Below are 72089 nucleotides of genomic sequence, written 5' to 3'. Positions count from 1 at the left end.
CGTGGTATATGCCTGTAATCCCAGCACTTTGGGAGGCAAACACTGGAGGATCACTTGAGACCAGGAGTTTCAGACTAGCCTAGGCAACCTAGCAAGACCCTTATCTCTACAAAAAAATTAAAACTTAGCCAGGCATGGCAATATGTGCCTATAGTCTCAGCTACACAGTAGGCTGAAGCAGGAGGATGGTTTGAGCCAGAGAGCTCAAGGTTACAGTGAGCTATGATTGTACCCCTACACTCCAGCTTGGCCATAGAGCAAGACACTGTCTCTAAAAAAATGAAAAATAAAAAAGCACTTCACCTTCCTGCAACCAGGAAGCTAAATTACATTCAATATGAGCATCTTCACCTTCTTGGTTTTTGTAAGTATAAGGTTATTGAATGTCAATTCTAGTGAATAAGATGGGTGACCAAGTTCATAGAAATTCTTTTGGTCAGAAACAAGGTATGATCATAAAGTAGTAAGACTGATTTTCCTCTGTAGCTCTGGCTGTAAAAGAAATTCCAAAGGAATAGTTTTAAAAAACATTTAAACATCTTAAGATTTAGAACGGCATTACTGAGATGAATGAACAGCCTCTCCCACCTCCCCCAAGGTGACTTCTTCTAAAGAAGATAGAGTACACTTGGATACACGTTTCAATGTGTTTGCTTAAAAATCAATTGCATTAGGGGCTTTGCCAAGCATGCATACTACAGAGTACTAGCTCCATTGATAGGGGGCAAAAAACAATATTTCTGTGGGCATAGTCGTTTGGGAAATAATGAGTTAAGTAAATTCTCTTTCCTGGCATTCTTTTCCTGGTCTTTCATATGCTGGTGCACCTGTGGCTCTTCCTATAGTACTAGAATGCTTAGTTGGTGATTTCACCATTTCACGGAGCATCTCACAGGGTCAACCATTCCATATAACACTCTTTGGTGAAGAGCTTCTAAGGAACAGACATGAACCATAATCAAATTCTGAATTTTTCCTAAGTTATTTTCCAAAATATAAGTCAAAATGTATAGCAAATTTTATAAAACTTATATAACACATTATTTCCTCATTCAGAAAAATTGGGATAATAATGCCTAATTCATATACATATTGATCTTTAAATGAGCTAATGCATTTGGAGACTTATTGAAAAAGTCAAGACTCAGGAACCAGAAAGATGAAACAGAGAGTGCACATCCATGCAAGAGGAAAAAAACACTAACACAAACATGCAAGATAAGTGGAAAGGGAAAAGGAACAGCAGCCCTTGTTGTCCCATGCCTAGACCCAAACCCACTTCCCCACAGCAGGGCCAGGAAGTTAGACTGCCTGCAATATGAGCATCTATACCCTTGGAAACTCCTTATTCAGATCAAAGGTTTTGGTACTGCTTTTTTTCAGATAGTTGTGGAGATTATAATTCTAGAATTTGACAACTTTTCTAAGCAAAGCCTGCTGAATATGAAGCTGTAGTCAGTGGCTATCTATCAAACATGAGTTGAGGAGTGTATTAGGCCATTCTTGCATTGCTACAAAGAAATGCCTGAGACCAGGTAATTTATAAGAAAAGAGGTTTAGTTGGCTCATAGTTCTGCAGGCGGTACAGGAAGCATAACATCAGCAACTGCTTCTGGGGAAACCTCAGGAAGCTATAACGCTGGTGCAAGAGTAATTGCGGGTTTTGCTATTGAAAGTAAAACCACAGTTACTTTTACACCAACCTAATATACTCATGGTGGAAGGCAAAGGGGGACAAGTGAATCACGTGGTGGAAGCAGGACCAAGAGGGAGAGAGAAAGAGAGAGACAGTGGGGACAGGGGGAGGTGCCACACACTTTTAAATGACCAGATCTCTGGAGAACTCACCATCACAAAAACAGCACCAAGCCAAGCCATGGTTTTTACCCCCAAGATCCAAACACCTCCCACCAGGCCCCACTTCCAGCACTGGGGATTACAATTCAACATGAGATTTGGATGGGGACAAATATCCAAACTATATCAAGAGAGAATGAGGAAAGTCCCGCCCAACCAACCAGGAAGCCCCAGGAGCCTGCCACTCTACATTTAATGCCTTCCCAGCATTGCAACTGTTCTTTAAAAGGTAATCCAGAAGAGAGGGGGGAAGTGGGAGTTGTTCAATGGGTATAGAGTGTCAGTTTTGCAAGATGAAAAAGTTCCAAAGATATGTTGCCCAACAAGGTGCATGTAGTTAACACTACTGTAATATATACTTCAAAAAGGTTAAAATAGTAACTTTTCTGTTACATGTGTTTTACCGCCATAAAAAAAGAAATTGACTCACAAGCATCTTCTGGCATGTTCCAGAATAAGCAGAATATGTAACCTGCATTTGAAAAGAAGGGGATTAGGTGGGGAAGAATAAGAGAGTAGAAACATGGGTAATTTTTCACCCAGAAAGAAATTTCCACGGAGGGACCTAGGCAGCCAGCAAACGATAGCAGGGTACCGGGTGTGTTGGGGAAGAGAAAGTGGAGAAGATGGAAAGGAAATTGAAGAAGAGTGAATAGGAAACGGTGGGGGTAAATAAATTGGGGCATCTGTCACCCTGTTGATCCAGCTGACCTATCTGAGTATGTCTTTACCAAGGAGGTAAAGACTAATTTTCTAATGTAGGAACATCAGTCTTTGATGAAAGATAAAGGAATAGCAATCCCCTGCTTGGACTTCCAAATAAGCTCTCAAGCCCTTTTGTTGGAATCCATAGAAACCACTCACATTTTTGCTTTTATAAGTGCCTACTCTGGTTTTTTGTACACATTAGCTCGCTTAATTTAAAAAAAACTATCATTATTATTATTATTATTATTATTTACATACGTAGGTAAGGAAACAATATCAGAGATATTAGAAAAATCTCTTCAATATCACTCAGTTAAACAACGGGCTGGGGATGGTGGCTCACACCTGTAATCCTAGCACTTTGGGAGGTCAAGGTGGGAAGATCGCTTGAACCCAGGAGTTTGAGACCAGCCTGGGCCACCTAGTGAAATCTTGTCTCTACAAAAAAAAAAAAAAAAGTAATTAGCCAGGTGTGGTGGCACACGCCTGTAGTTCCAGCTACTGGGGGCAGGAGTGCAGGGCTGAGGTAGGAGGATCACTTGAGCCCAGAAGGTTGAGGCTGTAGTGTGCCAAGATCATATCACTACACTCCAGCCTGGACAACAGAGCAAGACTGTCTCAAAATAATAATAATTATAATAATAGTAACAGAGCTGAAAAATAAGTCTAAATATGTTTGGCAGAAGGCCATAGTTTATCCCATTAATGGGCAAATATATTATCATTTGCTGAGAAACATTTGCTGAGTACCTACAATCACAAAGTACGATACAAAGAAGCTTGTCTTGTAGGAAAAAACAAAGAGATATAAATCTAGCTGGGAAGATAAACCATATACCCATAAGAAGATTGCTGCCACAAATTCAAACCAAGAATTGCTCATGGCTGTATCTATTATTTATTGACACAATAGGCTGCGGAACAAACCTCCACAAAATGTAGTGGCTTAAGACAGTCAGCATGTAATAGCTTCCAATTGTGCTGAGCAGTGATTTAGACTGGTCCCAGCTGGACTAAAAACTCATGCCTACCAGTCAGCTGAAGTCCAGCTGTTCTAGGATGGCCTCTCCTGAGATGGCTGGGACAGCCTGGCCCTTCCTCATTTCATCCTCCAACCTTTCTCATGGAGGGTAGGGAAAGGAGAGAATCAACACAGAAAATGAAAACACATACACGCTTTTTCAGGCCTCTGCAATGTCCCATTTGCTGATGCCAGTCACGTGACTGGACTAGGTTGGAAGAGAGGGCAATGAGCTCTAGCTCTGTAGTAAAAGCAAAAAAGAAAAGAAGGAAAGAAAGAAAGAAACTGCAAGTCACATGGCAAAAAGCAGAGACCCGGGGAGGATGAAGAATTGAGGTCAGCAGTGCCATCCATGTGCCACAAGAGCCAGTGGTGGTTGTAATAGAAGATCTGAGTGCAGTGGGCAGGGCGCTCTTCTAAGCATCTCACATAGTCTTTAAATAATTCTCAAAGCTTTGCTACATGACAGTGATTACTATCCCCATTTTATAGATGAGGGAACCAAAGTATACAGAGGTTGACCATGTAGCCTCTGTCTGTAAATGGCAGAGCCTAATTTAAACACTGTCATGTCTGACTCCAATATATTTTTGTTTCCATTTGGACTTCAGAGAAAATTATTTTAAATAATGTTAAAGGGTGATTTAAAATTTAAAATCTAGTTTGAAAAACATGACATTTTATCAAAATTCCAATCATAAGCTCTATAGTTTCTAAAAAGATATTTTATAGAAATTCTTTAATAATATTTGACAAATGAATCAAGCCATTGAATATTTATATTAGATATAAATACATTACCTTATTTGCAAAACTCTTCAGTAGCATTCACGAAAATTATGGTAAACCTAAAATAACACCAATTCTCTTCTGGCCTGGACACCAGGGAATATTTGAGTGTTACATGCTAAACAAGTGACAAAAAACACCTGACAGAATGTGCTACCTAGCATGCTTTTACATGTACAAATTCAAGAAAGTATTATAATGTATCTTTTAAAATGAAATTAAAGCTTCTTCAGTGGTCAGAACACCATTGCGTTGAATTTAGAAAACCGTAAGCAGGACAGTCACAAGCTATGCCATTTGCCAACACAGTCCATTACATTTTGTTCATTACTGAAGCGCGTTTACTATGAAGAGTAATAAATCATTGAGAGCTATGGAAAATCTGCCCTCTGAAACAGATGCAGTGGCAAGATTCAGCACAAGACTTGATCAAGATAATCCCCACACAACTAAGAAATTGTAGCTCACTTTTGGCAACAGTACACTTCAATTTTCTTTCCACCTTTTTGTTTCTCATAGCTCCTCATTATGATACTATCACTTAGTTTGTGTTATACTCCTCTGGTCTACCTAGCAACAGGCAAAGGAGGTGGGAAGAGAGGAAAATCCTAAGAGTCATGCATTACTTGTCTTGTAGGGAGGGCAAGAGCAAGGAAGGGGGTGGAAGGATTTTCAAGAAAGAGATTCTAACACTGGTTCCCTGCTTGGTCACTGGCTTAAGCAACAGGCTTGTTACTATGCCCTACATTTTAAATAGCAAGATAGAGATAGGTCTGCAGCAGAGCAGCAAGCCCTCCCTAGATTTAGCCAAACAAGGATGGTGAGTGTGCCATGGGCAAAGTGGACCCTTAAGATGCTGATCAGTTTGAGCAATCTTGTCAGTACCCACCCTAGAGAGCTGTTCATCAGGACAAGACCTCACTGAAAGAGTCTTCCACATAGACCACCAGCCTTGAGAACTAAACACGTGACTATGCATAGCAAGGGACAGTCTGCAGGTGGATCTCTCAAAATCTCACAAAATCCTCCTAGGGACTCACACATATGCCCCAAAGGGGCCAGCATTTGGACACCTGCCACAGAGAGAGCATTGAACAGCAACACCCAACACAGGATTGCAATTCCATTCCCAGTTAAGTTAAAAATACATATATATTTTCTCCTACCATACCCAACCCCAGAAAATCTAGAGGTGCAGTAGAGGGAAGAGAGAGAAAGCATGGAACATCGGACTATGTTCTTTCCCCATTCCAAGTCCTGCACAGCCAGGCTAGGAGGAGGGGAGACGATAACCTACATTAAGACTGACATTTTAAATTGGCCTAGGCTGAACTGGAGTTGCTAATAACTGAAAGTGACTGGAAAGCCATGGGATAAACCTGAGATGTCACGGAAAAATAGAAAAAAGAGATTCAGCAGAGCATGGTAGAAGGCAATGATTGGAGAAAAATAACACAATTCCTAAATCAGACTCTACATAAGTCTGTGACTCTTTATCTAGGTCTCAATTTTCTCCTTTGAAAATTGGAATCCTTCCAGTTTTAACATTCCCTGAAAGCCAGGCTCTTTACCTACGTAACTGAATATTTTATGTGACAACTGAATTCTAATTCTAATACAGTTCTAATGCTGTACACAGCATGTAAAATTGCCACATTCCACCTTCAATTTCAGGTTCTGCTACAGTAAACAAAACCACCAAAATTAGTATTCAAAACCATCAGAATGAATAACGAACATTCACCAATGTTGACATCATCATCATGGACCTCGCCCCCTTGGAGTGGGAGACATTAGTCCAGGTGTCAAAACATGATTAGCTTTAGTCCTGCTTCAGAATAAATTTTCTTAATTTCTCTAGCTCTTCAACCCAATATATGCAGTCAGGCTACTGACAGTTATTTAACAGATGTAGTGAAAGTTCACAATGTTATGTTACACAGTAATAATGCTTCCTGAGTTTTTCTTTTGGGGGTGATTTCAGTTTTTCATAGAAGGTAGAAATGCACCATTGGTCTCCCATTAATAATTAACAAATCACTTGATCATTTCCCTTAGGACTATTTCTACTTTTATTAAACAGTGACAGCAGAAACTTTGTTCTGAGTTCTAATGGGATCCTTTAAGAGTGTACAGCTTTTTTGTAAGAGTGTACAGCTTTTTTGTAAAAGTCAAGCAAATTTACCAATGAATCAAGAACATATATTAATGTTTGTGATTAAAAGGAATTCTATATAAAATTATTTTATGAAGTAAGCCATCTCTGGTTTATTTTCTTTCCTACAAATTATATTTCCTTTTTATTAGGCTGGCAAAAAAATTAAATTCAGCTGACATTTTAAATGTTTTGTTATTATAGGTGGAGCTAAGAAATACCAGCACCTCCACTGCAGCAGGGATTGTTCTGGAAGCCGGCATCCCCCTCCCTGGGCTCTGGGGCAGATGGAACAGAGCACACTGAGAGGATGAGCCTGGATTGTATTTGTTTCCCCAAGCCTGCAACCTAAGGACTTATAAGGAGCTCATGGTAGTTTGGAAGGCAGAGGCCTTTTTTTAGCAGACCCACATGTGAACAAAGGGTAAGTAAAGAGGATGGCCTTATGGTGTAGGACCATTGAAGGGGATTGCCTTATGGCACAAGTGATCAGACTTATATACAGGGGAAGTATCAGAGCACTGGGAATCACGTCAAGGGGGAACCCCTAGAATATGGGGATAAATGGATCTCTGTTTTTACTCAGCTATTGGCAGGTTGTCTATTATATAGTGTAAAACAATCCAGCTTATAAGATGACCTAAGTTTTCCTTCTCTAAAATTCAAATCTAAATAATACTTGTTATATAAGTGGACCCTGGTTTAATTTCTACCATTTAAGTAAGTGATAACATATAGACCCTTGCTCTCATTGTGTCTGCCAGGCTGGAGTGCAGTGGCACAATCATGGCTCATGGCAGCCTCAACCTCCCAGACTCGCAATCCTCCCACCTCAGCCTCCCAAGTAGCTGGAACCACAGGTACACACCACAATATTCGGATAACCTTATTATTATTATTATTTTTTTTTTTGAGAGTCTCACCCTGTTGCCCAGGCTGGACTGCAGTGGCATGATCTCGGCTCACTGCAAGCTCCACCTCCTGGGTTCATGCCATTCTCCTGCCTCAGCCTCCCAAGTAGCTGGGACTACAGGTACCCACCACCACGCCCAGCTAATTTTTTGTATTTTTAGTGGAGACGGGGTTTCATTGTGTTAACCAGGATGGTCTGGATCTCCTGACCTCGTGATCTGCCTGCCTTAGCCTCCCAAAGTGCTGGATGGATAACCTTACTATATTTTTACTGAATGAGCAGTTTGCCCAGCCCTAAACCCTGAACCCAAATGCTTATATAATAGTAACTGTGAAATAAAATATCTGCTTCTCACCTACTGCAGCTGCTGAGAACTGAGCTCACAGGGGCTGGTGTGGCTTGAATGTGTCCTGCAAAAGTTCATGTGTTGGAAGTTTAACCTTCAACACAGCAGTGTTGGAAGGTGGGGCCTAATGAGGACAGAGTCCTTAAATATGGATTAATGTTGTTCATTATCATGGAAATGGGTTAGTAATTGAGAGAGTGGGTTGCTTTAAAGCATGTCTGTCTGTTCCAATTTTTCTAAAATATCAAAATTTTATATATTAGAAAAGCATGTCCAGTAACTGGTGTCTCTCTTCTTTGGCATGTGCTCACTTGTGGTCTCACCTTCCACCAATTGATGACACAGTCCAAAGGCCTTCATGAGACACCAGCCCCTTGATTTTTGACTTTCCTTCCTCCAGAACCATGAGCTAAATAAATTTCTGTTTCTTATAAAGTACCCAGCCTGTGATATTCTGTTATAGAAACAGAAAACAGGCTAAGAGAGAGGTTTAACCCCAGCACTCTCAGGGAAGAATTCTCTTAACCATCAAAGGTCAACATAATTAAGAAATCTATAACGGTCAGTGAGTTACAAGCAAATCCCAAACATATAACTATGATAGATAAAATACTCAAAAAAATGACATAAGCATGATTCTATGTTCCTTACTGAAGAAGAAGTCAGGTGGAGTAGGGCTTTAAAAAGCATTCCAGGAGGTTCCCAGATGGCCAAATAGGAACAGCTCCAGTCTACAGCTCCCAGTGTGAGTGACACAGAAGACGGGTGATTTCTGCATTTTCAACTGAGGTACCTGGTTCATCTCACTGGGGCAGGTCGGACAGTGGGTGCAGCCCATGATGTGTGAGCCAAAGCAGGGTGGGGCAGCACCTCACCCAGGAAGGGCAAGAGGTTGGGGAACTCCCTTTCCTAGCCAAGGGAAGCCATGACAGATGGTACCTGGAAAATCAGGACACTCCTACTCTAATACTGAGTTTTTCCAGTGGTCTTAGCAAATGGCACACCAGGAGATTATATCCCGTGCCTGGCTTGGAGGGTCCCACACCCACAGAGCCTCGCTCACTGCTAGCACAACCATCTGAGATCGAACTGGAAGGTGGCAGCGAGGCGTGGGGAGGGGCGTCCGCCATTGTGAGGCTTGAGTAGGTAAACAAAGCGGCCTGGAAGCTCGAACTGGGTGGAGCCCACCGCAGCTCAAGGAGGCCTGCTGCCTCTGTAGAATCCACCTCTGGGGGCAGGGCATAGCTGAACAAAAGACAGCAGAAACTTCTGCAGACTTAAACATCCCTGTCTGACAACTTTGAAGAGAGTAGTTGTTCTCCCAGCACAGAGTTTGAGATCTGAGAAGGGACAGACTGCCTTCCCAAGTGGATCCCTGACCCCCCGAGTAGCCTAACTGGGAGACATCTCCCAGTAGGGGCCGACTGACACCTCATATAGCTGGGTGCCCCTCTGAGACAAAGCTTCTAGAGGAAGGATGAGGCAGCAACATTTGCCATTCTGCAATATTTGCTGTTCTGCAGCCTCCGTTTGTGATACCCAGGAAAACAGGGTCTGCAGTGGACCTCCAGCAAACTCCAACAGACCTGCAGCTGAGGGTCCTGACTCTTAGAAGGAAAACTAACAACCAGAAAGGACATCCACACCAAAACCCCATCTATACGTCACCATCATCAAAGACCAAAGGTCAATGAAACCACAAAGATGGGGAGAAACCAGAGCAGAAAAGCTGGAAATTCTAAAACTCAGAGCGCCTCTTCTCCTCCAAAGGAATGCAGCTCCTCGCCAGCAATGTAACAAAGCTGGATGAAGAAGGATTTTGATGAGTTGAGAGAAGAAGGCTTCAGATGATTGGTAATAACAAACTTCTCTGAGCTAAAGGAGAATATTCAAACCCATTGCAAAGAAGCTAAAAACCTTGAAAAAGATTAGATGAATGACTAACTAGAATAAACAGCATAGAGAAGATCTTAAATGACCTGATGGAGCTGAAAACCATGACACGAGAACTACATAACACATGCAAAAGCTTCAGTAGCCGATTCAATCAACTGGAAGAAAGGGTATCAGTGATTGAAGATCAAATGAATGAAATGAAGTGAGAAGAGAATTTAGAGAAAGAAGAGTAAAAAGAAACAAACAAAGCCTCCAAGAAATATGGGACTATATGAAAAGACCAAATCTACATTTGATTGGTGTACCTGAAAGTGACAGGAGAATGGAACCAAGCTGGAAAACACTCTACAGGATATTAACCAGGAGAACTTCCCTAACCCAGCAACGCAGGCCAACATTCAAATTCAGGAAATACAGAGAACACCACAAAGTACTCCTCAAGAAGAGCAACTCCAAGACAAATAATTGTCAGATTCACCAAAGTTGAAATGAAGGAAAAAATGTTAAAGGAAGCCAGAGAGAAAGATCAGGTTACCCATAAAGGGAAGGCCATCAGACTAACAGCAGATCTCTCAGCAGAAACTCCACAGGCCAGAAGAGAGTGGGTGCCAACATTCAACAGTCTTAAAGAAAAGAATTTACAACCCAGAATTTGATATTGAGTCAAACTAAGCTCCATAAGTGAAGGAAAAATAAAATCCTTTACAGACAAACAAATGCTGAGAGATTTTGTCACCATGAGGCCTGCCTTACAAGAGCTCCTGAAGGATGCACTAAACATGGAAAGGAACAACCAGTACCAGCCACTGCAAAACCATGCCAAATTGTAAAGATCATCAATGCTAGGAAGAAACTGCATCAACTAATGAGCAAAATAACCAGCTAACATCATAATGACAGGATCAAATTCACACATAATATTAACCTTAAATGTAAATGGGTTAAAAGCTCCAATTAAAAGACACACACTGGCAAACTGGATAAAGAGTCAAGACCCATCAGTCTGCTGTATTCAGGAGACCCATCTCATATGCAGAGACACACATAGGCTCAAAATAAAGGGATGGAGGAAGATCTACCAAGCAAATGGAAAACAAAAAAAAAGGCAGGGGTTGCAATCCTAGTCTCTGATAAAACAGACTTTAAACCAACAAAGATCAAAAGAGACAAAGAAGGCCATTATATAATGGTAAAGGGATCAATTCAACAAGAAGCGCTAACTATTCTAAATGTATATGCACCCAATACAGGACCACCCAGCTTCATAAAGTGAGTCCTTAGAGACCTACAAAGAGATTTAGACCCCCACACAATAATAATGGGAGACTTTAACACCCCACTGTCAACATTAGACAGACCAATGAGACAGAAAGTTAAAAAGGATATCCAGGAATTGAACTCAGCTCTGCACCAAGCAGACATAATAGACATCTACAGAACTCTCCACCCCATATCAACAGAATACACATTCTTCTCAGCACCACATCGCACTTATTCCAAAATTGACCACATAGTTGGAAGTAAAGCACTGCTCAGCAAATGTACAAGAACAGAAATTATAACAAACTGTCTCTCAGACCACAGTGCAATCAAACTAGAACTCAGGATTAGGAAACTCACTCAAAACCGCTCAGCTAGATAGAAACTGAACAACCTGCTCCTGAATGACTACTGGGTACATAACGAAATGAAGACAGAAATAAAGATGTTCTTTGAAACCAATGAGAACAAAGATACAACATACCAGAATCTCTGGGACACATCTAAAGCAGTGTGTAGAGGGAAATGTATAGCACTAAATGCCCACAAGAGAAAGCAGGAAAGATCTAAAATTGACACTCTAACATCACAACTAAAAGAACTAGAGAAGAAAGAGCAAACACATTCAAAAGCTAGCAGAAGGCAAGAGATAACTAAGATTAGAGCAGAACTGAAGGAGATAGAGACACAAAAAACCCTTCAAAAAAAATCAATGAATCCAGGAGCTGGTTTTTTGAAAAGATCAACAAAAATGATAGTCTGCTAGCAAGACTAATAAAGAAGAAAAGAGAGAAGAATCAAATAGATGCAATAAAAAATGATACAGGGGATATCACCACCAATCCTACAGAAATACAAACTACCATCAGAGAATACTATGAACACCTCTATGCAAATAAATTAGAAAATTTAGAAGAAACGGATAAATTCCTAGACACATACAACCTCCCAAGACTAAACCAGGAAGCTGTTGAATCCCTGAATAGATCAATAACAGACTCTGAAATTGAGGCAAAAATTGATAGTCTACCAACCAAAAAAAGTCCAGGACCAGACAAATTCACAGCCAAATTCTACCAAAGGTACAAAGAGGAGCTGATACCATTCCTTCTGAAACTATTCTAGTCAATAGAAAAAGAGGGAATCCTCCCTAACTCATTTTATGAGGCCAGCATCATCCTGATACCAAGCCTGGCAGTGACACAACAGAAAAAAAAAGAGAATTTTAGACCAATATCCGTGATGCACATCGATGCAAAAATCCTCAATAAAATACTGGCAAACCAAATCCAGCAGCACATCAAAAAGCTTACCCACCACAATCAAGTTGGCTTCATTCCTAGGATGCAAGACTGGTTCAACATACACAAACCAATAAATGTAATCCATCATATAAACAGAACCAAAGACAAAAACCACATGATTATCTCAATAGATGCAGAAAAGGCCTTTGACAAGATTCAACAGCCCTTCACACTAAGAATTCTCAATAATCTAGGTATTGATGGGACATATCTCAAAATAATAAGAGCTATTTATGACAAACCCACAGCCAATATCATACTGAATGGGCAAAACCTGGAAGCATTCCCTTTGAAAACTGGCACAAGACAGGGATGCCCTCTCTCACCACTCCTATTCAACATAGTGTTGCAAGTTCTGGCCAGGGCAATCAGACAAGAGAAAGAAATAAAGGGTATTCAATTATGAAAAGGGGAAGTTAAATTGTCCCTGTTTGCAGATGACATGATTGTATATTGAGAAAACCCCTTCATCTCAGCCCAAAGTCTCCTTAAGCTGATAAGCAACTTCAGCAAAGTCTCAGGATACAAAATCAATGTGCAAAAATCACAAGCATTCCTATACACCAATAACAGACAAACAGCCAAATCAGGAGTGAACTCTCATTCACAAGTGCTTCAAAGAGAATAAAATACCTAGGAATCCAACTTACAAGCGATATGAAGGACCTCTTCAAGGAAAACTACAAACCACTGCTCAACAAAATAAAAGGCCACAAACAAATGGAAGAACATTCCATGCTCATGGATAGAAAGAATCAATATCATGAAAATAGCCATACTGCCCAAGGCAATTTATAGATTCAATGCCATCCCCATCAAGCTACCAATGACTTTCTTCACAGAATTGGAAAAAACTAAAGTTCAGATGGAACCAAAAAAGAGCCCGCATTGCCAATCCTAAGCCAAAAGAACAAAGCTGGAGGCATCATGCTACCTGACTTCAAACTATACTACAAAGCTACAATAACCAAAACAGCATGGAACTGGTACTGAAACAGAGATATAGACGAATGGAACAGAACAGAGCCCTCAGAAATAATACCACACATCTACAGCCATCTGATCTTTGACAAACCATCTTTGACAGGATGGATTAAAGACTTAAATGTTAGACCTAAAACCATAAAAACCCTAGAAGAAAACCTAGGCAATACCATTCAGGACATAGGCATGGGCAAGGACTTCATGACTAAAACAACAAAAGCAATGGCAACAAAAGTCAAAATTGACAAATGAGATCTAATTATACTAAAGAGCTTCCACACAGCAAAAGAAACTACCATCAGAGTGAACAGGCAACCTAGAGAATGGGAAAAAATTTTTTCAATCTACCCATCTGACAAAGGGCTAATATCCAGAATCTACAAAGAACTTAAAGAAATTTACAAGAAAAAAATCAAACAACCCCATCAAAAAGTGGGCAAAGGATATTAACAGACACTTTTCAAAAGAAGACTTTTATGCAGCCAACAGACACATGAAAAAATGCTCATCATCACTGGCCATCAGAGAAATGCAAATCAAAACCACAATGAGATACCATCTCACACCAGTTAGAATGGCCATCATTAAAAAGTTAGGAAACAACAGGTGCTGGAGAGGATGTGGAGAAATAGGAGCACTTTTCACTGTTGGTGGGACTGTAAACTAGTTCATCCATTGTGGAAGACAGTGTGGTGATTCCTCTAGGATCTAGAACTAGAAATACCATTTGACCTAGCCATCCCATTACTGAGTATATTCCCAAAGGATTATAAGTCATGCTCCTATAAAGACACATGCACACGTACATTTATTGCGGTACTATTCACAATAGCAAAGACTTGGAACAAACCCAAATGTCCATCAATGACAGATTGGATTAAGAAAATGTGGCACATATACACCATGGAATACTATGCAGCCATAAAAAAGGATGAGTTCATGTCCTTTGTAGGGACATGGATGCAGCTGGAAACCATCATTCTCAGCAAACTATCGCAAGAACAGAAAATCAAACAGCGCATGTTCTCACTCATAGGTGGGAACTGAACAATGAGAACACTTGGCCACAGGGTGGGGAACTTCACACACCAGGTTCTGTTGTGGGGTGGGGGTAGGGGGGAGGGATAGCATTAGGAGATATACCTAATGTAAATGACGAGTTAATGGGTGCAGCACACCAACATGGCATGTGTATACATATGTAACAGACCTGCATGTTGTGCACATGTACCCTAGAACTTAAAGTTTAAAAAAAAAAAAGAAAAAGCATTCCTATCCATATATGACTTGCTACTTAGTGCTATAAGCTCAAAGGATATATTTTCATTCAATACCAGAGGATGTCAGCTCAAGGTTCTCTTCTGAATTTCTTTTTTTGAGTGTTCCTGAGTCACACTCAAGAGACACCACACAAGTATTAGCACATCATTTAGACCATGATATTCAAGTGCTGCTTTTCAATTAGCGCATGTATATTAGACTGTCTTCACATTGCTATAAAGAAATACCTAAGACTGGATAATTTATCAATAAAAGAGTTTTAATTGGCTCACAGTTCTGCAGGCTGTACAAGAAGCATGATGCTGGCATCTGCTCAGCTTATGGGGAGGTCTCAGGAAACACGATCATGGTGGAAGGCAAAGAGGAAGCAAACTCATCTTATATGGATGGAGTAGGAAGGACAGAGAGCTAGTGGGGAGATGCTGCATACTTTGAAACAGCTTAACAACTCACTATCGTGACAGCAGCACCAAGGGGATGGTGTTGACCCATTCATGAGAACTCAACCCCTATGATCCAATCACTTCCTACCAGGTCTCACCTCCCTCACTGGGAATTACAATTCAACACGAGATTTGTTGGGGACACAGATCCAAACCATATCAGCAAGTCAGTCTAAGCAGTTGGGAATCAGGGAGAGAGACAAGCAGAGAGAATGCGACATGATTCTGTGAAGCCAGAGAGGAACAAGGGGATATTGTCCTTGTAAAGGCTATCTTTTAAAAGAGCAAAGGCACCAGCAAAGGTTCTAAAAATCACTGTAGCTACCAATGTTCATTAATGGCAAATTATTGCTTCTGGGACTGTGCTAATAGATCACTAAGGCAGTAGCCATCACAGAGATTACTGTTTTGCTCTGGCCTCAAACTCCTGACCTCAGGTGATCCACCCACCTTGGCCTCCCAAAGTGCTAGGATTACAGGCATGAGCCACAGTGCCTGGCCTACCATTTTGCTCTGAATGAAGCAATAACCTCATCAGGTGGCCCTCCACCTACCCTGTTTGAGTGATGTGATTCTTGCCTGTCTGGAGTGGTGACGGCTGGGCCTGCCCCAAAGACAGGGGACCAGCCAGCCTCCTGGGCTCTCTCACCACCTTAGACTGCTTCCATTGCTATGACCATCCATCTCTACCAAACCACGTGCTCGCTGTGTTATTTAAAACCAATTTTTCAAAGCTTTGCATTGATTTTTCAAAGTGAAACACAAAGAATAAGCAGTAAACCCATTGTTTATTATTGGCAAAGCATATTTAAACTGTCACATCTAATTTCAGTGAAAGCTGCACCTTAGTGGTGTTTGGTATGAGTGCAAACAAAATACAATGACATTTTAGAGGTGAGAGAACATCCTCATTTTACAGATGAGAAAGCCACTATCCACTGGGTAAAGAAGCTCAGGCAAGGAGTGTGGTACAGAACTAGAAATGAAACTTTGGTTTATGCTTCACTTACCCACAAGCCTGTGACACCATTACAGGCTGGCTCCACCTGTTCTCAGGTTAGGTCCACCACCTGCTATGGGAGATGTTGCTCAGCCTCTTAAGCAACTCCATGTACCCTGAAGCACATGCTGAGAGCCACAGACTAGGGTCGCTCTCTCTCTCTCCATTTCCCTTACTCATGTTTCCTGAAGACTATAGATGAGTCTCTGAGCTGAGAGTTTCAAGAAGTGTCATGCTTGATCTCAGCCCTCACACCTCATCTGGCCTCACCAGATTTCTCACAACTTTGTGATTTAGTAATAGCCTCATGTATTGATCCTTTATTATATTTTCTCTTGACTCTGAAGCTCAATTAATATGAATACTCCTCCTATTAGGGCTCATATTCCATAATGGCAGTATTTCTGCAGGCTGCCTCAAGTAACACCCCTCCCAGACTGACCCTATTGCACTTTGTCTGCCTGATTTTTCCTGGTGTAATAGTTGCCATTGGCACTTGCCACCATCTAAATGTTTGTGTCCTTCCAAAATTCCTGGAGCTCTCATGAATGGGATTCATGTGCTTATAAAAGAGGCCCAAGAGAGCTCTCCCTTGCCAATTCCCTTTTTTGTGTGTGAGTCAGAGTCTTGCTCTGTTACCCAGGCTGGAGAGCAGTGGCGCAGTCTTCTGACTGCAACCTCCGCCTCCCAAATTCAAGTGATTCTTGTGCCTCAGCCTCCTGAGTAGCTGGGATTACAGGCATGCACCACAATGCCCAGTTAATTTTGTACTTTTAGTAGAGATGGGGTTTCTTCTAATCTATAGCACCATGTTGGCCAGGCTGCTCTGGAACTGGCCTAAAGCAATCTACCCACCTTGGCCTCTCAAAATGCTGGGATTATAGGCAGGAGCCACCATGCCTGGCCTCCCTTGCCCTTTCTACCATGTGAGGACACAGCAAAAAGACAATGGTTCATGAACCAGAATGCAGGACCTCACCAGACACAGAATCTTCTGGGTTCTTGATCTTGGACTTCCCAGACTCTGGAACCATGAAAAATAAATTTCTGTTGTTTATAAGCCACCCAATCTATAGCATTTTGTTATAGTAGACCAAATGGAGTCAGAGAGTACCCTACCCAGATATCTGGGCTGATATAGCCATCCCAGCTGCTTGGAGAATTGGAAATTGCTTACTTCTCTGGATAATTGCCTCTGACTAGTAGCCACCTCACCCAGGAGGAGAAGGGGAAAGGAGAGGGAGGCAGCCCAAAGCCAATGACTGATTGAATGAGCACACAAGGCCAGTCATTTACCTGAAGGAGGGACAGCGGTGGTGTGTGTTTGATTTATTTTCTTGACTCTTTCTTCTCTCGTGGACCATGGCAAGACTAAACTTTCCCTGAGACCACACCCTCACTCAGTTCCTTCCCCTTCCTCTCCTGCTCTCCTCACTCTCTTACAGGTTTTCCTGAAGGCTCTCCCTCACTTGCAGCCAAATCTTGCACTTTGCATCTAGAAAACTTTATGTAAGATATCTGGCCTTGGAGGTTAGGTGCATCTACTCATTGAGGACACTAGCTGCTCTCAGGGTCAACACCTCAACCTAGTGATCCTTGGAGGGATTTTTTCAAATTCAAATTCGGGATTTATTAGCTGCTTGATATTGGTCACGTTATTTAACCTTTGTAAACTTCAATTTCTTCATCTCTAAAATTAGATATTAGTAGAAATTTAGGCCAGGTGAAGTGGTTCATGCCTGTAATCCCAGCACTTTGGGAGGTCAAAGCAGGCAGATCTCCAGAGGTCAGGAGTTCAAGACCAGCCTGGGCAACATGGCAAAACCCTGTCTCTACTAAAAATACAAAAATTAGCCAAGTGTGGTGGCATGTGGCTATAATCCCAGCTACTTGGCAGCCTGAGACAGGAGAATCACTTGAACCCGGAAGTCAGAGGTTGCAGTGAGCCGAGATCACACCATTACACTCCAGCCTAGGTGACAGAGCGAGACTCCATCTCAAAAAAAAAAAGAAAGAAAGAAAAAAGAAAACAAAATTATTGTGAGAATTAAAAGTTGTAACGCTGCTAAAACTTTCTAGGCTGGTGCTAAACACATTTCTTCTGATATGTCAACATTAGTAATAGCAGTAGCTAATGTTTCTTGGATGTTTACTATGTTCCAGGATCTGCGTTAAGCACGTTATACTCGTTATTGGATTTAATCCTCACATCAGCCCCTTGAAGTAGGTTCTACTATTACCCCCACTTTAAAGATAAAGAGACTGAGACTATAACTTGACTGAAGTCTCATTTTTACTAAGTGGTAGAGCTCAGATGTGAAACCAGGCAGTTGGTGCTGCATTTTGTGTTTAGTAGCATTACATCTGCTTTCTCAGAGCCACATCTTCCCTCTTACCTTCATTCTAAGCCCCTAAACTCCTGCTTCCCTTAAGATGCCCACTTATTTGTAGCACTTCACAATTAAACGCCCACATGCTCTTGGTCTCTATCTCCCAACAAAACTTTCCCCTGTGTTCTAAACCCTGCGTCTCATTCTGCATTAGTTGACTCTGATGATCCCAAACTTGCACAGGTATTATACGACTGAAGACAATGATTGTATGTGGATCAAGCACAGATAACCTTTATGTTTTAAACTCGTCCTTCAATGATGTCTCTCCAAGATGTACTGTCATAATTTCAGGCATTTTGGTGGGAAAAATATATTTGTTGCCAGGGTGTTTATTCCCAATATTTCACAAATCCTTTCACATCGGTGATTACGACTTTCCCTCTGCAAAACATTCCTAGCCAAACCTCTGTCTCGGAGGGAACACACCTGATCACTGGAGGATCAATTTTCCATTAGCTCAGCTGGACATCTCCCATTCGGTTATCCCTGCCATCATAAACATTATGTATTCCTCTCTTTTAAGGCAGAAAACATGTTTTTATTTCTGAAAAGCACCAGGGTCAGTTTTAGCATCTTCCTTATAAATAGGAGAAAAGAGAGAGAAAGAAAAATGGAAAATAAAAATGAGCTAATATCCTCTCTTTTCTAATATGTCTCATTTTATTTTAGTTCACTTGCGCAAGTATCTAGATTATGCTTAAACAACAAAGCTTTCTTCTTTTGCAGTCCCTTGCAGACATTTGCATTAGGTAGAGAAACAAAAAAAAAAGGTTAGAAAAAAGTTCCTCTGAACAAATGAGCCTTTAGATGGGAACTTTCATTAGGCACACAGCTCATTGAATCTAATCAGAAAGATTCAAAGAGGGTCACACTTGACCTCAGCCCTCTTCCGCTGGGGTAGATAGTAGGTGTTCAGCTTGGTCCTCGATCTCTGAATGTCAATTAGAGAGGAAATGTCCGTAAGACATGCTCAGATGGATTATGCATAATGAAATGGGGACTTTAAATCTGTTTTTTTTTTTTCTCTTTCTTATCCCCACAGGGAACCCAGCAAGTTCCTTAATAATCAGAAAATATGCTTCACAATTCAAAAAAGTACTACAGGTTCACATTTCAGATATAATGGCTAAAAATCACAGCAAATAAGCCAGAAAACAAGACTTAAAAAGTGAAACAAAAGAAATCAGATAACAAAAGTTAATCACCTTAGATCGCTAACTAAAGAAGAAAAAGCACAGTAGTCTTACACAACAGTATATATAGTTCATGTTGGTTAAAAAAATACACATATATATATACATATGCATTTTTTAAAAGATCTAGAAAAATATTCAATAAAGTGTTACCAGTGGTTATCTCTGAGTGGCAGGAACCTATCTATTATGGTTTGAACTGTGTCTCCCAAAAATCTATGTTGAAATTCTAACCCCTAGTACCTCGGAATGTCACCTTATTGAAAACAGGGTCAATGCACATGTGATTAGCTAAGATGAGGTCACACTGGAATCATCCTTTAAGCCAAGATGAATGCTGTCCTTATAAGAGGAGGAGAAAGCCATGCAGGGGAGGGGACCATATGATGACAAACACAGCATGAGAGGACCACATGCTGAGAAGCAGGGATTGGGATGATGCAGCTGCCAGCCAAGGAATTCCAAATCTTGACGGCCCCAGGAGAAGTGAGAAAGAGGTAAGGAAGGATTCTCCCTTGCGTGTTCCAGAGAGCTACCCTGTCGAGGCCTCAATGTGGGATTCCTGGCCTCCAGGCTGCGAGAAAAGAAATGTCTGTGGTTTTAAGCCACCCAGTTTGTAGCTCTTTGTTATGGAAATCCTGATAAATGAATACCATAATTATTTTCAAAATTTTGCTTGTCTGTAAGTTTCTACTGTCAATGCACATATACTAATTTTGCATATATACTAATGCATATATACTAATTTTGAAAAGGTTGTTATAATAAAAGAAAGGAGAGAGGGAAAGGAAGGAAAGAAAAAAGAATGAAGCAAGGAAGAAAAGATGGTGAGAATAAATTCTCTTATTGTTAAGTGAACCATTTTGGATGATCCCACAGGAGGTATTTAATAGAATAATAATAAAAATCTTGTCTGGCTAGGCATGGTGGCTCACGCCTGTAATACCAGCACTTTGGGAGGCTGAGGTGGGCGGATCAGGAGGTCAAGATATGGAGACCATGCTGGCCAACATGGTGAAATCCCATCTCTACTAAAAATAAAAGAATTAGCTGGGTGTGGTGGTGTGCACCTGCAGTCCCAGCTGCTTGGGGGGATGAGGCAGAAGAATTGCTTAAACCCGGGAGGTGGAGGTTGAAGTGAACCAAGATTGCACCACTGCACTCCAGCCTGGCAACAGAGCGAGACTCCATCTCTAAAAGGAAAAAAAAATCACAGCTGACAGGAGCCCTGAGATACCAGCAGCACAGTTCCTGGGGGCCTCTCTGTATATCCCTTGGTCACTCCATTTGCTGATAAGTAACTATGTTATACCCTCTGCTAAGTTCCTCCAAATACTAGCAAAGTGCCCCTGAGCTGCTGCTCCTAAGCCCTCTCCATTCCAATTCTCAGTCCTGTCGTCCCAGAGTCCTGCTCTCTGTATGACAGCCTTTTATTCATTCACTCATCAATCATTTGCTGAGCACTACTCTGGTCCAGGCAATGGGCTAGAGATATAAAAATAAACAAGAACAGTCCTTGTCTGCACGCAGCTCACAGTCTAGTGGAGCAGCAAGGCAAGAAACAGAAAGTTCATTAGAGCAGCAGTCCTCAACCTTTTCGGCACCAGGGACCAGTTTCATGGAAGACAATTTTTCCACTGACCAGCATGGGGGCTGATTTCAGGATGATTCAAGCACATTACACTTATTGTGCACTTTATTTCTATTATTATTACATTGTAATATACAATGGAATAATTATACAACTCTTCATAATGTAGAATCAGTGGGAGCTCTGAGCTTGTTTTACCGCAACTAAATGGTCTTATCTGGCAGTGATGGGAGACAGTGACAGATCATTAGGCATTAGATTCTCGTAAGGAGTGTGCAATCTAGATCCCTCACATGTCCAGTTCACAACAGGGTTCATGCTCCTGTGAGAATCTAAAGCCACTGCTGATCTGACAGGAGACAGAGCTCAGATGGTAATGTTTTCTTGCCCACCACTTACTTCCTGCTGTGTGGCCTGGTACCTAACAGGTCACAGACTGATACTGGTCTGCCAGCCCTGGGGTTGGGGACCCTTGTATTAGAGGTTTGTAAGTGACTCAATATGGAGAGTCTTGCTGGAATCAGGGGAGAGGGTGCTAGGGGGCATGGAGTGAAGCCTCTCACCAGATTTGAAGGATGTGATGGTTACTATTAGGTATCAACTTGACTGGGCAGAGGGATGCCTGGATGGCAGGGGAAGCACTGTTCCTGGGTTTGTCTGTGAGGCTGTTGCCAGAGGAGATTGACATTTGAGTGGGTGGACTGGGAGAAGAACCCTACCCTCAGTGTGGGTGTGCACCATCTAACCAGCTGCCAGTGTGGTTGGGACAAAGCAGCGGATGAAGGGGGACAAGTAGCCTGCAGAGTCCGCTCCCACTTTTTCTTCCATGGCTGGATGCTTCACTTCCTCTCCTCCTGCCTTGGACCTCAGAATCCGGGTTCTTCGGCCTTTGGACTTAGGGACTTGTACTGGCGGCTTCTCTGGGTTTCTTGGGCCTGTGGCCTCAGACTGAGGGTTGCCCTGTTAGTTTCCCTGGTTTTGAGGTTTTCACACTTGGACTGAGCCGCTACCAGCTTCTATTTTTCCTCAGCTTGCAGATGGCCCATCGTGGAACTTCATCTTATAACCATAGGAGCCAGTTCTCTATGAAAAACTCCCTTTTATATTCACATACATTTTATTGGTCAGTCCCTCTGGAGAACCCTGGCTCATACAGAAGGGCCATGGGCTAGGGATGGAACTAAATATTGAAGCTCATGTAAGCACCAGTCCAACAAAAAGAAGAAAGGGATTTGCAAATAAAGGAGGAGGCAACACTGTGCAGATCCAGAAATGCAAGAGACCCATGGTAAATGCAGAGAAACCTTGGGAAGCAACCAGGGAGTGGTGAGCAATTCTGTCAGAGTGGGAGTCAGGGGGCTGTTTCCCACGGAGGGTCAGAGATGGTGAGATAAGATGGGAGATAACATGACTCTGCTGGCTGGAGAAAACATTGGCAAACATTAGGCAGGGAGGGGTGACATGATTAGAGTCGTATTTTGGAAACTACCAAACATTACCAGTGTGAGTGATTGCTTGGAAGTGGCAAGAACGGGGACAAATGGAATCACTGGGAGGCCAGGCAAGAGAGAATGAGCTGGAGGGGTTGTAGGCAGCAGAGTGGCTGAGAATGGTAATACTCTGACACATTCCAAATGTGAATCCTAGTTCTGCTATCTACTTTTTGCATAAAGTTGGGCAAAGTTACTCACATTTTTGTGCTTCAGTTTTCTCTCCTCTAAAGTGAAAACAATTATAGGACTTACCAGGTTGTGGTGAAGATTAAATGAGATAATATGCATCAAATGCTTTACAACTATCTGTCAAGTATTATGTATTCAACAAACATTACTGTTATTATTAATACTCACTGGCCAGGTGTGGTGGCTCACACCTGTGATCTCAGTACTTTGGGAGGCCGAGGCAGGAGGCTCGCTTAAGCCCAGGAGTTCAAGACCAGACTGGGCAGCATAGAGAGATCCCTGTCTGTACAAAATAACAAAAAGTTTGCTGGGTGTGGTGGTGGCACATGCCTCTGATCCTTGCTACTTGGGAGGCTGAGGTAGGAGGATGGCTTGAGCCCAGAATGTCAAGGCTGCAGTGAGCCATAATTGTGCCACTGCACTCCAGCCTGGGTGACCAAGCAAGACCCTCTCTCAAAAAAAAAAAAAAAATTCACCACTCATATATATAGATGAGTCAAGAGGCCTTTGTGAATGTTGTGGAGAGTGAGAATAAGAAACAAATTCCAATGCAATTCTAAGTTTTAACCTGCACACTGGTGTCTACCTACCCTACTTCCTTTTTCCTGGCTAACTTCATTGAGATCTTTTCTTACACATGACTTTCTTCAGAAAGTTCTCCTGATTGCTTAAGTCTGAATTAACTAATTGTTGTATGAGCCCCATGCACTGTCCCATTGCAGCATTGACTATATGACCCTATGATTGTTCTTTCCATATCCAAACTAAGCCTCTCCCTGGACTGCAAGCTCCATAAGGAAAGGGCCAAGTCCACGGTATTCATCACTGTGTTCCCAGTACCTAGCTTGGCACTGGAGTTTCACATATTTATCATGAGTGCACAAATGAGTGAATAATTTCATTAATTAATCCAGATGAAGGGGAGAAGATAGTGAGTTCAGGTTTGAACATGATCAGATTAAGGTATCTGTAAAATATTCAAATGAAGTTACCTCACAGACAACTGGAAACAGGTTTATAGAGCTCAAGAGAGTATGTTTGGGCTAAAAATAGACAGTCAGCATTAGCAGCCTCTATAAGATAACAGAACCATGAAGAGACCTGGAAGGAAGCAGAAATATGAAAAGAGATTGAGTGAGTGAGTCACAGTAGGTTGGCTGACGTCTCTGTGCTCTGAGGTATTGCCCTGCTATTTAACAAAACCAATAATAAATCTCTTATGGATGATGACAGTTTTCAGAAATTCTTTTTATAGACGGACTTGGAACTCCTCAGAAAACACCATGTGGGCAGCCATATGGTGAACTAGTCCATCTCTCTTAGTTTCAACTGCTGTAACAAGGTACAGATGGTCCCCGACTTACGGCGCTTGGACTTACAATTTTTTGACTTTGCATAACCCTACTGTAAGGCTAGGAGCATCTGTACCATAGGCTGAATGGCTTACAAACAACAGAAATTTATTTTTCACAGTTCTGGAAGCTAGAAGTTCAAGATCAGGGTACCAACATGGTCAAGTTCTGGTGAGGCTGTGCTTCCAGATTGTAAACTGCCATCTTGTGTCCTCACATGATGAAAAGTGGGCAAGAGAGCTCCCTGGGGTTCTCTGTATAAGGATACTGATCCCATTCATGAGGGGATCTACCTTCATCACCTAATTACCTTCCAAAGGTCCCACCTCCTAAAACCATCACATTGGAAGTTGGGATTTCAACATACCTATTTTGTGGGGACACATTTAGTTCATTGCACTACCACCTGTACATTAATGTATCTCTAGTAGATAATACTGACTGAGTGCTTATCATGTGACAGGTGCTATTCTAAATGCTTCGCATGGATTCTCTCATTTAATCCTCACAATACTGTAAGGCAGGTCTTATCATCCCATTTCACAGACATGGAAACTGAGGCCCTGAGATACAGCCTATTGTGACTCCCTCTTAAACCATAATGATAGCACTCTAGATATATTAGAAAACGAAATTGTTTGGTTGCTAAAACCAACTGTCCAGAGAATGAGGAGAGTCTCCAAGTCAATAAGCTCCATGTGATTCACCTGTAAGATCTGGAGGTTTTATCCATTAAGAGCAAAGCAAAATCCTTCCTAAGTAGAAATGTTCCTTCTAGACTTTGTTCACTGGCAGTGCTTCCTGGGCACCCATTCCTGACAGCTGATTGAACACGTTAAATCAGCCCACAGGAATAAGTCAAACTCTATTAGTAACTCTGTAGAAATGCTAAGTCTATTTATTTATTATGAGCTATTCATAAACATCAAGACTAGACTTTATAATTTAACACCACCTACAATGATTCCTGAAAGTGGCAGTATTTTACCACTACGATCTGATTAATTGACCTGTTCAAACAGAGCTCCAAGTCAAGCACAACTTCCCTTTGACAGAAGTGTATTCATCTTCATCTCAAAGCCAGCCTTCTTGACTCCTCAGGGAAGAACAAAACAGTCCTCTAAGGGAACCAATTAAAATCATCTGAAATAATATGGATATTCTACTAAAGAAATATTTATAAGCTCTTAATATTTTCTTTTCTAAAAATATACAAAGGAGTACACACTTTATTATTTCAATCATGTATGTTCAGAAATACACAAATGTAATGGTGCTGTCAGAAGGCAGGACAAGGGTTTTCCTTGGCAGCAGAGGCTGGGAAGGCCTAATCCCTGGGGTAGGGCATGAGAGGGGCCTCTGAAGGACTGGACAGGCTCTGAGTGCTGGTTTCATGAGTGTGTTCACCTTGTGAAAATTCATCATATGCACACCTTTCTTTATATTTGTCATATTTCAATTAAATGTTTACCAAAAATTAAGGGGGAAAAAAAGCAATAATTCATACTCCAGCAGCAACACCAGTCAGAGGCTTAACTGAAGGCAATACTTCAGTTAAACTCCTCCAACTCCTAGATGTAATTGCTAGATGGGCAAATCACATTAAATAACCCTCAGTTTCCTCATTTGTAAAATAAGAATATTGCCACTTCATAAGTGGATGAAAAATGACTATAAAAATTTTTATGTATGTTTATATGTATATTACTATCTGCCAGTTTGTAACTTGCTATGAAAATTCAGTATTATGCTACTATTATTGTTATAATTATTATATAATCCTTCATTTCTTTTCTTGTTTTTTGAGACAGGGTCTCACTCTATCACCCAGGCTGGAGCGCAGTGGCACGATCTCGGCTCACTGCAACCTCCGCCTCCCAGGCTCAAGCAATTCTCATGCCGCAGCCTCCAGAGTAGCTGGGTCTACAGGCACGCACCAGCACACCCGGCTTTTTGTAGTTTTAGTAGAGATGGGGTTTTGCCATGTTGCCCAAGCTGGTCTCGAACTCCTGAGCTCAGGCAATCCGCCTGCCTCAGCCTCTCAAAGTGCTAGGATTACAGGCGTGAGCCATCACGCCCAACCTATAACCCTTAATTTCTTCTTCTTTTTTTTTTTTTTTTTTGAGATGGAGTCTCACTCTGTCGCACAGGCTGGAGTGCAGTGGTGCGATCTCTGCTCACTGCAAGCTCCGTCTCCTGGGTTCACGCCATTCTCCTGACTCAGCCTCCAGGTAGCTGGGACTACAGGTGCCCACCATCACGCCCAGCTAATTTTGTGTATGTGTGTGTGTGTGTGTGTGTGTGTATTTAGTAGAGACAGGGTTTCACTATGTTAGCCAGGATGGTCTCGATCTCCTGACCTCGTGATCTGCCCATCTCAGCCTCCCAAAGTGCTGGGATTACAGGCATGAGCCACCGTGCCCGGCCATAACCCTTAATTTCAACAAAGGTGCATACTACTCTTCCTGACTGCACCTAAGCAGAGAAGTTAATATGTTGAACTAAAATCACGATCTGGATTGGCCCTGAAATAATGAAAGGATTAAACTAACTAAAGGCCAATATTTTGCCATGTCTATGAGTCTTGAAATCCCCTTGTTCATGACAGTCACAGGCAGGGCCAGCTTTTTACCAGGAAGAGTTAGCAGCCCCTTGCACAGGACTCTTCCAGATCTTTTCCTCAAACCCTAACCTAAAATTCAAACACCAGGGATTCCTTTGATTGACAATAGAGAATACACAATTTGGAAGAGAGAATACAGTAAACCATTCTCAACCTTTTTTTAAATTACTAAATTTTCCAGCCACTCGTTAGGGAAGCAGGACGCTGGGTGGAGGAATAAAGGAAAGGGAGATTTTCAGCACTAGAAGATCAGGTGCTCCACCACTATAGACTGGATGTGTGGGGGCCAGTATCTTGTTCCTTTTTTTCTTAGGTCAATTGTCACAGACAACTTCAGATGAACTCATTCTTTTAATGATGTCAATACAGGCAAATGGTCTACATTCAACATCATTCATTCCACAAATGATTATGAATATGTGTCAGGTGCTGAGGACGCTGTTGGGGAAAACTAATAAGCTCCTGCTCCCACTGGGCGTACAGTCTAGCAGAGGCTATAGAAGGCTTTCACAGTCAGGCAGGTATAGTCAATACTGCATTCGAGGTTCCCTCAGCAAGGAGTCACAGTATTCATTAGGAGTAAATGAACTGAACTCTCTTTTACCACCATGTTTCAATCTCAATTAATGCTTTCATCACAGAACACCCATTAATTCTGGAACTCTAAGAAACAGTGATGTAGATTAAAATCACTCCAAGAATTCAGGAAAATAAGAGAGCAATAAAAACTGGAGTAATTAGAAAGGCTTAAATAGAGGAAATGAGGCTGGCCATGAATAGCTTGATTCTTGTTTTAAGACAGTTTGCCCTCAAGCATTAAGGATGAGTTTCAGCCTCTGTTCTACGAAAACATCCAATGTAAACAAGCTTAGCATTTAGCTGGTTCCCCAAGGACGCACTTGACGTGAGGCCACTTGCTTGGTAGCCTGGTCATGTCTGTCACTTGACCTTTCTAGAATGCAACAGGAATCTTGAGGACTTGCAGAGGAGTTTTTCTACCTACAAGGGACCTTAAAACTATCTAGCCCAGTGTTTCTAAAGCTGTAATTGTAACCTATGAGTGAAATTCAATTCAGTGAGTCTCAACCAGCATTTTTCTTTCAGTAAGATTGAATGGAGGCCAGGCACAGTAGCTCACACCTGTAATCCTACCACTTTGGGAGGCCAAAGTGGGAGGATCACTCGGGGTTAGTGCTATGCCCAGACCGTTTGTTCCCCAAAGAAGACCACCAGAGTCCATAGTCAAAGCCAAGCGGCAAGGATCTTTACTACAAGTTCGAACTTGGTCCCTCCATTCCACAGCATACAAGAGGGCCCCGAACAATGCGAGTGCTTGCTTTTTATAGCCCGATGTAAACAGGATATGTAAAGTTACAGGGGAACAAGGTAATTCTCTCGGTTACAGCATTACAATTGGTTAATATTATACATTTAGCATTTTTTATTGGTTCCCGCTGCGTCCTTATCGGAGATTTCCCAGGTGGTGTTTTTCTGAAGTTTGAAAGAAATATGGAGGAATGTGTTTGTGCTGGGCTCAGGAAGTTGGGAGATATATGCGGGATGTGTCTCATTCCTTTCATCAGGAATTTGAGAACAACCTGACCAACATGGAGAAACCCCATCTCTACTGAAAATACAAAAATTAGCTGGTTGTGGTGGTACACATCTATAATACCAGCTACTCAGGATGGTGAGGCACAAGAATTGCTTGAATCTGAGAGGTGGAGGTTTCAGTGAGCTGAGATTGTGCCACTGCACTCCAGCCTGGGTGACAGAGTGAGACTGTCTCAAAACAACAAAGAAAAAGATGATAGATAGATAGATAGATAGATAGAATGGAATTGAATGTACTAGAAAATATCAGAGCACCATACATAGAAAAAGTAACACTATTTTTTCATGAAACTTTATGTATCTATTCATAGATGTGTGCATGTATACTAGGTTATAATATAAAATTTATTTCTTACTGCGAGTTGTAACCAAAATGTTTAAATGTGCTTGTTACAACTTAACACCCTCATTTTATATATGAGGATACTGAAGAGAAGTAGAGTCAGTTGCCTAAAGACACAGAGCTACAGGCCAGGCACATTGGCTCATGCCTGTAATCCTGGCACTTTGGGAGGCCAAGGTGGGAGGATCACCTGAGGTCCAGAGTTTGAGATCATCCTGACCAACATGGAGAAACCCCATCTCTACTAAAAATACAAAATTAGCTGGGTGTGGTGGTGTATGCCTGTAATCCCAGCTACTCAGGAGACTAAGGCAGGAGAATCACTTGAACCCAGGAGGCAGAGGTTGTGGTGAGCCAAGATTGAGCCATTGCACTCCAGCCTGGGCAACAAGAGCAAAACCCCATCTCAAAAAAAAGACACAGAGCTAGTTAGTGACAAAGCCATAATTAGAATCCAGCTCCTGGGACTCCCTGTTCAGTGCTCTTGCCACTACACCAGCTATTCAAAAACAAAATTACACCTCATTGCTGCCTTTTAATATAGCACTTTCCTGCCTATAAAACTTGTTTAAAGATGTATTTACAGTAACTCTCTGTTTATTGCCTTAAAACTCTAAACAAGATAATAATATTGACCTTTGTTGAGATCTATACCAGACAGACATGGTGCCTGAGGCAAACCTAAAGGTGTTTGATTTTTTGCCTTGTAAATTTTCTCACTAAATATGACAGAAGGGAATATAGCTGGAAGCACTATAAAACTCCTATTAAAGAAGTTATCTCTTAAATAGGTACTGTTTACAAAATAAATCATACAGTCCCATTTTCTCCTTTATGATCTAATTTTCTTGTCAGCAGAGCTTAGATTTTTTTTTCCTAAGAAGCAAAAACAAAAACAAAAACAAAAAAAAAGAGAGTGATTTCAGCTGCAGTGGACACCACAGTGAATATCTCCCTATCAACCAGAGCTAGTTATAAACAATAATAATGTGATCCTACCTTTACAGTAGATTTTAAATTGCAAAGAATTCTCTCAAGGGATTTGAGTCAAGGGGAAAACAAACCTAAAATATAGCATTTTCAATTAATCTGCTTACTGGCAAAAACTGCTAAAGAAGAGAATGAAAATGAATATTGTTTTTGTTTCTTCTTCTTTAAATCTTTTACAAATAATTACACAGGAACTTCAAGCTATTTAAGTTGAACTTCAAGCCTGCAAAAAAAAAAATTTGTGCTCATGTTTCTGAAGAGAAATTCTCTAAAACAATAACTGGCACATGGGAAAATACATGCTGACAAGTGTTTCAAAGGCAAGAACTTTTATTTTTGTTTTGTTTTTTCCTCCAGGGCAACTTCGTGAGCCATCATTTTTCTTGCAAGATTTCCTTCCCCTGAGATGTTCCACATATTCGCTGTAATAATAAATGAAACAGGTGCAATTCAAAATGTATGGAAAGAGGACGTGGACAGAATAGATTTGATTCAGATCCCATGGTACTAGCCTGAGTGGTAGGAATTTCATGGAAATGCGCCAGATTGCTGAGTTTATGTTAGACCCATTCACCTCACTCTCCATCCTGCACCTGGTTTGTGAGTCCACAGAGCAATTGCCCTGACACAGCTCCAATAAAGGTAAGTCCTAACTTACCAACATTTGTCTTTCAAATATTTGCTTTTAATGTGGTTATTTGTAGCTAGACTCTCACATTAAAAAACAATGCCATGCTGTCTATAACAATGATAACAATAACAATAATAGTTCATATTTATGAAGTATATTCCTTGTGCTAATTTTTGTTCTAATTGCTTAACATGATTTAACTCTTGTCTATAATCCCAGCACTTTGGGAAGCCAAGGCAGGAGTATCACTTAAGCCCAAGAGGTTGAGGCTGTAGTGAGCTATGATGACTCCACTGTACTTAAGCCTCAGTAACAGAGCGAGACCCTGTCTCTAAAAGAAAAAGAAGAAATTGGATGGCCAAATAACTGGATTCAAGTTGTCAGAAAATCAGGTCATTATCAAGATATGCACAGAAATAAAGAAAATGCATGAGGATGGCCTGAGGCATAATTAGACCTGTGGCCTCCAATTTCCTCCTATTTTTCACTAGTATCAGGAAAATATTTTTAAGTATACACTTCTAATATAGGTATTTTTCTTTTAACATAAAAACATGTGTCACTGTATTACTATATAATAAACATTATAAACCACATGCATGAAATAGATGTTTTTAATGAGATGAAAATAGTTAAATGTCACTGTTTGCCTATAACACATCATTTTTTCTCAGAAGTAGATTTGATTGTGGAAGGAAAAGGAGGGGATGAGCCCTTGATACATAAATGAAAGATGTCCTAAAAGCCCAGCGAAGGCTCCTCAAGGAGAGAATACTGTAAACAGTGAGAATGATGTCCTGTTGGTAAAGGTAACGTATTTCAAAAGATGGAAATTTCAAGAATGTCAAATTCCCCAAAGTAATCTTGTATCATGGTGCCGCCTTATTGGTCCACATCAAAGAGCTATGCTTGACTTGAGAGCATCACATTCATTTTGCTCTTGATAATTCTTCCACTATATTTGTATGTGTTTCCTACATATTACATATAAAAATATTGTGATCAAGGCCAGGTGTGGTGGCTCATGCCTATAATCCCAGTGCTTTGAAAGGCCAAGGTGAGAGGATCTCTTGAGACCAAGAGTTCAAAACAAGCCTGGACAACACAACAAGACCCTATTTCTACAGCAAATTTGAAAAATAGCCAAGTGTGGTCATGCATATGCCTGTGGTCCCAGCTACTCAGGGGGCTGAGGCAAACAGATCCTTGACCCAGGAGTTTCAGGCTACAGTGAGCCATGATCACACTACTGCACTTCACCTCAGGCGACAGAGTAAGACTTTAGAGAGAGAGAGAGACACACACAGAGAGAGAGAGAGAGAGAGAGAGAGAGAGAAAGATCTTGTGATTACAGTCATTTTACAGAAGAGGAAACTTATGGTTATATAATCAGTACATTATGGCTGAGATTCAAATGCTGAACAACTCATTCTGAGTTCATGGGTTTTCTTATTGTAATCAACTATCTTTTACTTACAGAGTTTAATTTGCCTTTAATTATCATTTAAAAAACAACTTTTAATAATTTTTCCACACACCAATGAATCATTGCACATTGTGGCATACATTCACTTTCCTATTTGGAAACCACTGACGAGCTGGCTGAGGCTGTCTGTTTTTAACAACTGTGCTCGCTTTTCTTAAATTCATTTCATCTTTGTCTTAAGGTGGTCTTGCTCATGGCAGTAATAAACTTAAATTTTTTTCTGATCACAATCTTGCCTAATCTAGATATTTTCCACACAAAAATCAATAAAAGACAAATAACAGCTAAAACACTGTACTGAATCCCACATCACATGCTCATTTTATGTCATTCCCCAAAGCCATGAGATATTAGGAGAAATTTCTCCTTTCACAAATCAAATCAATAAGTAATTTGCTGCAGGCATAAATAGGCAATTCAAAAGATAAATAGAAATAGCCAAATCATGGAAAGAATAGCCAAAACAATCTTGAAAACTAACAAAGTTGGAAGACTCAGACTTCCCAATTTCAAAACTTATTTCAAAGCTACGCTCATCAAGACAGTGTCATACTGGTATAAAATAGACATACAGTAGTCCCCACTTATGCCTGGGGGATGTGTTCCAAGATCCCCCAGTGGATGCCTGAAACCATGGATACTACCAAACCAGATTGTCATAATCACAACACACTTCTGTGCTCATGTCTTCTACCCACAAATTTAATGCCTTTTCTATCTTAACTAAACATGTATCATGCACTTTGACTGTAATTTTGCGGTATGAGGTATGACAGCAAAACCAGATTTCTTTTTCTGTCTTCACAATTTCATAGATATATTTGTTCTTTCCACAGATCTTAGCAACCTCAGCATACAAGGATTCTTTTCTTTCCTTATTAAGTAGAGAACTTTCACCTTTTCACCTAAAGGAAGCACTTGAAAGCTTCTCTTTGGCATATGCAAATTGCTACCATCACTACTCTTGTGCTTTGAGGCCATTATTAAGTAAAGTAAGAGTGACTTGAACTCAAGCACTGCATGAGAGTCTATCTGATAACCTAGATGGCTCCTAAGTGACTAACTTAGGGTGGGGAGCTTAGATAGCAGGGATCTGCTGGACAAATGGATGATTCATATCCCAGGCAGGACACAGCAGGATGGCACAAGATTTCATTATGCAACTCAGAACAGCATGCAATTTAAAACTAAGGAATTATTTATTTGTGGAATTTTTCATTTAATATTTTTGGATCGTGGTTGACCACAGGTAACTGAAACCTCAGAAAGCAAAACCGCAGATAAATGAGGAGGTATCAATGGGATAGGATTGAGTGTTCAATAAATAAATTCATACCTTTATGGTCAATTGATTTTTGCAAGGGTGCTAAGACAACTCAGTAGGGAAAGAACACTCCTTTCAATAAAGACTGTTGTTACAACTGGATGTGCCCATCTCAAAGGATGAAGTTGGACCCATCCCTCGTGCCACATATGAAAATTAACTCAAAATGAACCAAAGACTTAAATGTAAGAGCTAAAATGATAGGACTCTTAGAAATCATGAAAAGATGTTTAAAATCACTAATAATAAAAAAAAATACAAATTGAAATAAGAAACTGTATTTTATTTCTCCAACTGATGAAAGAAATTCTAAAGACCAGTACAGGTTCAGTTTGGAAGAAACAGAACATGGATACACATTTTATGGTTATGTGTATTGGCCCCTCCTGGAAAGCAGCTTGGCAACCTGAATCAGTGTTAAACTGTTTAACTCAGTAATTTCATTGAAAAGGGATTATCCTAAAGACATATTGGGTAAGGATACAAAGTTGCACATGCAAAGATGCTCATCTAAGTATTTTAAAGAAGAGTAAGAAATTGAGAGTAAAGTAAATGCTCATTAGTTAGGGTTTGATTTTAAACAGATATACAATAAAGTAATAAGCAATCATTAAAATCATTGATTAATAGGTATATTTTATTGACATAGAAAAAATGTTGAGAATTTATTAAGATAAAATAATTAGGCAACAAAAATAGTATATTTTTTCTCTTCTTTTCCTTTCTTTCCAACTTTTATTTTAGGTTCAGGGGTACATATGCACATATGCAGGTTTTACATGGGTAAACTCTGTGTCATGGGGGCTCGGTATACGATTTATTTTGTCACCCAGGTAATAAGCATCATAGCTAATAGGTAACCTTTTGATCCTCACCCTCCTCCCACCCTTCACCCTCAAGTTAAGCCCTGGCCTATGTCATTCCCTTCTTTCCATTCATGTGTACTGAATATCTGCCTCCCACTTATAAGGAAGAACATGCCATATTTGGTTTTCTTTCTGTGTTAATTTACTTAAGATAACAGCCTCTAGTTCCATCTATATTGCTGCAAAGGACATTTCCTTTTATGACTGTGTAGTATTCCATGGTATATATGTACCACATTTTCTTTTTCCAGTCTACTGTTCAGGGGCATTTAGGTTAGTTCCATGTCGTTGCTATTGTGAATAGCACTGCAGTGAACATACACGTGCATGTGTGTTTATGATAGAATGATTTATATTCTTTTGGGTATACACTAAGTAATGGGATTGCTTAGCTCAATGGTAGTTCTGCTGTAATTTATTTGAGAAAACTCCAAACTGCTTTCCACAGTGGCTGAACTAATTTACATTCCCACCAACAGTGTATAAATGTTTCCTTTTCTCTGAAACCTCACCATCATCTGTTATTTTTTGACTTTTTTATAATAGCCATTCTGACTGGTATGAGCTGGTATCTCATTGTGGTTTTGATTTCATTTATCTAATGATTAGTGATGTTGAGCATTTTTTCATATGCTTATTGGCTACGTGTATGTCTTCTTTTGAAAAGTGTCTGTTCATATCCTTTGCTTATTTTTTAATGGGGTTGTTTATTTTTGTTTATTAATTTAAGTTGCTTATAGAGTCTAGATATTAGACTTTCGTCAGATGCATACTTTGCAAATATTTTCTCCCATTCTGTAGGTTGTCTGTTTACTCTGTTGATAACTTCTTTTGCTGTGCAGAAGCTCTTTAGTTTAATTAGATCCCACTTGTGAATTTTTGCTTTTCTTGCAGTTGCTTTTGGAGTATGTCATGAATTCTTTGGCAGGTCCAAGTCCAGACTGGTATTTCCTAGGTATTCTTCTAAGGCTTTTATAGTTTTAAGTTTTACACTTAAGTCTTAATCCATCTTGAGTTGATTTTTGTATATGGTTAAAGGAGGGGGTCCAGTTTAAATCTTCTGCATATGGCTAGCCAGTTATCCTAGCACCATTTATTGAATAGGGAGTCCTTTCCTCATTGTTTGTTTTTGACTACTTTGTCAAAGGTCAGATGGTTGCAAGTGTGTGGCCTTATTTCTGGGTTCTCTCTTCTGTTCCATTGGACTATGTGTCTGTTTTGTGCCAGCACCATGCTATTTTGGTTACTGTAGCCTTGTCATATAGTTTGAAGTCTGGTAGTGTGATGTCTCCAGCTTTGTTCTTCTTGCTCAGGATTACTTTAGCTATTCAGGCTCATTTTCATTCCATATGAATTTTACAATCTTTTTTTCTAATTCTGTGAAAAATGTCCTTAGTAGCTTTATAGGAATAGCATTGAATCTGTACATTGCTTTAGGCTGTATGGTCATTTTAATGATATTGAGTCTTCCTAACCACGAGCATGGAATGTTTCTCCATTTGTCTGTGTCAGTTCTGATTTCTTTGAGCAATGTTTTGTAATTCTCATTGAAGAGACCCTGGTTAGCTGTATTCCAAGGTAGCGTGTGTGTGTGTGTGTGTGTGTGTGTGTGTGTCTATTGTGAGTGGCATTACATTCTTGATTTGGCACTCAGCTTTGACATTATTGGTGTATAGAAATTTTACTAATTTTTATACATTTATTTTGTATTCCGAAACTGTGCTAAAGTTACTTATCAGATCTAGGAACTTTTGGGCAGAGACTATAGGGTTTTCAAGGTATAAAATCATATCATTTGTGAAGAAAGATAGTTTGACTTCCTCTCTCCCTATTTGAATGCCTTTTCTTTCTTTCTTTTCTCTCTCTCTTTTTTTTTTTTTTTTTTTTTTTTTTTCCTGATTCCTCTGGCTAGGACTTTCAGTATCATGTTGTTAAATAGGAGTGATAAGGGCATCCTTATCTTGTTCTGGTTCTCAAGGTGAACGCTTCCAGCTTTTGCCCATTCAGTATGATATTGGCTATGAGTTTGTCATAGATGGTTCTTATTATTTTGAGGTATGTTCCTTCAATGCCTAGCTTATTGGAAGTTTTATCATGAAGGGATGTTGAATTTTATACAAAGCTTTCTCTGCATCTATTGAGATGATCATGTCCTTTTTGTTTTTAGTTCTGTGTATGTGATGAATCACTCTTACTGATTTGCCTATGTTGAACCAACCTTGCATCCTAAGGATAAAGCCTACTTGAGTGTGGCGGGTTCACTTTTTGATGTGCTGCTGGATTAAGTTTGCTAAGATTTCCTTGAGGATGTTTGCAAATACGTTCATCAGAGATATAGGCCTGAAGTTTTCTTTTTTTGTTGTGTCTCCACCAAGTTTTGGCATCAGGATGAGGCTGGCCTCATAGAATGATTTACAGAGGAGTCTCTTCTTCTCTTTTTTTTTTCTTTTTTCTTTTTCTTTTTTTTTTTTTTTTTTTTTTTTTTTGGTAATAGTTTCCATAGGATTGGTACCAGTTCTTCTTTATATATCTCCTAGAATTCAGATGTGAATCTGTCTGATCCAGGGCTTTTTCTGGTTGGTAGGCTATTTGTTACTGATTCCATTTTGAAACTTGTTATTGGTCTGTCCAAGGTTTCTATTTCTTTCTGGTTCAATCTTGGTGGGGTAGTATGCTTCCAGGAATTTATCCATTTCTTCTAGGTTTTCTAGTTTGTATGCATAGAGGTGTTTGTAATAGTCCCTGAGGGTTTTTTATATTTCTGTGGCTCGATAGTAATGCCCTCTTTGTCTTTTCTGAGTGTGTTTATTTGCATCATCCCTATTTTTTTATTAGTCTAGCTAGTGGTCTATCAATCTTATTTATTCTTTCAAACAACCAACTTTTGGTTTTGTTGATCTTTTGTATGGTTTTTCATGTTTCACTTTCATTCGACTCAGCTCTAATTTTGATTATTTCTTTTCTTCTGCTAGCTTTCGAGTTGTTTTGTTCTTGTTTTCCTAGTTTCTCCAAGTTTTATGTCAGTTTGTTAATTTGAGGTATTTCTTTTTGATGTGGGCATTTAGCACTATAATCTTCTTTTAATACTGCTATTGCTGTGTCTCAGAGATTCTGCCTTTTTATAAAAATGAGAAGATCTATAATCTCATTTTGTAAAAAGGCATAATCAATTTCAAAACGTTAAAAATATGTATCTCTGGATGTCGCAATTAGAGCTGATCTTCATGCTCTTCTTTTATAGCTGTGTGTGGGTTTTTTTCTAGTTTTCTGCAATGAGTTTCCATTCTATTTGTAATTTTAAAAATATATGGATGGCATTTGGGGGGAAAAAAGCCCCTTTCTTAATAAATAAGTACGCAGCTATGTTTCTATTCTATTAACTCTCATGTAGTAGCCTCACTTGCAAAATAACATGTGATTGGAAAAGCCCCTCTACTCCCACAAGTCTACCCTTTCCCTATAACTGAGGCTGAAATTCATTTAAGAGAAAACAAGGGGGCGGAGCAAGATGGCCGAATAGGAACAGCTCCAGTCTCCAACTCCCAGCGCCAGCGACACAGAAGACCGGTGATTTCTGCATTTTCAACTGAGACTCCACCTCTGGGGACAGGGCACAGCTACACAACAACAACAACAACAACAACAAAGCAGCAGAAAACTCTGCAGACGCAAACGACTCTGTCTGACAGCTTTGAAGAGAGCAGTGGATCTCCCAACACGGAGGCTGAGATCTGAGAAGGGACAGACTGCCTGCTCAAGTGGGTCCCTGACCCCTGAGTAGCCTAACTGGGAGACATCCCCCACTAGGGGCAGTCTGACACCCCACACCTCACAGGGTGGAGTACACCCCTGAGAGGAAGCTTCCAAAGCAAGAATCAGACAGGTACACTCGCTGTTCAGAAATATTCTATCTTCTGCAGCCTCTGCTGCTGATACCCAGGCAAACAGGGTCTGGAGTGGACCTCAAGCAATCTCCAACAGACCTACAGCTGAGGGTCCTGACTGTTAGAAGGAAAACTATCAAACAGGAAGGACACCTACACCAAAACCCCATCAGTACATCACCATCATCAAAGACCAGAGGCAGATAAAACCACAAAGATGGGGAAAAAGCAGGGCAGAAAAGCTGGAAATTCAAAAAACAAGAGCGCATCTCCCCCGGCAAAGGAGCGCAGCTCATCGCCAGCAACGGATCAAAGCTGGACGGAGAATGACTTTGACGAGATGAGAGAAGAAGGCTTCAGTCCATCAAATTTCTCAGAGCTAAAGGAGGAATTACGTACCCAGCGCAAAGAAACTAAAAATCTTGAAAAAAAAGTGGAAGAATTGACGGCTAGACTAATTAATGCAGAGAAGGTCATAAACGAAATGAAAGAGATGAAAAGCATGACACGAGAAATACGTGACAAATGCACAAGCTTCAGTAACCGACTCGATCAACTGGAAGAAAGAGTATCAGCGATTGAGGATCAAATGAATGAAATGAAGCGAGAAGAGAAACCAAAAGAAAAAAGAAGAAAAAGAAATGAACAAAGCCTGCAAGAAGTATGGGATTATGTAAAAAGACCAAATCTACGTCTGATTGGGGTGCCTGAAAGTGAGGGGGAAAATGGAACCAAGTTGGAAAACACTCTTCAGGATATCATCCAGGAGAACTTCCCCAACCTAGTAGGGCAGGCCAACATTCAAATCCAGGAAATACAGAGAACGCCACAAAGATACTCCTCGAGAAGAGCAACTCCAAGACACATAATTGCCAGATTCACCAAAGTTGAAATGAAGGAAAAAATCTTAAGGGCAGCCAGAGAGAAAGGTCGGGTTACCCACAAAGGGAAGCCCATCAGACTCACAGCAGATCTCTCGGCAGAAACTCTCCAAGCCAGAAGAGAGTGGGGGCCAATATTCAACATTCTTAAAGAAAAGAATTTTCAACCCAGAATTTCATATCCAGCCAAACTAAGTTTCATAAGTGAAGGAGAAATAAAATCCTTTACAGATAAGCAAATGCTTAGAGATTTTGTCACCACTAGGCCTGCCTTACAAGAGACCCTGAAGGAAGCACTCAACATGGAAAGGAACAACGGGTACCAGCCATTGCAAAAACATGCCAAAATGTAAAGACCATCGAGGCTAGGAAGAAACTGCATCAACTAACGAGCAAAATAACCAGTTAATATCATAATGGCAGGATCAAGTTCACACATAACAATCTTAACCTTAAATGTAAATGGACTAAATGCTCCAATTAAAAGACACAGACTGGCAAACTGGATAAAGAGTCAAGACCCATCAGTCTGCTGTATTCAGGAGACCCATCTCACACGCAGAGACATACATAGGCTCAAAATAAAGGGATGGAGGAAGATTTACCAAGCAAATGGAGAACAAAAAAAAGCAGGGGTTGCAATCCTAGTCTCTGATAAAACAGACTTTAAACCATCAAAGATCAAAAGAGACAAAGAAGGCCATTACATAATGGTCAAGGGATCAATTCAACAGGAAGAGCTAACTATCCTAAATATATATGCACCCAATACAGGAGCACCCAGATTCATAAAGCAAGTCCTTAGAGACTTACAAAGAGACTTAGACTCCCATACAATAATAATGGGAGACTTCAACACTCCACTGTCAACATTAGACAGATCAACGAGACAGAAAGTTAACAAGGATGTCCAGGAATTGAACTCATCTCTGCAGCAAGCAGACCTAATAGACATCTATAGAACTCTCCACCCCAAATCAACAGAATATACATTCTTCTCAGCACCACATCGTACTTATTCCAAAATTGACCACGTAATTGGAAGTAAAGCACTCCTCAGCAAATGTACAAGAACAGAAATTATTACAAACTGTCTCTCAGACCACAGTGCAATCAAACTAGAACTCAGGACTAAGAAACTCAATCAAAACCGCTCAACTACATGGAAACTGAACAACCTGCTCCTGAATGACTACTGGGTACATAACGAAATGAAGGCAGAAATAAAGATGTTCTTTGAAACCAATGAGAACAAAGATACAACATACCAGAATCTCTGGGACACATTTAAAGCAGTGTGTAGAGGGAAATTTATAGCACTAAATGCCCACAAGAGAAAGCAGGAAAGATATAAAATTGACACTCTAACATCGCAATTAAAAGAATTAGAGAAGCAAGAGCAAACACTTTCGAAAGCTAGCAGAAGGCTAGAAATAACTAAGATCAGAGCAGAACTGAAGGAGATAGAGACACAAAAAACCCTCCAAAAAATCAATGAATCCAGGAGTTGGTTTTTTGAAAAGATCAACAAAATTGACAGACCACTAGCAAGACTAATAAAGAAGAAAAGAGAGAAGAATCAAATCGACGCAATTAAAAATGATAAAGGGGATATCACCACCGACCCCACAGAAATACAAACTACCATCAGAGAATACTATAAACACCTCTACGCAAATAAACTGGAAAATCTAGAAGAAATGGATAATTTCCTGGACACTTACACTCTTCCAAGACTAAACCAGGAAGAAGTTGAATCCCTGAATAGACCAATAGCAGGCTCTGAAATTGAGGCAACAATTAATAGCCTACCAACCAAAAAAAGTCCAGGACCAGATGGATTCACAGCTGAATTCTACCAGAGGTACAAGGAGGAGTTGGTACCATTCCTTCTGAAACTATTCCAATCAATAGAAAAAGAGGGAATCCTCCCTAACTCATTTTATGAGGCCAACATCATCCTGATACCAAAGCCTGGCAGAGATACAACAAAAAAAGAGAATTTTAGACCAATATCCCTGATGAACATCGATGCAAAAATCCTCAATAAAATACTGGCAAACCGGATTCAGCAACACATCAAAAAGCTTATCCACCATGATCAAGTGGGCTTCATCCCTGGGATGCAAGGCTGGTTCAACATTCGCAAATCAATAAACATAATCCAGCATATAAACAGAACAAAAGACAAGAACCACATGGTTATCTCAATAGATGCAGAAAAGGCTTTTGACAAAATTCAACAGCCCTTCATGCTAAAAACGCTCAATAAATTCGGTATTGATGGAACGTATCTGAAAATAATAAGAGCTATTTATGACAAACCCACAGCCAATATCATACTGAATGGGCAAAAACTGGAAAAATTCCCTTTGAACACTGGCACAAGACAGGGATGCCCTCTCTCACCACTCCTATTCAACATAGTGTTGGAAGTTCTGGCTAGGGCAATTAGGCAAGAGAAAGAAATCAGGGGTATTCAGTTAGGAAAAGAAGAAGTCAAATTGTCCCTGTTTGCAGATGACATGATTGTATATTGAGAAAACCCCATTGTCTCGGCCCAAAATCTCCTTAAGCTGATAAGCAACTTCAGCAAAGTCTCAGGATACAAAATTAATGTGCAAAAATCACAAGCATTCTTATACACCAGTAACAGACAAACACAGAGCCAAATCATGAATGAACTTCCATTCACAATTGCTTCAAAGAGAATCAAATACCTAGGAATCCAACTTACAAGGGATGTAAAGGACCTCTTCAAGGAGAACTACAAACCACTGCTCACTGAAATAAAAGAGGACACAAACAAATGGAAGAACATACCATGCTCATGGATAGGAAGAATCAATATCGTGAAAATGGCCATACTGCCCAAGGTAATCTATAGATTCAATGCCATCCCCATCAAGCTACCAATGAGTTTCTTCACAGAATTGGAAAAAACTGCTTTAAAGTTCATATGGAACAAAAAAAGAGCCCGCATCTCCAAGACAATCCTAAGTCAAAAGAACAAAGCTGGAGGCATCACGCTACCTGACTTCAAACTATACTACAAGGCTACAGTAACCAAAACAGCATGGTACTGGTACCAAAACAGAGATATAGACCAATGGAACAGAACAGAGTCCTCAGAAATAATACCACACATCTACAGCCATCTGATCTTTGACAAACCTGAGAGAAACAAGAAATGGGGAAAGGATTCCCTATTTAATAAATGGTGCTGGGAAAATTGGCTAGCCATAAGTAGAAAGCTGAAACTGGATCCTTTCCTTACTCCTTATACGAAAATTAATTCAAGATGGATTAGAGACTTAAATGTTAGACCTAATACCATAAAAATCCTAGAGGAAAACCTAGGTAGTACCATTCAGGACATAGGCATGGGCAAAGACTTCATGTCTAAAACACCAAAAGCAACGGCAGCAAAAGCTAAAATTGACAAATGGGATCTAATTAAACTAAAGAGCTTCTGCACAGCAAAAGAAACTACCATCAGAGTGAACAGGCAACCTACAGAATGGGAGAAAATTTTTGCAATCTACTCATCTGACAAAGGGCTAATATCCAGAACCTACAAAGAACTCCAACAAATTTACAAGAAAAAAACAAACAACCCCATCAAAAAGTGGGCAAAGGATATGAATAGACATTTCTCAAAAGAAGACATTCATACAGCCAACAAACACATGAAAAAATGCTCATCATCACTGGCCATCAGAGAAATGCAAATCAAAACCACAATGAGATACCATCTCACACCAGTTAGAATGGCGATCATTCAAAAGTCAGGAAACAACAGGTGCTGGAGAGGATGTGGAGAAATAGGAACACTTTTACACTGTTGGTGGGATTGTAAACTAGTTCAACCATTATGGAAAACAGTATGGCGATTCCTCAAGGATCTAGAACTAGATGTACCATATGACCCAGCCATCCCATTACTGGGTATATACCCAAAGGATTATAAATTATGCTGCTCTAAAGACACATGCACACGTATGTTTATTGCAGCACTATTCACAATAGCAAAGACTTGGAATCAACCCAAATGTCCATTGGTGACAGACTGGATTAAGAAAATGTGGCACATATACACCATGGAATACTATGCAGCCATCAAAAAGGATGAGTTTGTGTCCTTTGTAGGGACATGGATGCAGCTGGAATCCATCATTCTTAGCAAACTATCACAAGAACAGAAAACCAAACACCGCATGTTCTCACTCATAGGTGGGAACTGAACAATGAGATCACTTGGACTTGGGAAGGTGAACATCACACACCGGGGCCTATCATGGGGAGGGGGGAGGGGGGAGGGATTGCATTGGGAGTTATACCTGATGTAAATGACGAGTTGATGGGTGCAGCACACCAACAAGGCACAGGTATACATATGTAACAAACCTGCACGTTATGCACATGTACCCTACAACTTACAGTATAATAATAATAAATAAATTTAAAAAAAAAATTCATTGGAGTGGAAAAGTTCAAGCAAGCATGAGGTCTCAGAAACTCACCTATATACATATCTGATGTCCTCCGTGTTGGTGGAGGGTTTAGAGAAAAACAGATGGATGATGAAAGGTCCAGGAACTAACCAATCAATCTGAGAGGGTGCTGGTGATGACAGAGGATATTAGAAATGAAACAAATCTGTAATGACAGATTTGTCACTGATGAGAGGGTTTTTCAGAAAGTGGATGGGTAATGGCTTTAAACTGGGGATAACCAACTAGGAGAATGCTGGCTCTGCCATGTGGTCATAGATGAGAGAACTGACTTCACTTCAGAGGTCTGCAAAATGATGCATAGAAGTTCCAAGTTACTTGAAAACAGGAAAGAGGTGGAAATCCTGGAGAAAATGTCAGAATTCAATTGTGGCAAAAAGTGGAGTGAATGCCCTTCACAGAGAGATTGAGGGCATACAAAATTATTGATAATGGAATAGAGCTTCTAAAGGATACAGTGAAAGTGTAGGAAGGGAAGATGGCAATGGGAAGCTTGAGCCACAGGTCAGTATGAGGATGAGCCTATGGAGGATGAATCAATAGTTGGAACTTTACTGGAGCAATGGCCAATGCAGAAGAAAAATTAAAGGCCTATGATATCTAAATAGAGCTACAACATAATAAAAGCTGTTTGATTCCCAAAATGATGTTAGTGTTTCAGGGCTGAGACGGTTCTGAAAATCACCTACAGTTGATGCCAGGTGTTACTGAGAGAAGAGAAGATGAAACAGGACCTCATGACTCATTCTCAGTGATAGTGGGAGAACTTAGCACAGGTAAGAGCTTGGATCCTTGCAAATAAAGAATATTTTGTATCTGACAGATTTTGTTTGAGGATAGGATTTTTAAAAAGAAGGGAGGTGATTTAAATTTATTGTTTTAAATACCAAAGGAGATCTAGGTGTCATGAAAGAGGGAACAAGGAATAGAACGAGGAGCAGATACATGGACTGAAATATTGAAATCAGAGCATTCCTTACACATCTTGCTTTTCCATTCTGAGCTCTGCTAGTACTAATAGCCTGGGCTGCCCGCAGTGTTGGAACACTCAGCCTCACCTCTGCTACTGATCCTTAAATGTGTGCATTTCATGTAGTAGCTATGACTATGATAATAACCACAGGTCCCAGAATCAGGACTCATGTATTTCAAGTCTCGTTGTCATTGACTGACATCAATTAAAGTCATCAATTAAGCTTCAGTTTCTTCATTTGAAAACAGAGTTAAAGCTTTCTTTCATAAACATTTTACTTTGCAAAGGTAAAGTGTTATGAGACTGCTTCATAGAATCATTACATCTGAGTCTTCTTAGCGTGACTCCAAAGTCACATATTCAAGTTGGCTTGGGGGAGGTGATGCCAAGAATGTGGAATTAACAAGAACCAGGAGACTTGGTAACTTTGAGCCAGGTATCTTAGGGCAAGTCAATTCACTTCTTTGGGCCTCAGTCTCCTTAGCATAAAATGAGAGGGTTGGAATAGATCAAACCTCTCTAGCTCTAAAAGTGAACAATTCTCTCATTTTTTATAAATGTCATAGAAAGACAGAAGGCTGGTGACCTGAAACATCATGCATTTCACTTGTGCTTCTAGGCCCAGCTCCACCTAAATCACTTTAGATAGATGCTTTATCTAACTTGTTCTAAAAGGTCTCCAGGGCCATCCTCAATGATCCCTTCTGCCACCTAACTCTATCAAGAGTCTCACAGTGTCTATCACTACACTGTATCTTGAGTGCTGTAAGTGCTCAGTAACCACTGGCTGATGACAGTGATAATATTTTAACTGTTGGCCCTCATGCTGCAGTCAAACTCTATGTTGTCAGGTTTAGTTCTTGGTAGATTCAGAAAGTAAAGATGGTTACTTATGACAGGTGGGCCTAATTGTTTCACAAACAGGAAGGAAATGGTTTACTTTATTCCCCCTTCTTTCCATGGTCCTCTAAGACATTTTGGTTGTATATGTACGTCTCAGAAACCTACAGATGAACAAGGTAATCAAATGATATGAGGATGAATATTCTGCGATGTACTATTAAGAAGAATATAAAAAATCCTGTTTTTCTGTTGGGCAAAGTGGCTCACGCTGGTAATCCCAGCACTTTGGGAGCCTGAGGTGGGAGGATCACGAGGTCAGGAGATCAAGACCATCCTGGCCAACATGGTGAAACCCCATGTCTACTAAAAATACAAAAATTAGCTGGGTTTGATGGTGGCTGCCTGTAGTTCCAGTTATTCAAGAGACTGAGGCAGGAGAATTGCTTGAACCAGGGAGTCGGAGGTTGCAGTGAGCCGAGATCACATCACTGCACTCCAGCCTGGTGACAGAGTGAGACTCTGTCTCAAAAAAAAGAAAAGAAAAAAAGATTCTGTTTTACTTATTTAGAATTTTTTTTTTCTTTTTTTGGCTCTGTCAACCAGGCTGAAGTGCAGTGGCACGATCTTGGCTCAACTGTAACCTCCTGGGTTCAAGCAATTTTCCTGCCTCAGCCTCCTGAGTAGCTTGGATTACAGGTGCCCATCACCATGCCCATCTAATTTTTGTATTCTTTGTAGAGAGGTGGTTTTGCCATGTTGGCCAGGCTGGTCTGGAGCTCCTGGCCTCAAGCGATCTGCCCACATCAGCCTCCCAAGGTGCTGGGATTACAGGCCTGAACCACTGTGCCTGGCCAAAAATTTGTTCTTAATATCTTGGTTACTTAATGCATATAAAAGCTTATTGTAATGTCTTAAGTGCTGTCAAATATAAATCATTATTATATTTCTATGAGTGTTAATAAATTTGGACTGATTACTTCTGTACTGTTATCCATCTCCCCACCCTTTTAACCAACAATTTGATTGTGGTTAGAGGGGCCGTTTTTCACCCTAGGTGCAAAAAGATCTAATCAATTACTTCTATCAATTCTAATATTAGCTGAGCATTTAGTATAGGACAGCAAAAGGAATGTACATATTGTCCTGTCTTCAGGGAGTTTGTAGTCTTTTGGGGTCAGCAGAACTATGGCCCACTCAGGAAAACAATGACATACAAGATAGTGTCCAGAAAGATTGGTTTGTGTCTGCTTCCTTAACTCCTCTAGGTCTAGTTAGCAATATTTTTCAAGCAAGTTGTAATTATTTACTGTCATTCTCTTCCACTGGGTTGTAAATTCCTGAAGAGAGAAGTTCATATTTATTCATTGGTTCAGCAGTGTGTAATATGTCTTTTGCATGTAAGGTACTCTCTTTATATATTTGCTGAATTAAGGAATAGAGATACAGGAAGGTAGAAGAGTAGATTGCATAGTGGATGTGTGTTCACCTTAGGAGATGTACAAAACGATTCAAACACCATGGGAAGAAAATGTTAGCATATTTATGTGTTTGTTTCTTCCCTAACCATTTTCTATTTTGTGTGTGTTTGTGATGGTTCATGCAATGTTTAGTAGTACAACTATATATTTATAATATGGTATGGCAGATTAAAGTTGGTTTCAAAGTTTTTGAAACGCCTCTCACTGAGAGATGGGGATCTGTATTGTCTCCCCTTGAATCTGTGCCAGCTCTGTGACTACTTCGGCCAACAGAATATAGTGGAAGTGATGGTATGTCAGTGTCTGTGGCCAGTCCTTATGAGACTGGCAGCTTGCACTTCAGCTTTTAGAGAAGACTCATTCATGAAGTCTTGAGTCACATGATGGAGTGTGATGACCCTGCTGGGGAGACTATGTGGAAAGGGCCTCAGATCTCATGGACAGACAGAAGGACCCAGATGAACCCCACATTCCAACTGTCCCCTACAAGGCACCAGGCATGTGACTGAAGTAGTCTTGAACCCCTCTCAGACCAGTCCGACTGAGTCATTAGGTGAACGCCACTGAGAGACCCTATCTAAGGAGAAGAGTCACCCCACTGAGCCATTTCTGAATTCCAGCAGGGCCAACAAAATTGTGAGCCATAATAATATAGTGGTTGTTTGCAAGCACTAAATTTTGCAGTAGTTTGCTATGTAACAATAGATAACCAGCAAATAGAGGCTTTTTTTTGTTGTTGTTTTGTTTTTAACCAAAAGTTGTACATGATCAAAAGTGTTTGGTGAATTCTGTTTAATGAAACAGAAGATTAACGTGGTCAACACATTTCAGAATGACTTAGTAGTTCTCAATTTTCTATTTACTACTAGGTTTAATAAGTATAGAACTAGATGAGTAGTAAAGTAATCAATTGTAGAGCCGTTCTGGCTGCTATTTCTGGCACTGTTAATTGTTTAAAACTTTTCTGTTTTCAACATCTAAGTGCCTAGATGTTTTATAGATGTAACCAAAGAATGTTAGAAATTATTTCAAGTTTACTGGTTCTAATCCATTATACATGATTCCAAGGGTTTTGAAAACTTCCTTATAAGCAGGGCTGAGAAATGGAAAGAGGACAGGCTTTGAAGTTGGGCAGATCTAGCTTTCAAGTTAGGATGCCTTCAGGCTGTGTGACTTGATTAAGTTACTTAATCCCTTTGAGCCTCAGTTTCCTCCCGTGAAACAGGATAAATCTTAACTTGAAGGACTGTTGTGAGGTGTATTAAGTGGCCAGTAAGTTATATCTTCTAATATTATTTTAAAAATATTTCATTGACATGTTAAGGTTTTAAAGCAAAGGGTTTAAATTTAGCAAATGGTAGAATATAACCAGCATAGAAGCATGGGTTATTACTATATTCTTATCTAAAATATTATTATTTTTGGTTTAGTGCTTAAATATATTTGAAACATAGCCATGAATATTTTTCAACCCAGACATCTGTTTCAAGTGGGAACGAGGTGGTTGAGAGAGTTTATTAGAGTGGCCTCTTATTTCAGGCCAACTTAAAACCACTTGCTCAGGATAAGTTATAATTTTAGTCAGACAAATGGTAAAAAAATGATTTTAAAAATTATGATCTTTTAAATGTTTTCCAGGAAGGACTATTATCTATCAAATATTATACACTTGACAGCACTAAATGTGTGGTCACACCTCTGTGGAATCTCAGTATAATTGTGGATGATGAGAATAAATGTATTTTTCTGAGTGTTTACCCCTGCCAGGTAACAGTGATACAAAATTACCTATTTGTTCAAGCTGTAATATGAATTTAAGATCAATCTGTCGAATATCAGTATGAAGAAGAGCTGTAAGATGTTGCCTACCATAGGCCACTGTCCCTAAGTCAATCTATACAAGCCTATTATTTTTATTGTTGTATTTATTATTGTAGTAAAAACACAAAATTGACCATGGTAACCATTTTTAAATATACAGTGTAGCAGTGTTAATTGTTGTGCAACAGATCTCTAGAACTTTTGCATCTTGCACAATTGAAACTCTACGTCCATTGAATAAAAACTTACCTTTTCCTCCCATCTTCCGCCCCTCAGCCTCTGGCAAACACCGTTGTATTTTCTGCTTCTGAACAAGCTTATTACTTTTCTAACCCAAGCCTTAATCCTCCGCTTACTTCCTTGTATTTATAGATGATACCTCTATTCACTCAGTTCTTCAACTCACATCTCTGAGATTTAACTTTAGCTTCTACATTGACTTTATCATGCATGTCAAGTAACTCTGTCCAGTTACATGCTTTGAATAGCCTCATCATTTTGCTTTCCAGAGCAATGTTTTCCACTCTGCCTACAGCTCTGCCTTCAGTGGCATACTGCCCCAGATTTTCCAAATATTTTCCCAAGTTACCTTTGAAAACTTTCTATTTGGAGCTCTGGGCTACCAGCCACCCTCAGCTATAGTCTGAGGCTATTTCTTGTATCTACAGATAAATAGATCTCCCTAGCAGTTAGAGGTACTTAAGCCTAGTGGGAGGTTAAACATATGAAATCCTGCCAGACTATATGCTTGATGGAGAATAATATGGTCTCAGCACTATTTCAGGGTTTTCAATCATTTAAAATAGATGCTGGGTTTAATATAGTAGTCAATCTCCATCAAACATATTCAGAAAACCTTGAATCATTCAATTCAACAAACCACTGCTCATGTGGCACTCATAGAAATTTGAGTGATGAGAAATATTTAGAATATCTTTGTTCCTACTGCGAACATTTCCCTTGAATGTTTGGAGGTTCACAAACTTGACCAAAATCATGCAGGGACATACTGGGTGTCTGTGGTCATGTTGCTGATGATTTATGTTGCACTTTCATTTTACAGGCTTTTATACTTTTCATGATTCCTCATAAACTCTTCATGAAGTAGAGAATATGTATAGGAAGCTCTTTTCATAAAAGGCTTTTAAAATGGGGGCTTGTAGAGAATTAATATTTCTAGGCAATAGAGATAAGTCTTTCTTTTGAGAGGGGCCTTACTTAGCTTCCTGAGCATTGTGTATAATCAAAATGCAGATCAAAGTTCTCAGTAATTAATCACACAAGGCCAGGCATGGTGGCTCACACCTGTAATCCTAGCACTTTGGAAGGCCAAAGCAGGAGGATCGCTTGAGACCAGGAGTTAGAGACAAGCCTGGGCAACACAGATAGACGCTGTATCTACAAAAGCAAAATGAAACAAAACAAAACAAAAACCAAAAACAAAACAGTGGCCTGGTATGATAGTGCACACCTGTAGCTCAAGATACTCAGGAGGTTGAGGTAGAAGAATTACCTGAACCTGGGAATTAGAGGCCGAAATGAGTCATAATTGTACCACCGCACCCCAGCCTGGGTGTCAGAGAGAGACAATGTCTCCAATCATTCAATCAGTCAATCAATCAATCAATCAATCAATCAATCAGTCAGTCATTCAAGCAAACCACAGGTATTTACTGGCTATCTAATGTGATGGTTTTTCCGACAAGGTTGCATAAGAAATACTTGGAGAACTGTGGAAATGTAGGTTCCCAGGCACTGTTCCTGCAGGTCCTTATTCATCAATCGACTGGGCTTAATAATGCGCTTTAAAATTCATTTTTTATTGTGATAAAATATGCTTAACCATAAGGTTACCATTTTAACCAGTTGAATAAAGTACATTCACGTTGTTATGCAACCATCGCCACTATCCCTCATCAGAACTTAATACGCTTTTATAAAACCCTTGGTAAATTTAAGGCAGGGATTTCAAACCATATTTTGTGAAACATTGATATACTGTGAGTTTAGAATTTTGCTAAGCATGATATGAAAAGCAAGATACATGAAACATGATTCCTGGGTTCATGCAGTTTACTCTGACAGAGGAACAAAGTATAGTACATAGGGGATAATTAGGGAGTAAACCTAGACAGAAGAAGATTAAGGGATACGTATGTACATACACAATATACAGATGGATGGGTGCCAGAAGTCAGACAATCACATAAATATGTTTGAAAAATAATAAATGCCATGGAGGGGTGGATCTGGTTGCAGAGAAGTATAGAATATTGCTAAGCATAAAGACAATGGTTGAATAGTTCCAGGCGAAGGAATTAATATGACCATGTAAGAACCCTAAATCTGTTTCTTCAAAGATTGCATATTAACTGATACAAGTCAAAGTTTACACTTACATTAAAGGTATTTCTCACTTGAAGGTAAGGGATAAATTACACTTCACAAATATTTTAGCAAGGAGCCAAATAGATAAGTAATCATAATAGTGTTTGTGGTTTGAGTCACATTGTCACAGCAAAAATTCATAGATTGTTTCAAGTGAAGATTAACCAGATGAGTTATTAACTTGCTCTTCCTCATAGCTAAAACATTAAACAGAATTTCTTCTTTAATGGTTCAAAGTACCTGCACCTGGCGTTCTCAAGACTGCAGACCACAATTTAGAGTTTAAACCTCTAGATCTCCTCTAGGATGGGTGAGGGCCAGTTTCCTAGCACTGTGAAGCAGAGAAGGACCGAGGGTTCTCAAATACTGTTTTCCCCAGTAGTTCTTCCCACTCTATTCCCCTTATCATTTCCAGGAATAGAGCTGTTTGAAAAATTTGTAACATACGTCAGTTTGTTTATCCTTCCCTTTACTGGTTTATGATTCAGATTTCACATTTTTGTTACTCTTTGCTTCTCTGTCTTTACTGTGTTCTTCTATGTTTCTATCTTTTAAAAATCCTTTTGCTGTTGAGAGAGTGTCTCAGAGTTGAGGACACTGCCATGGTTTGAATGTGTTGCCTCCAAAATTCAGGTGTTGCCAATGTGATAAGATTAAGAGGTGGGGGCCTTAAGAGGTGATTGGGCCATGGGGGCTCCTCCCTAGTGAATGGAATTAAGACCTTTATAAAAGAGCCTTCATCCAGCTTTCAGCCTGCTTGTCCTGCCATGTGAAGACTTGGCGTTTCTATGTTTTGGAGCATGCAGCAATAAGATGCCATCTTGAAAGCAGAGCAAGCAGCTCTCTCCAGAAAACTGAACCTGCGGGCACCTTGGTCTTGAACTTCCCATACTCCAGAACTGTAAGACATTTTGTTTTTTAAAATAAATTACTCAATCTCAGGTATTTTGTTATAGCAGAACAAACTAAGATACTAATAAGACATGGCAACTAAATGCAATATAGTGTCCAGGATTGGATCCTGGGACAGAAAAAGTATACTAGTAGAATAACTGGTGAAATCCAAACAATATATATAGTTTATTTGGCCATATTGTACCAATGTTAATTTCTTAGTTTTGACAAATGTGATGGTTATGTAAGATATTATCATTAGAGGAAGCTGAGTGTAGGGTATACAGGAACTCTGTACCATCTTTGCAAATTTTCTGTAAATCTAAAATTATTTCAAAATAAGTTTACTTAAAAAATCATAGTCAGGTGTGGTGACTCACACCTGTAATCCCAGCACTTTGGGAGGCCGAGGTGGCTGGATCACCTGAAGTCAGGAGTTTGAGACCAGTCTGACCAAGATGGCAAACACTGTCTCTACTAAAAATACAAAAAAATTAGCGGTGCCAGTAGTCCTAGCTACTTGGGAGGCTGAGGCAGGAGAATTGCTTGAACCTGAGAGGCAGAGGTTGCAGTGAGCCAAGATCGCACCACTGCACTCCAACTCCAGCCTGGGTAACAAGTGTGAAACTGTCTCAAAAAAAAAAAAAAAAAATTTTTTTTTTTTGCTGTAGTTTTGACTGGGTTCCAGGAAGGTAATAAAGATGCATGTGTTTAATCTCTCATTTTAGCCCAGAATTTAAAGTTCAGATATTAACCCCCTTTGTAAGATAAAAGTTTAAATCTGTTCAAAGTTGCATTCTTTTGGTCTTGTGAGTTAAATATCAAAGGTTTTGGAGTTCTCCCTTGTTTCTCACTGAGTGTCTTGTTGAACTGGTTGGAGACACCTGGGTGGAATTGGCATTCTTCTCACAGTTGCAACCTAGAATGGGTGAAATTTCTTCAGGACTTCAGCATATGTATTAGTTCAGTGTTAAGTTTTTAAAACTAGGCTCTTTTAAAGCACACAAAGTAATAATGGGGCACATAAGGTTTTTACATCACTAGGCCCATAATTTAGAAAATAAGTCATTTCTAAGCCTCTAGACCAGTTTTCTCTGATGAAATTATTCTTAGAATCCAGGTTGCATTGCTACCAAAAATTATGCCAGTGAGATGGCAAATTTTACTTTTAGCATCTGCTGATGCTCCTGGCCGAATAAAAAACCTCTTCCTTCTTTAATCTGGTGTCTGAGGAGTTTTGTCTGCGGCTTGTCCTGCTACATTTCTTGGTTCCCTGACCGGGAAGCGAGGTGATTAGTGGATGGTTGAGGCAGCCCCTTAGGCAGCTTATGCCTGCCCTTTAGAGCATTCCTGTGGGGGACTTTGGCCAGCTTGAGCGATGCAGACCCTGAGAGCGCTCCTGGGTAGGCAATTGCCCCAGTGGAATGCCTCCTCAGAGCAGTGCACAGCAGGCCCCCGTGGAGGATCAACACAGTGGCTGAACACTGGGAAGGAAAGGGCACTTTAAGTCCGGACATCTGAAACTTGGTAAGGCTAGTCTTTGGAACTTGCCCACTCCATTTGAGTGGAAGCGTGGCCTGATCACCCATGGTGTGCCTGTACCAGCACTTTGGTTTTTGTTTTTGACTTGACTTGAATTGCTTGATACTTTGGATTTGGTTTTGACCTGGCTTGGATTTCTGGATACTCTGATTTTGGTTTTGATTCTGGTTTGGTATAAACTGAAAAGGTATGTGTGCGCCCTTTTTACCTGTTCTTTGTTTTGTGGTGTGCGTGTGGTGTGAGCGTGGTGTTTTGTCTCTAGGAAACATAGGTCAGACACAAAGTGAGCCCACTCTGCTAGAAACTATGTTGAAAAATTTTAAGAAGAGATTTAATGGAGACTATAGGATTACTATGACACCAGGAAAACTTAGAACTTTGTGTGAAATAGATTGGCCAATATTAGAAGTGGGTTGGCCATCAGAAGGAAGCCTGGACAGGTCCCTTGTTTCTAAGGTATGGCATATGTCACAAGGTAACTGGTAAGTTAGGACACTCAGACCAGTTCCCATACATAGACACTTGGTTACAGCTTGTGCTAGACCCCCCACAGTGGCTAAGAGGGCAAGCAGCAGCAGTGCTAGTAGCAAAGGGACAGATAGCCAAGGAAGGATCCCACTCCACTCGCCGAGGGAAATCAACTCCTGAAGTTCTGTTCCACCCAATATCAGAAGATCCATTGCAGGAGATGGCACCAGTGATCCCAGTGGTGCCCTCCCCTTACCAGGGAGAGAGGCTCCCCACTCTTGAGCCCACAGAACTTGTGCTTCCGCAAGATAAACATATCCCTAGGCCACCCAGAGTAGATAAGAGAGGAGGTGAAGCCTCAGGAGAAAGCCCTCCCTTGGCAGCTCATTTGTGACCCAAAACTGGGGTACAAATGCCCCTGAGAGAGCAGCGGTATACTGGGCTAGATGAGGATGGTCACATGGTGGAGAGGCATGTTGTTGTGTACCAGCCCTTCACCTCTGCCGACCTTCTCAACTGGAAAAACAATACCCCATCCTATACTGAAAAGCCACAAGCTCTAATTGATTTGGCCCAAACTATTATCCAGACCCATAACCCCACTTGGGCTGATTGCCACCAGTTGCTCATGTTCCTCTTTAACACAGATGAAAGGTGGAGAGTGTTCCAAGCAACAACCAAGTGGCTAGAGGAACATGTACCAGCTGATTGCCAAAACCCCCAAGAGTATGTAAGGACTCAGTTACCAGGAACCGACCCCCGGTGGGACCCAAATGAAAGAGAGGGTGTGCAAAGGCTGAACCGATACAGGGAAGCTCTCCTGGAAGGATTAAAGAGGGGAGCCCAGAAGGTCACAAATGTTAACAAGGTCTCTGAGGTCATTCAGGGAAAAGAAAGTCCAGCACAATTCTACGAGAGACTGTGTGAGGCCTATCGTATATATACTCCCTTTGCTCCCGATAGCCCTGAAAATCAGCACATGATTAACATGGCTTTAGTTAGTCAAAGCGCAGAAGACATTAGAAGAAAACTGCAGAAACAGGCTGGGTTTGCAGGGATGAATACATCACAGTTATTAGAAATAGCTAACCAGGTGTTTGTAAACAGGGATGCAGTAAGCCGTAAGGAAAATTGCAAAGAGAATGAACGCCAGGCCCGGTGAAATGCTGACCTGTTGGCTGCAGCAATTAGAGGGGTTCCCCCAAAGAGGCAAGGGAAGGGCGGCCCCAGGAAAGAAACTCAGCCTGGCTGTCAGAGTCTGCAGCATAACCAGTGTGCTTATTGTAAAGAAATGGGACATTTGAAGAACAAATGCCCTCAACTAAAAGGAAAACAAGGATACTCAGAGCAGGAGGCCCCAGACAAGGAGGAAGGGGCCCTGCTCAACCTGACAGAAGGGTTTTGGACTGAGGGGGACTGGGCTCAAGTTCCCCCAAAGAGACTATGGTCAGGATGACAGTTGGGGGTAAAGACATTGATTTTATTGTAGATACTGGTGCTGAACATTCTGTAGTAACCATCCTGGTCGCCCCCTTATCCAAAAAGACTATTGACATAATCAGAGCCACGGGGGTTTCAGCAAAGCAAGCCTTCTGCTTGCCTCGGACTTGTACTGTAGGAGGACATAAAGTGATTCATCAGTTTTTATACATGCTTGACTGTCCCTTGCCGTTGTTGGGAAGGGACTTGCTTAGCAAGCTGAGAGCCACTATCTCTTTTACAGAGCATGGCTCTTTGCTGCTAAACTTACCTGGAACGGGAGTCATTATGACCCTTACAGTACCCCAAGAGGAGGAATGGAGGCTTTTCTTAACTGAGCCGGGTCAAGAGATAAGACCAGCTCTGGCTAAGCGGTGGCCAAAAGTGTGGGTGGAAGACAACCCTCCATGGTTGGCAGTCAACCAAGCCCCCGTACTTATAGAAGTTAAGCCAGGGGCCCAGCTGGCTAGGCAAAAACAGTCCCCAGTCCCCAGAGAAGCTCTTGAAGGTATCCAGGTCCATCTCAAGTGCCTAAGAACCTTTGGAATTATAGTTTCCTGTCAGTTTCCATGGAATACGCCCGTCCTGCCGGTTCCCAAGCCAGGGACCAAGGACTACAGGTCGGTACAGGATTTGTGCTTGATTAATCAAGCTACAGTGACTTTACATCCAACAGTACCTAACCCATACACATTGTTGGGGTTGCTGCCAGCTGAGGACATCTGGTTCACCTGCTTGGACCTGAAAGATGCTTTCTTTAGCATCAGATTAGCCCCTGAGAGTCAGAAGCTGTTTGCCTTTCAGTGGGAAGATCCGGAGTCAGGTGTCACTACTCATTACACTTGGACCCAGCTTCCCCAAGAGTTCAAGAACTCCCCCACCATCTTTGGGGAGGCATTGGCTTGAGACCTCCAGAAGTTTCCCACCAGAGACCTAGGCTGTGTGTTGCTCCAGGACGTCGATGACCTTCTGCTGGGACACCCCACGGCAGTCGGGTGCGCCAAGGGAACGGATGCCCTACTCTGGCACCTGGAGGACTGTGGGTATAAAGTGTCCAAGAGAAAAGCTCAGATCTGCCGAGAGCAGGTACGTTACCTGGGATTTACTATTCGACAGGGGGAGCACAGCCTGGGATCAGAAAGAAAGCAGGTCATTTGCAATCTACTGGAGCCTAAGAGCAGAAGGCAGGTGAGAGAATTCTTAGGAGCTGTGGGGTTTTACAGACTGTAGATTCCAAACTTTGCAATATTAGCCAAGCCTTTGTATGAGGTCACAAAGAGGGGGGGACTGGGAATATTTTGAATGGGGATCCCAACAACAGCAAGCCTTTTACATTGTATGTGTCAGAGAGAGATAAAGGAAAAATTTCTGTCAGCTGCAGCATTGGGGCTACCCGATCTGACAAAGCCTTTTACATTGTAGGTGTCAGAGAGAGAAAAGATGGCAGTTGGAGTTTTAACCCAAAAGATGGGGCCCTGGCTGAGGCTGGTGGCCTACCTCTCTAAACAACTAGACAGGGTTTCTAAAGGATGGCCCCTGTGTTTGAGGGTCTTGGCAGCAACTGCTCTGCTAGTACAAGAAGCAGATAAGCTGACTCTTGGGCAAAACCTGAACATAAAGGCCCCCCATGCTGTGGTGACTTTAGTGAACACTAAAGGACATCATTGGTTAACGAATGCTAGACTCACCAAGTACCAAAGTTTGCTCTGTGAAAATCCCCACATAACCATTGAAGTTTGTAATATCCTGAATCCCGCCACCTTGCTCCCGGTATCAGAGAGCCCTGTCAAGCATGACTGTGCAGAAGTGTTGAACTCTGTTTACTCTAGCAGACCTGACCTCCGGGACCAGCCTTAGGCATCAGTAGACTGGGAACTATATGTGGATAGGAGCAGCTTCATCAACCCACAAGGAGAGAGATGTGCAGGGTATGTAGTGGTAACCCTGGACACTGTTGTTGAAGCCAGATTGTTGCCCCAGGGCACTTCAACCCAGCAAGCTGAACTCATTGCTTTAATTCGGGCCTTAGAACTCAGTGAAGGTAAGACTATAAACATTTACACTGATTCTCGGTATGCCTTTTTAACCCTTCAAGTGCATGGAACATTATATAAAGAAAAGGGCCTATTGAACTCTGGGGGAGAGGACATAAAATATCAACAAGAATCTTGCAATTATTAGAAGCAGTATGGAAAGCCCACAAGGTGGCAGTTATGCATTGCAGAGGACACCAGCGAGCTTCCACCTTGGTGGGTTTGGGGAATTCCCGCGCTGACTCGGAGGTTCGAAAAGCAGCATCCGCCCCCTTCTGGGCATCAGTCACAGCCCCCCTGCTCCCTCGAGCACCTGATCTTGTACCTACTTATTCTAAAGAAGCAAAGGACTTTCTCCAGGCAGAGGGAGGACAAGTGATGGAGGAAGGATGGATTCGATTACTAGATGGGAGAGTAGCTGTGCCACAAATGCTAGGAGCTGCAGTTGTACTGGCTGTGCATGAAACCACCCATCCAGGTCAGGGGTCACTTGAAAAGTTGTTAGGTCTGTATTTCTACATCTCGCATTTGTCAGCCCTTGCCAAAACGGTGACGCAGCAGTGTGTTACCTGCTGACAGCATAATGCGAGACAAGGTCCAGCTGTTCCACCTGGCATACAAGCTTATGTAGCAGCCCCCTTTGAAGACCTCCAGGTGGACTTCACAGAGATGCCAAAGTGTGGAGGTAACAAGTATTTACTAGTTCTTGTGTGTACCTACTCTTGGTGGGTTGAGGCTTATCCAACACGAACTGAGAAAGCTCGTGAAGTAACCTGTGTGCTTCTTCGAGATCTTATTCCTAGATTTGGACTGCGCTTACGGATCGGCTCAGATAACGGGCCGGCGTTTGTGGCTGACTTGGTACAGAAGACAGCATAGGTACTGGGGATCACATGGAAATTGCATGCCGCCTACCGGCCTCAGAGTTCCAGAAAGGTGGAGCGGATGAATCGGACTATCAAAAATAGTTGAGGGAAAGTATGTCAGGAAACAGGATTAAAATGGATACAGGCTCTCCCTATGGTATTATTTAAAATTAAATGTACCCCTTCTAAAAGAACAGGATATTCCCCTTAGGAAATATTATATCATAGGCCCCCTCCCATATTGTGGGGACTTCCAGGCACTCCCCGAGAGTTAGGTGAAATTGAGTTACAGCGACAGCTACAGGCTTTAGGGAAAATTACACAAACAATCTCAGCCTGGGTAAATGAGAGATGCCCTGTTAGCTTATTCTCTCCAGTTCACCCTTTCTCCCCAGGTGACCCAGTGTGGATCAAGGACTGGAACGTAGCCTCTTTGTGCCCAGGGTGGAAAGGACCCCAGATGGTTATCCTGAACACTCCCACCGCTGTGAAGGTAGAGGGAATCCCAGCCTGGATCCACCACAGCTGTGTAAAACCTGCAGCGCCTGAAACCTGGGAGGCAAGACCAAGCCTGGACAACCCTTGCAGAGTGATCCTGAAGAAGACAACAAGCCCTGCTCCAGTCACACCCGGAAGCTGACTGGTCCACGCACGGCCGAAGCATGAGGAATCTCATCGTGGGATTCATTTTCTTAAATTTTGGACTTATACAGTAAGGACTTCAATTGACCTTACTCAAACTGGTGACCGTTCCCAGTGTATTCATCAGGTCACTGAGGTAGGACAACAAATTAAAACAATCTTTCTGTTCTATAGTTATTATGAATGTATGGGAACGTTGAAAGAAACTTGTTTGTATAATGCCACTCAGTACAAGGTATGTAGCCTGGGAAATGACCAACCTGATGTGTTTTATAACCCATCTGAGTCCCCTGCAACCACCGTTTTTGAAATAAGATTAAGAACTGGCCTTTTCCTAGTTGATACAAGTAAAATAATAACTAGAACAGAAGAAAAAGGAATCCCTAAACAAGTAACTTTAAGATTTGATGCTTGTGCAGCCATTAATAGTAACAAGCTAGGAACAGGATGTGGTTCTCTTAACTGGGAAAGGAGCTACAGAGTAGAAAATAAATATGTTTATCACGAGTCGGGGGTTTGTGAAAATTGTGCCTTTTGGCCATGTGTTATTTGGGCTACTTGGAAAAAGAACAAAAAGGACCCGGTTCATCTTCAGAAGGGGGAAACCAAGCCCTCCTGTACTGCTGGTCACTGTAACCCACTGGAACTAATAATCACCAATCCCCTAGACCCCCATTGGAAAAAGGGAGAACGTGTAACCCTGGGGATCGATGGGACAGGGTTAAACCCCCACGTTGCCATTTTAGTCTGAGGGGAGGTCTACAGGCGCGCTCCCAAACCAGTGTTTCAAACCTTTAATGAGGAGCTGAATCTGCTAGCACCAGAACTTCTGAAAAAGACAAAAAATTTGTTTCTCCAATTAGCAGAAAATGTAGCTCATTCCCTTGATGTTACTTCTTGTTGTGTATGTGGAGGAACCACTATCGGAGACTGATGGCCTTGGGAAGCCCGAGAGTTGGTGCCCACTGATCCAGCTCCTGATATAATTCCATTTCAGAAGGCCCAAGCTAGCAACTTCTAGGTCCTAAAAACCTCAATTATTGGACAATACTGTATAACTAGAGAAGGAAAAGGTTTTATCATCTCTGTAGGAAAGCTTAATTGTATAGGACAGAAGTTGTACAACAGCACAACAAAAACAATTACTTGGTGGGGCCTAAATCACACTGAAAAGAACCCATTTAGTAAATTTTCTAAATTAAAAACTGCCTGGGCTCATCCAGAATCTTATCAGGACTGGACTGCTCCTGCTGGACTATACTGGATATGTGGGCACAGAGCCTACATTCAGTTACCTAATAAATGGAGAGGTAGTTGTATTATTGGCACTATTAAACTGTCCGTTTTCTTATTACCTGTAAAAATGGGTGAGCTCCTAGGTTTCCCTGCCTATGCCTCCCGAGAAAAGAGAGGCATAGTTATAGGAAACCGGAAAGATAATGAGTGGCCTCCTGAAAGGATCATACAGTATTATGGGCCTGCCACATGGGCACGAGACGGCTCAGGGGGATACCGAACCCCCATCTACATGCTCAATCGGATCATAGGGTTGCAGGCCGTCTTAGAAATAATTATTAATAAAACTGGCAGAGCTTTGACTGTTTTAGCTCGGCAGGAAACGCAAATGAGAAATGCTATCTATCAGAATAGACTGGCCTTGGACTACTTGCAGCTAAAGGAGGAGTCTGTAGAAAATCTGACTTAACCAATAGCTGCCTACAAATAGATGCTGAAGGACAGGTGGTTGAAAACACAGTCAGGGACATGACGAAGTTGGCACATGTGCCTGTACAGGTTTGGCATGAGTTTGATCCAGAGTCTTTATTTGGAAAATGGTTTCCAGCTATAGGAAGATTTAAAACCCTCATTGTAGGTGTATTGCTAGTAACAGAAACTTGTTTGCTGCTCCCCTGTGTATTACCCTTGATTTTTCAAAAGATAAAAACTTTTGTTGCTACTTCGGTTCATCAGAAAACTTCAGCACATGCGTATTATATGAATCACTATCGCTCTATCTCGCAGAGAGACTCAGAAAGTGAAGATGAGAGTGAGAACTCCCACTAAAAAAAGTGAAAATTCTCAAAGGGGGGAAATATAGAATGATACCACCACTTCTCCTACTGTCTTTCCCGGCTTTTCCCCGTCTCCCCTTTTCCCTAGTTTATAAGACAGGAGGAGGGGGAGGAAGCAAAAAGTTGGAAAGAAACAGAAGTAAGATAAATAGCTAGATGACCTTGGCACCACCACCTGGCCCTGGTGGTTAAAATAATGATGATAATATTAACCCCTGACCAAAAACTACTAGTGTTATCTATAAATTCCAGACATTGTATGAGAAAGCACTGTAAAACTTTTTGTTCTGTTAGCTGATGCATGTAGCCCCTTGTCATGTTTTCCATGCTTGCTTGATTTATCATGACCCTTTTACATGGATCTCTTAAAGTTGTAAGCCTTTAAAAAGGCCACTTATTTCTTCTTCAGGGAGCTCAGTTCTTAAGACGCGAGTCTGCCGACGCTCCTGGCCGAATAAAAAACCTCTTCCTTCTTTAATCCGGTGTCTGAGGAGTTTTGCCTGTGGCTCGTCCTGCTACAAAATAAACTTTATTTTCCCTTTCTTCTTTGTTTTGCTTGCTACAGTACTAAATCATGTGTGGGTTCTGATTAGTGATGAGGCTTCCATCTTCTCTGCTGGGCAGGTGTCTTTAGCTTTGCAGTATGGAATTTCTTAGGTCTAAATAACCTGTCTCCTAAGGAAGGGCTCGTATATGTAATTAAGCCAATCAGACTGAACTAGACTATGTGGTGGAGAAATGACTTGACCTTGTAAATTCACCTTGTGAATTATAGATTACCCTTGTAATTTGGACTGGATGGTTCTTTTTTTTTTTTTCGGTTGATTGGTGGTTGGAAGCTGTCCTGTGCACTGAGGGATATTTAGTTGCACTGCTGACCTCTATCCTCTAGATGCCCACGGCACCCACCCACGCCAGGTGTGACAACAAAAATGTCTAAAGACATCCTCAAATATCCCTAGGGAGGCAAAATCATCTTGGCTGAGAACTGTTTCAGGACATGCAGAACTGATTTCTTTCAATTTTAAAAGCACAAAAGTTGTTCTGCCCATCTAGGCCTGAAAATGTCTAATCCCACTTCAGCTAATCTGGAATGCCAGGCCAGCCTGTGGTCACATCATTTAACATTAAACCACAGTGACCTCCAGCTCTCCCTGATATCATGCTTTCCAAGTGGCGGTCATTTTTTGAATGGTCGCCTTCAAGAATAAAATTATCTTGAGGCTTAAAACTTGGAACTTCTTTCCCAGGCCATAGCAGTTAGTCTGTTTATGATTGAGTTATTTTACAGCTGGGTTTATACAGATCCATTTATTTCTGAGGACGTCTGGAAGTCTGGAACTGATCAAGTAAGCCTGGAACTGACCTCTTGGCCAAGATAAGGATTAGTGGACAAGTTAGTAATTTAAAATATACCAGTGCTAACTTGTTTGCATTGTCTAGAGATGTTAGGTTGATGGTTTACACCTGACTTAACTGGATAACCAGCTTGGGCTATATGACTAGTAGGACATAAAACAACCACTGGAAACTTCTGCTGGAGCTCTTACAAAACCAAGGCTCCTCACTGATACCCTGGCAATTCATAATCTGGAGATAAAGCAGATTCTGTAACTAAGAAAGGACACTTGGGAGTTGTACCCGGAGCTCCCTCAGACCCTGAGGCTTGCTGGCACTTATTTTCTTCATGTGCTTTGCCTCTATCAAGCCTTATGAGGGTAAGCTCGCAGAGTCTTAGTCCCTTCAATTCTCCGAGTTGTGTCATCTTTGCAAAGATCGTCTGTACAGCTGTTTATACCCATGTGACCTAGTGTAGGGGTACTAAAACCATCAGGGTGGAATCTCCCTGTCTCTCACTGAAGTCTATGGGCCATGAGAAGCCACTTTAAATTTCATTTTGTTACCTTCAATTCTTCAAACATATCCTTTTTAAAAAAAAACATTATTGGGACGTAATTCACATGTCATAAATTCACTCTGTGAATGTATACAATTCAGTAGTTTTTACTGTATTCATAAGGTTGTACAATTGCCTTATGCCAATTACCTAATTTCACAATATTTTCATCACCCCCTAAAAAACCCTGAACCCATTAGCAATTATGTCACGTTCCCTCTTCTCCAGCTCTGGCAACAACTTTGTCTCTATGGCTATGTCTATTCTAAACTGTCCTAGTCTGCTTAGATTACTGTAACAAAAATAACATAGACTGGGTAACTTAACAGAAATTTCTCAGTTTTGGAGGTTAGAAGGTCCAAGATCAAGGTGCCATACCAGCAGATGTGGTATCTGAGGGCTTTCTTCTTGTTTGTAGATAGCTGTTTTCTCCTTGTATACTCACGTGTAGAGAGTAGGGAGTGAGAAAGCAAGCTGTTGTATGTTTTTTTTTCCCCCTCCCCCCCACCCAGAGTCTATCCTGCTCAACTGCACTCTTTTTCTAATGGGCACTAATACTATTCATGAGGGAGATACCCTCATGACCTAGTCACCTCCCACAGGCCCCATCTGTTAATATCACATTAGGGGTTAGCATTACAACATGTGAATTTTGGGGTGGGATACAACCATTCTGTTCACAGCATGGACATTAAAAGTAGAATGGGTGAAATTTCTTCAGGACTGCAGCATATGTATTAGTTCAGTGTTAAAGTTTTTTTAAATCAGGCTCTTTTAAAGCACACAAAGTGATAATGGGCCACATAAAGTTTAATATGTGTGCATACAGTACGGGGCACATATAATATGTGAGATCTTGTGATTGGCTTTTCACTTAGCATAATGTTTTCAAGGTTTGTCTATTTGTAGCATATGAATGTAGCCATTCATTTTTTATGGTTGACTGCCATTCAGTTGTGCGGATATACTATGTTTTAGTTATGTTTTGATAAACCTTTGACCATTCTGAGTAATGCTGCTATGAACAACTGGAAACATGTTTTCATATGGGGCATGTTTTATTCTCTTGCTCCCGAATGTTCACAGCAGCAGAATGAGTGGATATGCATGCCCACTTTCTGAGTTTTAAATTCCTGTTCTGGGGGTAGGGGAATGAGTAGCGGATAGAGAGAAGCCAGGGCTGGTTTCAATTTGTGGAACTTCCTTCACTTCAAGAGAAATGATGGGAATAGGAAAAAAATTTCCCTCTTAAAATATTGTAATACCTCCTTTCTCAAATTTGCCTCTCTGCTTCCATTCTCAGATTCCCCGTTTCTCCTAATCTTTCAGTGAAAGTAGAAAAATAAACTCAACACTGCCCGGTCCAAAATCATTCAGTGGCACCCCATTGCCTACAGGATAATGTCTATGCCCTTGGGGCATAGTTTTCTTTGTACAGTTTTCTCAGTTAATTTAATCAGTTACTTTTTTGTTGGGCATTTGGTGTTTTTTTTTTTTTTTCTGTTACCTTACTCATTTCAATAACGGTTTCCAAAAACAGTTAAACTTCCACATTCTTTATCAATAAAGAGTTTTTACATCTTTTAACTATGTCTGTTTGCCTGTTAATCATATCACCAATCATATTGAGAAAACTGTGCACCAACATGAGTATGAAAAGAAAGCTGTAGTTTTTATAAAACCAAATTTAATCCTTCTTAAAGTGATTTGCTAGAAAAAGGAGCTTTCTAATTAACTTTGAATATGGAGTAAGAATTAGATGATACTGTGGCATTAGAGTTAATCTTGTTGGTTGTGATAAAGGCATGGTGGTTATGTAGAGGGAAGGTCTGATTTTGGGGATGTTTAACAAGTATGGGTGGTAGAACATGATTGGGATTTGCTTTAAAATGTTTTAGAAAGTGTACATTGAAATCAGAAAAATTACTTAAAAGTAGAAGCCAAGTAATGGGTACGTGAACATTTCATTTTGCTATTCTCCCTTTTTGTGTATTCATTAAATAAAATTTATTACAAATTTTAATGTTAAAGTAAACTCATTGAATATAACATATTAGCCATAAAGGATTGGAAAAATATTTTGTCTAAAATAACAGTGGCCTCAGAAGGCTTTTCAATTCTTTCAAATAATCACTATTTAAAATTGAAAATTACAGATGCCTAATTTTGTGGTTATAATTTTTTAGGAAAAATGAAGTTCAGTGGATCCATGTTTGAAGAAATCACCTTAGTGTGATTTCTAACAATAGATAATATAAATTTACATACTTAAGAGGAAATACATTTAAGAATGTATGTATTTTTGAAGACTTTTCAACTCAACTTAAAAAAAACTATATTTTAGAACAATTTTAGCTATACAGGAAAGTTGCCAAGCTAAAACATTCCTGTGTATTTCTCAGTTTCCCCCACAATTACCAACTTATGCTACCACGGTATATTTGCCAAATCAAAGAAACCAACGTTGTTGTATTACTGCTAAATTCTAGACTTTTTTCATATTTCAGTTTTTCCATTTTCTGTTCCAGTATCCAATCTAGGATACCATGTTACATTTAGTCTAGCAGTTTCTCAGTCTTAATTTTCATAACTTTGACAGGTTGGAGTACTGGTCATGTGCTTTGTAGAATGTTCCCCAATCTGTGTTTATATGATTTCCCGCCACCGCCCCCCCATGTTTAGACTGACATAAGTTTTTTTTTTTTTTTTTTTTTTTTTAAATACCATGGAGGTGAAGCCCCTTCTCATAGTATCAGGTACTTGCTTTCCACATTGTCTCACTGGGAATGGTGGCCTTCACTAGTTGCTTAAGGTGGTGTCTGTCAAGTTTCTCCATTGTAAGGTTACAATCCTGTTCTGTACTCTATTCTCTGAAAGTGAATCACTAAGTCCAGCCAGTGCTCAAGGCTGGGAGAGGAAGGGAGAGTATCTACTCATGTTTTATTTTTCTGTACATAAAAGGAAGACTTGTTCCTCCCCTACTTGCCCCACAATTTATTCAATCATTTATATCAATATGAACTCATATTTATACCATACTTTGGGTTGTGATCCGATACTACATTACTAATTTTTTGTTGTGATTGTTCAGATTATTCTAGTTTGGGGCACTGACAGGTCTTTCAAATTAGCTGTATTCCTTTAATATGATCTGATCTTTTGAGGCTTTTTTGACTACTACTTTACTTTTTCATACAGAAAATCCTCTGGACTCACGTTGTATTTCCCTGCCTCAGTCCTAGAGGTAGCTATTTGTCCAAGAAGCTGTTTTCATTTACTGGAAAATGGAAATTTTCCATTTTGTATTTAGAAATTCAGATCTGGGTATAGTCATTTTTACTGGGTGGCACTACTTTGAGGCCCTTTCATTGTGTAACCAGATATATTGATTATTAACTATGATTGTAATCATGTCATGCAAGAGAGCTTCTGCTTTATTTAAAAACATCAATCTCCTCATCTGTAAAAATGAGGCTAATACTTTCCTTATAGGAATGATTTGAGTATTAAATGGAACAATGTTTGTGTAATAGAACGCCTAGTGGTGTTTTTCATGTTTTCCTAGAAGTGTGGCAAAGCCCTGAACTGAGTACAGATGCTTTTAATTAGTTATATTCTAATTCAGGGAGGTGTTAGTACTGGGACCAGCTGCTGGTTTAGAGTTTACTCTTATGCCCCACCTCTGCCACTGCCAGACTTTGGATATTGGAGAAGGCCTACCATTTGGGTAGTGAGGCCTTTCCTCTCCTTTACTACATTCCTGGTGGGAGACCCCAGAATTGCTGTCAATTTTGAAGTTGTCCGAAGTGTCAACTGCACTGAGTTGGGGACTGGAGGCTGATGGTTCCCAGTGCTTTGGGGTGGGATGAAGGGGCAGGAAGGAATGAGGGAGCTCAGTCTTCCTAAGACACTTGAGCCTTCCTGCCTGAGTGCCCCAGGGGCTGGATGGAATGGAAATAAAAAACTGTTAGAATCTGTCCTTGTTCAAACGGAGACCATGAGAGGGCTGTGTCCTCTCAGGAAGGTGGCTGAGGGAGAGCAAGATATGTGGTATCCACAGCAGATCTTCCAGGTTAGGAGCTGTGCAGTGGGAGGCTCCAGTACCTCCCCAAACACTGAGAGAGCTGGTATGGGATGTCTGTTACACAGAGGCAACCCCCAGAGAAGCAGGGGGACCCCACCACACTGCGGGGACATTCTAGGGGGAAACCTGCCCATTCTCTTCCTCCCTTCACCCCAACTTGTAGGGCAAAGCATAGAAGAGCAAGTGGGTGAGGACGGGCCAAGTTCCCCACGCTCAGCTGCTTGAACCTCAAAGTCCAATCTGTAGAAAAGAGAAATTTGGTTTTAAAGTGAGTCTACAAGTTTAAAATGAAAAGGGCTGGGTCTCTGAGAATCAGTATGAGACTGATCACTGTTAAGGAACTTAAGGGGTCAGAAATCTTGGTAAGATTGTTTACCCCATCCTGTAAGGATGACAAAATCCCATAGAGCATAATGGGGACAACTATTAACAGAAACAAATAGTCTCCATGCCCTCCAAAAGCCCCAGTAAGCCAAGACTCCTCCAAATCTTATTACTTATAGAGATCTAGCATGGAACCTGGCTCATGTTGAGTGTATGAGAGATGTTGGCCTTTATTATGAGGGATGTTTTTAATTAGTTTGGGCCTGTTATCATTATATGATTAGCAAATCCAGAATTTGTCCTTCTAGCTTGCCTTTTGGTTACATATTATGTGTTAAGGAAAACAATATAAAAAGGCTCCCTTAGTGCTCCCTTAAACCCCTACTACACTACCAAATTCAAGGACTTGCCTAGGATAGTGTCTGAAGGGAGAGGGCCAAAGGCAATTGGAGATAGTGTGTACTTTAGGAAGTCTCATAGTAGGACCACTTCCTATAGTATAGGGTTTTGGGCAATTTCTCTGGGGAGAGATGAGCTCCTATCTTCAGTGGCAAACTTGCAGCCTCATATTACATCAAGCCTGGAAGATGGTGAAACTTGAAGCTGGCTTTCCATTTAAAGTAGAATACTCTAATGCAAGCCCAAAGAAAATATGATACCATGGAGAGAAACTACAAAAGGTCAAGACATGCATTTGGTTAATATGTTGTAAGAAGCTGGTGTTCAGTTGAATAGGTCATTAGTCCTCTGTGATACAAGGGATGAATATTATCACCTGACAGCTAAGCAGAATGGAAAGGAAAAACTGTTAGAATCTGTCCTTGTTCAAAAGGAGACCATGAGAGGGCTGTGTCCTCCCAGGATGATTTTTATTAAATTATATTTTCCAAGCATCCTAAAATGTTAACAGTTTCTGGGAATACTGACAAGAAACAAACAAACAAAAAATGGACAAAATGATTCTTAGAGTAAGCTAGGATGTAAATCTAAATTGTCTAAGATAATATTGAACTTAATTCCAGGGATTAAAAACATGACAATTGATGTTACGTTACATCTGGTGTTGTAAGTCCAAATTCTGGGTCCTCTAGAGAAACATGTTAGAGTACCCCTTTCCTCCATCACTAATACTTATCAATCTCCATTAGCACATAACTATGAACGTCTAGGGAACCACAAGTCTTACACTCTGCTGGATGCCGTGGGAAATAACTAAGAAGTTCGACACAGGTGCTCCCAAGAACTTGCTTGCGAAGGAAAAAGTGCCTAAAAAAGGTATTTTAAGTGTGGAACTTTTGGATATTAGTTAAAATAACTTAGATATTTAGAAATGGAAAATATCAGCATGACAAGTCAAAGCAAAGTAGAAATAGACTGAATGGGCAGATGACAAGCAGATTTGTCTGAATGCCAGGTAAGAAGACGGGAGTTAATTGGATCCATGTTCATAGAAGGGAGGTCTCAAAGTTTGGGCTTGGAGTAAGTTCTATAGTGGATTCTGAGCAACTGGTGTAGCTGCTGGGAATGGGAAAAACTGACTCATTACCACCTGAAGATGTCTCTCTCTCTTTCTCTCCTGGGACCTCTCCTCTAAGTGCATTCCCCTATGCCATTTTCAGTCATTAACGTTTTAGCTGAAATTATTCCCTCAATCCATCTAACGGGCTCCTTAGGGCTCACTTACAGATTTCTGCTCTCCTTTAACCCTGAATCAGGAAGACTGAACTCTCATGTCTAAGCCTTTCAGGCTGAGTTTTTACATTATTATTTTTTAACATGGGTCTCACCTGAACTGCAGCTGGCACTTCTCATGGCTCCTCAACCCCCTAGATCTTTGTTATTTTCAATAAAGCTTTGAGAATGTCACTATAAACCAACTAAATGAGACAGCATAGATACAGGCCTTGTGCAGAGTAGTTCCTTAACAAATCTTAATTTTACAACTTGCTTCCCCCTGCCCCCCACTAGAATTTCTGATTTTTCTCCTTCCTTAGGTTGCTATTAACAGGTCTATTATGAAGTATAGGCTTGCTTCATGGACATTGGTGACATGGCATGAAGAGGCTGCATTCACTCCAGGGAAACCAGCCCCCTTTTTGACAAAAGACAAAGTCCAGTGACTATGGAGTACATAAAAAATATAAAAAATGATGTAGATTAATAATCAGATGTAGGGGATATAGTGATACATCTGGATCAAGAAAATAGCTTATTTTCTATTTATTTAATTTTCTCCATGGGAACAGCACTTTATTTTGGAAGCAAGCAAAACGCTCAAATTTGGAAGGGTTTTTAAAGATCATTAATGTTCTAGACACAAAGGTGTGGTTCAATGGAAGTCACAGGAGTATCAGGGTCATAGACAAAGTTGAATCCATTTCCACCATCTGTTAGCTGCTAGGACTTGGTCAAATTATTTGGTTTCCTCATGCCTTGCTTTCTCCATCCATAAGATGCAGGATATTAATCCTTGCTTCAGAGTTATTATTAGAGTTAACTACATAATGCTTATAGAGTGCCTAATTAATGTTTAGTACTAAAGAATTGTATGGTGGAGCTTGCATGGTATTATGATGGAATTGTGGCTAGAAATTTGGGAATCTCTTTGTGCTGTTTCACCTATAAGTCTCTCTCAGTGCATCCCTAAATAGAGTAAATGTACAAAGAATAGTAAATTCCATGGGGGCAGGGATTATCTTTATCACTACTTTTATAGATACTAGGTAAATATGAGTGAATGGTTGGGTCATTTAATCACAAATAGATTCCCAAACCTCTAACACAAGGCACTTACTCCTTGAGTTGTGTTATAGCTTTTTCTTTTGGATTCAAGGATCATATTGGCATCTCTTTATATTGTCATTCCTTCTCCAGTTATTGTCAATCTCATCACTACACTCCATCAATCTAAAGTGAGAGGAAGAAATGAGAGCACACAGGAGGGCCACCCTGCAAGGAAGTCCTTGTTCAGCCTAACAGTTCCCTAGTGTGAAGGGAGCATGAAACGGGTGAGAGCCTGCTGCCTGGGGCCCATCCTACTCAGTGTGGGTCCCTCTTGAAATCTGGACCTATCAGCTTGTGTCATTTACTCTTGTGAGGAGTAGTGTCATAAGGAGAAGGCAACAATGACCTTCAACCACACTGCCTGTCCACCAGATGTAGTTGGTGCTTAATAAATGATACTCTACCTCTTTTATACTGTTACAAAGTTGAGCATTTTACATGAATGGACACCAATATGTTCTTTTCACTCTATTCTACCCCCTCTATTCTTTTCCTCCAAAAAATGAGAAAATACCTCACTGTTAATGCTCTTGTCCCTGAAATTGGCAGTGGAGCTGGTTCCAGCTAGGGGTTGATGAGAACAGTGTCTTTTTGTAACCTGCCTGTTTATGACGGGCTTGCTCCCTTCTCGGACTAGATATATGTGAGCTGAGAGCTAGGAGGTCTGCAGTTTCAGTTTTGTACCAGCGAGGAAAACTGCTTTGCCTCTGTAGTTTTTGGCTCCCTCCTGCTTAATGTATGGGGTTGAATGAGAGTAGGGAGAATGTCAAACTTTATTTCTTGGAGCCAAATGGCTTCACGGAGGCCATTGTGACAGTTGTGGGAGCCATGTGGGAAGGCGTCCTAGACTTCCACCCCAACTAAAGCCATCCTTCTTTTATCTTTTATATGTTGGTGTCCTGCATGGACTTTGTAGGCTTCGGTTCTTTAACAATCTAAAATCTTCTGATGTGGATGAATTCTAAAGCTGTGCTATCCAAAACTTTGGCCAGTAGCCACATGGGGGCTATTTAGCACTTGAGAGGTAGCTAGTCTGAATTGAGACGTGCGGTCAATCTAAACTGTGCAGAGTTTCAAAGACTTAGTTTGACAAATATACAAAGAGTTTATCAAATATAAATGCAATGTTGAAACAATAGCATTTTGGATATAGCTATATATTTAAACATTTTACCTGCTTTTTAAAATGTAGCCTCTAGACAATTTAAAGCTTATGTGTGGCTTGCATTACATTTCTATTGAACTCACTGGCCTTGAGTTTCAGCTCTGAAGTTCTATGGCCCTGAGCATGAACCAATGGACCCTATAGAGAGTGTGTATGTGTGTGTAGGGGGGAGGGGAAGGAAGGGGGATGGTGTCCCAGGTTTGCTGGAGACTTGTAGGGGTGGCAGGTGGAGATGAAACCTTCTTTGAGAAGCTCAAAGCAAGATGAGTCATGAATTTCCACATGGCTATGAGTTCAAGGAGAAAAGCCACTCCACCCATATGGTGGTGACCAAGGGCACCCTTACTGTTTCCAGCCCTGCCTTTGCTTTACTTTCTGGTGCCCCTCCTCACCTGCTCATGTTGCCAGCAGTGTGATAGCCACATATCCTGGAGTTTCTGGAACAGCCCTGAATTTTTGTCTATTGATTCCCATAAATACTGTTTGGCAGCCTGGCTTCTGGTTCAAAATTATGGTCATGCTGAGTATTGGTGGGTTATAAAAAGTTCTCCCATTAGAATGTACAGTATAAAAACATAATCTTCTGTGGTTTTCAGGGATTGGCTGGGGGAAAGGGATAAATAGGCAGAGCACAGAAGATTTTTAGGGCAGTGAAACTATTTTGTATGACACTATAATTGTGGATACTTGTCATCATACATTTATCAAAACCCATAGAATATGCAGCACAAAGACTGAACCTTGAGGTAAACTATATGCTCTTGTCCCTGAAATTGGCTTTGTTGATTATGTGTTAATGTTGTACCAAATATACTGCTGTGGGTGGGAGATGTTGGTGGAGGAGGCTGTGTGTATTGGAGATTAGGGAAGGGGTATGTTGAAACTCTCTGTACCTTCTGCTCAATCTTGCTGTGAACCTAAAGTTGCTGTAAAAAATAGTTTTAATTAAAAAATAACACACAAGCAAACTTATGTCCATATATATACATACGCATATATATATATGTGTATA

General features: G+C 40.7%; 1 protein-coding gene across 5 annotated transcripts; it reads left to right on the top strand.

Moving 5' to 3' along the window:
- The first annotated feature begins 49900 nt into the window (after positions 1 to 49900).
- Positions 49901 to 61301, top strand: LOC108583947. 5 transcript variants are annotated; one of them, XR_004180081.1, is made up of 3 exons: positions 49901 to 51728; positions 56015 to 56296; positions 57040 to 61301. XR_004180081.1 is itself a non-coding variant. In XM_031658837.1 (3 exons), exon 1 carries the CDS (start codon positions 55175 to 55177, stop codon positions 56114 to 56116), a length of 942 nt encoding a protein of 313 aa, XP_031514697.1. In that variant the 5' UTR covers positions 53353 to 55174; the 3' UTR covers positions 56117 to 56296; positions 57040 to 58122; positions 58553 to 61301. The 5 variants fall into 5 exon arrangements, 4 of the variants coding, with proteins under 4 accessions (XP_031514697.1, XP_031514696.1, XP_021785816.1 ...); XM_031658837.1 differs by lacking the exon at positions 49901 to 51728 and having other exon boundaries at positions 53353 to 56296; positions 57040 to 58122; positions 58553 to 61301; XM_031658836.1 differs by lacking the exon at positions 49901 to 51728 and having other exon boundaries at positions 53353 to 56296; positions 57040 to 58122; positions 58505 to 61301.
- The last annotated feature ends 10788 nt before the right edge of the window (positions 61302 to 72089 follow it).

This window comes from Papio anubis, chromosome 19 (assembly GCF_008728515.1).
Source record: "Papio anubis isolate 15944 chromosome 19, Panubis1.0, whole genome shotgun sequence".
Classification (NCBI taxonomy): domain Eukaryota; kingdom Metazoa; phylum Chordata; class Mammalia; order Primates; family Cercopithecidae; genus Papio; species Papio anubis.
This window is presented reverse-complemented; position numbering and strand designations above follow the sequence as displayed.

Bases quoted from the DNA above. Each gene is read 5' to 3' on its own strand.
- LOC108583947 (XM_021930124.2), top strand. From the start codon at position 55,175: ATGGTCAGGATGACAGTTGGGGGTAAAGACATTGATTTTATTGTAGAT.